Source organism: Larimichthys crocea, chromosome XV, assembly GCF_000972845.2.
Source record: "Larimichthys crocea isolate SSNF chromosome XV, L_crocea_2.0, whole genome shotgun sequence".
NCBI lineage: Eukaryota > Metazoa > Chordata > Actinopteri > Sciaenidae > Larimichthys > Larimichthys crocea.
The window spans coordinates 1,544,706-1,616,794 of record NC_040025.1 but is presented as its reverse complement, the minus strand read 5'-3'; the positions used below and the strand labels follow the sequence as shown (position 1 = coordinate 1,616,794).

Sequence of the window (72,089 nt, the reverse complement as noted above, 5' to 3'; positions counted from 1 at the left end):
GCGCCTCCTTCCTCTTCTCCTTCCATATCGAGTGACTGCCAGCCTAAAGGCCATTGTGGACGTTTATGGAAGCGCAGAGGAAAGAGCAAAAGGAGACAGAGCTTAGAATAAAGTCGAGATGGATTCCTGGAGGGGCTGTGGAGAAGGGACGTCCTCCAGGGCTCTGACTAGGGGCCTCTATGCTGCTGAGAGCCTCCATTGAAAGCCACCTGTTGATTCAGTTCCAGATGACCCTACTGGGCTCACTGATATAGGGATGGAGAAGAAACAGAGAGTTGCATTTGGATGAGGAGTGTGTGAAAATGAGCCATAACATTCAGACATTCATCTGTGTCTTCATGTTTTTGGGTCATGTTTTCTATTCATTTCAAAATTTAGATTAGGCCAAAATTACAATAAGATTGAACAACAGGATGATTTAAACATAGTTTTAAACAGCACAACTAAACAAAACGACAACAAGTGTACAGTCATGCAGCAGAACAACAGTGCTTTGAGTGAAATGTTCACTTCAGCATGATTGCCAACCATAATAATTACCACAAAAGAAAGGCAGCAGGAGATACAATGAGAAAATGAAAAACGTGAATTATAAAAGGAAAATACGGTCTCTACAGTTTAAAAATAAATGCATATTATCTAAGAATTATGATACTAATTAATATACTGATATACTATTAGCTTTGTGTTAATTTCTAGCCTGGTGAAAGACAGCTATCTGTAACTTACAAAAGCCCAGAAGTTTTAATGGTCTCCTACAAAATTTCATTTCATACTTCCTCTTTTGTGCGATTCACGACAGCTCATATATGCTGTTCCTTGACCACCCACCCATCCATCCATCCATCCATCCATCCATCCATCCATCTATCCATCCAGATATCCAGATATTCTTCTTTACAGCCATGCCTTCCAGCTCCCATAAGGGATTCCAAGATGCAGATGGGTCTCCTCCCAGTTTGATGTGTTGATCAGATGTCTCCAACCTTTTCACAGGGTTTCTATTATTCTATTATTATAAGCTCCCTCATCCGATCTTTCTCCACTTCAACCAGACACCCTGCAAAGGAAACTAATTTTGGCCACTGGAACCAAAATATTATCAATTTACCCAAAGCTTGTGACCATAGGTGAGTGTTGTAAATCAGCTGGTAATCTGAGAACTTCATGTCACCTACAAAATAACACATTTCCATAGTTGTTAGTTAGTAGCTAACATGTGGATCTCCAATGAAAGCCCAGCAAACCCCCATGAGTTGACAGTCTGTGTGAGCATACACTCAGCTGAAAAAAGACATTCCAACAGCTCAATGATTATATTTGAAATTACTGCTCTCGGTCCAGCTGACTAACTATAATCAGCAGTCGACTTAAAGAACTTGCCTAAAATCTTGCCTCTATGTTCAACGCTGCGGTCGGTAAGTTTAAAGATCAGCAGTAAGATAAAGACTTGTAGTTCTCTTTCCTTCCTCCACCCACCCTGTCAGTGTCAATTAACAGTATCTGACTGACAACACAGAACACATCTTTCATGCTTCACAGTTCATACTTGGTCAGGTGCCCAATCTACATAACTTACCTTGAAATCAAACAGAGAGCCAGCAACTCTGCCAAGATTATGACTTATAAAGCTACTTATTTATGTTCCCGCAACATGGGAATTACTTTTGGTGAGCTCACACAAATGATCAACTTGTGAAACCTGCCTTCAAGAACTCTTAAGCTAAACATCTTGATTTATTTAAATCGTTTTATTTAAATGGGCAGCCATCCATTTAAAAAGGACACAAATGCAGTCTTAATTTGAAGTGTTGAGGTTGATTCATGCATCATTTCCTTTCTTTGTAATTCCATGAAGTCATGCGTGGCTCATAAATCTCTGTCATGGCTTCAGTTTATCTCTATTTAGCTTTATGTCTGTGTGCGTGTGTGTGTGTGTGTGTGTGTTTTAAGGCTAAAGAGACTATAGCAGTGCTAGGGCTTATACTGTAGGTCACACTCTTTATTGTTATATCCCCATTATCTCACAGTTGTAGCTGTCATCACTGCTGGGTCCTGGATATGTGAGAACTATCTGAGCAGCACCCACCCATAATATACAGTGATGTCATATGAGCAGCACCTGTCCTGGTGGTTGAAGCCCACCTCCCCACAGTGGTTTGTGGTTTGCTGAGGTAGGCACGTCAGGCATGTCTAACTCTGACTCCAAGTAACGAAGGGCTGTTATGCCAGTGAAAGTGTTGGGACAGCTGCATGTGTTTGTGTGTCCTAGCATGCTGATCTTGAAGTCGGCTGGATTTGTATTTGAAGCTTAATGTCCTAAGAGATTATTGTAAGGTCTAGAAATTATTAATAAAAGTGAAGATTGCAACACTCAGCTCTGTGTTGTTGATATAAAAAGACAAAGGATCAGCCAGCCATCATTGTCCTATTATAAGTTTTGCAGTATTAGCATTAACAGCAGACTGTAAACATCTGCTCCACTACACTCCATGAACCTTATAAAATCTATTCTAAAAACTCACCTATCAATGTCTTATTTTAACGAGCAATCACACTATGTGTACTATGTGTAATGTGAAAGGGGTCATCGTGAAACACCCACAAAGAATAATAAGTCTTTAGCTTTATGGAGCATGTTTCATCTCATTATTTAGATTTTCAGGCCCACAACTTTACTGTTTGGGTTCACCGCACTAACCAACAATGCTGCTGAAAACAACTGCCTGGTTGAATTCAGGGATAAATTAATTTAATTTAATGGGATGGGATTTTCTTGATAAAACTATTTATGCATGGAATGCATTTGTTGAGCCAATGAAACCACAGCACACGACACACACAGCTGCATTTTTATGCAAGATTTTCATAATGTCCATGACGGTATTAAAAAAGACCACTGATGACCACATCGTTAACCACCAAATGCTGTTGGTCAAACTTTGTTTTGTCTGATTTCTGTCCTAGCAATCAATCCAGACGATTTCTATAGGACAAACTATACAAGATATTACAGAAAACCATCCAACTAAAACAAAAGTTAGAGCATGTGTCAGGGACATGAAGAGATGGTGTGTAATGTGATGGAAGGAAAAGAAGCTGCAGTACCCTCTGCACCTTTACTTACTTTGGGAAGGTCTCTAGTATGGTGGCATGTGCCATGGGTGGGCATTTTTACACCAGTACTCTACTTTAGCAAATGATGTTGCTGTGTCTTCTGGGTGTGTAATGTATCAGTGTTGTGTTGACATCTTGTTCCAGTGGCCCAAAGGCTCCAAGTAAACACTTCAAAACACTTTAAAAACATATTCATACATACATTTACCACATTAAATAATTAATGGGGAAGTTCTACAGTGTTTGTCTTTGTGAAGCCCCTGTAAATTCACATAGTTTTCATACTAGTAGCAGTTCTTGCAGTGGTTGTATGGAGTATGCGCTGTTCCAGTAAAAAGTTCCTTTGTCCTATTGTGCAAGTGCTGTTTCATTTTCTACTTTGCAAGCACAGAATTCCTGTGGTAAACTTGACATACTTGTGATGTTTTTCAGTTTTATATCCATCATAAAAAAACTTTCGAACATGAAATATGTGAAAGTAATTTGCATCCTGTGAATCCTCACAAGCTGCGCCACTTGGGTGTGTCAATAGGAATGGAAAAATGGTCTAAAAAAAAATAGCAATAAAAAAACTCACAGCAGGTGATATGATGATGATAATATGCAAGGTGGGGCGTGTATGTGTGCGGGCAGATCAAAAAATGCCAGCATAAGAGATGTTATCTCTTTACTTCCTTGTTTACAGGGGAACTCTGGTGGTGCCACGCAAACAAGAGGTATAAAACCTCCAGACTTTTAACCTTTCGCCATCATAAACACACCTAAAATGACCTTCCAGATGGCAAATTACTAACACACACATTCTCTTTCACTTGCAGCGCTGTCAGAAGAGGTTGTCGCTTTGCAGTGTTGAAACAGCCCGCCTGCAGCTGTTACATCCATTGAGTCAAGTGTGGGAATGCAGGGTGTGTGCATCCAGCCGGGTGCATTCATGTACCTGCTTGCTTCTCCACCATATTAGAGTTACTGGACATGAGCACTGGGGGAGCTGCTGGTGCTGACGACTGTGGTGAAGGTGGTTCAGTATATCTTCATTCAGTATAGCATCACAGCTGTTTGTGGAATGGAAGCTCATTTCAATGCCTATCTGTCAAGACTGCTTCAGCGAGAGCCTGTTCTTGCTTGTTGATCTCTTTCAACAAACACCAAATACCAAAGCAAGTCTTTCTCTGCACCTGTGGGGCTGATGAGGTCTGCCTGCTAGCACGTGGGCGTGAGACAAGAATAAAATAGAAAATACGCTTTGTAATGACTGTGAATTTTTTGCTCTTTTTAACTGTAGCCCACACATGTACCTGAGGGGATTTATCCAGGCTCATCCACTGATACCAGTCCAGATCACAAAGTGGGCCTGTAACAGAGTTTAGAGGCATTTTCCATTACTTGCGTAACCTGATTTCTCAACCTAGATTCCTTACTGCATGTAAACAAGCATGTGTAGTCTGTATAGTCTCCATATTTGCCTTTAGACTATGGAACAAGAATTTGTGATGCTGTAGTTATGTGCTTTAACAAAATAGCTAATGAATACAAACAATATTGACGTACTAATGTGTAATGTTTACCACATTCATCATCTTAGTTTAACATGTTGACATACCAACACTAGAACTACATACAAAGTGTACTGTAAGACAGAAGAAAAGATAGACAATCACCTATGTTATTGAAATGAATCCATGAGTAAAACAGAAAAAGGAATGTCTGCAACAAATCTCACAGCAGTCCATTCAATAGTTGTTGAGGTGTTCCACCTTGAACTTAAAATGTCAACATGCTGGTGGCAACAGACGAATTGGCGCATCATCAAATATCAAAAGATTGTTGGATTCATCCTCTAGTGATCATGAATGTCTGCAAAAGCATGATATCAGGTACTATCAGATACTACATTACTGTAGGATCACTGATGATTTTTCAGGAAGTTTTAAAGGTTGAGTTCAAAACATATTTGATAACACACCCTCAGTGCATGTAGCCATGCAGATAGCTTTGGTTTTACCTACTAAAGTTTTGAAATATCTGCCAACAACAAAACAATTCGCAGTGATTAAAACACTAAAGAATGAGATATCGTAAAATCTGCAGCAACATGTAGTATTTCTCAAGACTGGGTTCTTGCTGTCAAAGTTTTCTTTGGAACTACATTGTGCTGAACAAATGATTACAGTCTTTAAACTTATGTGAAAACGAATTATTTGCATTGTATTACTAGAAGGATTTTGGGAATTTAAAGTCAGAGATGTGGTTTCAGATCCACATTAGGCATTGCCAAATGTTCTCGGGGATTCAGAAGGCCTTCTATGTAAGAAAATGTGTTATTACTAACTAAATGAAATTGTTATTTTTAAAGTTTGGATTGTCATTTAAGACACAAAGTTCAATCTTACAGGATGAGAGCACAAGTCCTGAACACAAGCTACATTCACAAAGTCTTCATTCTCTACTTAACAGCTGCAGCTGTTACAGCAACCAAAGAGTTATTAGAGCAATGAGAAGAAATCACTGAATTTGTCAAAAGAAGCCTATAAAGTATGTATGATTATTAGAAATAGAAATAATACATAATATAGAAGGAAAACTGTAAAAAGTGTAAAAATATCAGGAAAACTCATCTATGATGCAACATTCACATGAAATAATCTGCTCAATATGTATCCAAATCGCTTGTTTGACACAAACTTCCTGCAGTTATGTTCACTGTATGGGTTAATTGTGTAGTTGTTCATTTATTCTGTATAGTTATTGTTATGCATTGAATATAACATGAAATATCCATAAAACATGTCACTCAGTCAGTGGTCGTCAGTTTACTCCTTGATAGAAAAAGGGGTCCCTTAAAGAAAGATGTTGGGATCCATTGTTCTCCAGCCAACATCTGCTAACCATTAGCTGTACTGCACCTTAAGGCAACTCTACACTGACAGCAGCTTTTGGCCACTGCTTGATTGGCCCAGATGTAATTCTGGTGTCAGGTACGATCAGCTCTCTGCTGTCCAGAAAGGGCTTTTGCTCAACTTTAGAAATTACATCTTTAACCCCTCATGTCCCTTTGTTTTGTTTTGCTATGACACATCCGAGAGTGGGTTGGTATTGACATTATAACTTTTCAAACAAGTTACCTCCCAGAGACAGTTTTTCTGTCCACAAAGAACAACTGATAGCTGATAACTTTTTTAAATAATGCACACTTTAATATTTGTTTCAATGGCTAGTCCGACCTTACATGGCTCTTTTCTACATGGTTACATCAAGGGCACAAAAAGAGTGCCTATTAAATGTGGACTGAAGTGAGATGTGCCCAGAAATATATACTATTAAGGTACAAATTTAAAGACATAAGGGAGGAAATAAATTGCATCTGGGAAAAGAGGAACCAACCTCCTCCAAGAATGCAAAATGACCAAATAGTACTATTGTCAAAGACACAGTCTTCCAGTTTGCACAACTTTAAAGACTCCAGAGTCTCTCACCAAGACATAAATCTACGTAAAACTACACTTTGGTTATAGCCCAAATCTCTGGTAAGACCACAGCTTTCCATAAATCATAACATGGTTGAGGTTTGAGGGCAGCAGTGATATTCTTGTAAACAGCTTATAGCTTATTTGTGCCCTGGATGCTTAGCAGAGGAAATTTAAAAAAAAAACAGCAGTGCAGAGAGTGAACAATTAGCTTTAGGCCAACAAACACAAACAGACACACGATGGAAAAGAATACTGCTGAGAAATCCCGCCTGTCCCCGTTAAATGCCTTCCTTTGTGTTTTTATCTCTTCCTTAATTCTACTTTCTCATTTTCCAGTCTTAAAAAGTTCCAACCCCATCATTTTCCCTGCGAGTGTGCTCAAGCGCTGTACGGGCAGAGCACACTGAACAATCAACACATCCTGACTGGCATAATAGCTCTTTGTACTCCACCCGTTCAACCACTGGAAACCTATTTCAGAATGAGTCAGGCACACACACGCTGTTTTCAGGCCAACACCCACCTCAAGTGACCTGGGTCCAGTTTTGCCACCCGAGCACCCGAGACACAATTTCTCTCACACTTATTCACACTGGCTGACAGTTTGGGTTCTGGAGGCGAAGAGTGGTTAAAATCCAGAATAGATGGAGGGTAAAAAAAAATTAAATATAAGACAACAGCACACAAGCCTGGCTTTTATTTTCGCTGAAAAGTGAAAGAACCACAAATCATCTTCACATCTCCCTGGAGCCAGATCACGACCCAAACCCCACCACTCTGGGGAAGAAGGAATGGAACAAGACATGCATACTGTCCCACCAGCCACTATATTTAACTACTCATTTAAATGCAACAGTAAAAAAATGTTGACTTAACATGTTTAATGCCTACACGTTTAGGCCTACGTGAAAAAAAGAAGAGTGTACACTGATGCATTTGGGTAACTGTTTAAAATCAATCCACTTTATTTCAATTTAGGCCTTTTTTTTGCCATCATTCCTGTTGAGAAAACATCTTATACACCAAAATAAAGTGACCTATTTTGTGACTAGGAGACCACGCACAGGATAATGCATATTTTCAATGTTCGATGAAAACCATGTGTCCATGTCCAAAAATAATTTTTTTGAGGAGGATGAAAAAACTAGCTCACAAAATGAACCTAAAACACAATTCCATGTTTACACAGTCATTAGTGAACCATTTAATATTTTTAATGGATTTATGTGGATTGTGAGTGAAAGATCTATCTAAAGCTACCCTCCTCCAATCTATCCTACTTACGTGATGTAACAAAACATCTTTTCATTGGTCCATAAGAGAATATGCACAGTCTATATAGAGAAAAAAGTCAAAATCATCAAAAGTAGAGATATGTAGTTTTCACTGGACAGCAATAATATGAATGTGGGCAATGCAGTGCAGTCAGAATGTTTTATCATAGCACTCAGTAGTCCTGATCACAGCTATTAGCATATTAGTGCACTTGACTCTTCTGCAGATAGTCACGGCCTGTCTTATCTGTGACCGCCAATGTTTTTTGCCCTGCTGGACTTTGATTAAGCAATGTCGCTGTCCAAGAGCATAAAATTGGTAGCCTCAACTTTCATAACCAATAAAAACAAATCTAAATTGTGCCATCACATTTACATTTTACCTAAATGCTGTCTGACAGCAATACAGAGGTTTTCTACAACCAAATGAAGCAAATACGAAATAGAATATGAAAGCTTACGCATTACATCGTAGATATCAGATTGCATCTGACACTGAGCCATGATGTCACAGGAAGGTGTTATGTTTATGAGGCTTGAGTCACCCGGGTGAGGCCATATAGCTGTAGCATTGCCTGTCCACACCTAATGTGTACTGTGACCCCATCAGTCACTTGATCTATTTCTAACTGTTGGCCATTGTAAAGTGGAGCGATCACATCATTACATTTCATTCAGTGCTGTTTGCCTGCACTGACCTTTCGTACACAGCCTGGAGAAGCGTTCTCACTTTACGTGGACAGGTATTATAAGTCAGCAATGTATCATATCGTTTACTTGACAACTTATTTACAGAGTTACATGACTGATTGAAAGATAAAGTGCATAAAGGAAACTTTAAAAAATCATAAATCAATTTGACTTGGAGTGCCTTGTAAGCATTTTCTAAATGACTTAATAGAGCCTGTGTGCATTCATATACCTGACCTTTGCTTCTTTTGCTTCCGGGTTGTAATAATGTGACAGGCCTACTAAAATAATAAAACAGCATCGTATCTAACTCATTCCCCGGTTTGTCTAAAGTTTATATTCACATAGTCTTTAATCTCTCAGATTAAAGTATTTACACCCAGGCTCCAGGCAATGTTTATCTCCCAAACATACTCTGATAATTTCCTTTGTCATTCTCAAACAGTAAAGTTAGTGCAATAAACAAACGCCATATTCTGTATCTCAGTAATTTGTTGCCCAAACATGGAAATCAGTCATAAGTGAGTGTTTCATTAGAAAATGCTACAGTATGTTTCCTGTGCCCATATTAGCGCCTACCCTGTCTTCAGTGTTTTGTCATGGACTAGTCAACCATTAAAAACTTTAGCCTACAGCAAGTAAGAGAGAGCTGTAAGGAAACCCAGATGTCTGGATACTGATCCAAAACATTCAAAACATGTTTAGCATTTGTAATAATGCAATGTACAACAGAAAACCCTCCTCACCCCTAACATAACTTTGCTTAAGAGTCACATGTCACATGCTTTCATTCCATTTATCTCAACATAGATAGTAAAGTGAACTATGAACCACGATGGTTGCTGTTTAAATGCCACCAGACTGAGACTAGTCCAATCTATAGAAGGCCAAGCTGTAAAAACATTTATAGAAAGTATAGATAGCTGAAAAGTTGTAAAGACAATAATTTAGTACAATATAATTGATATCACAGAAGCAGTCATTGTAAAGTATAGTATAATCCTGTATATTGTAGCGATTTAAAGTTTTAATGGGAGCTGTAGTATTTTTTTTATTCTAATGCTAAATTAATTGTTGAATTTTTACTGTTTACTGAATTTTAAAATGTTTATCTTTATTTTTAAGAACTGCATTATGAATTTGCAGCACAATAACTTAAACTAGCTGGCTAATTTCTGAAACAAAAACCTTGTACAGTTTAAAGATCCTTTTTGTTGAATGTTGATTTGTTGAACTCCCTTAACAAGTCCAGCAGGTTTAGAAGCGTCTATTGAGTATAGTAACCATCCTACATGTTGACCTTTTAGGATAATGTAAGGGAACCAACAATTAGTGCACACAAACGTATACTAACCTGTCGGACAGCAGAGGACGCAAAGGGAAAGTTTGGACATTGTGGGTTTAAGTAGCACAGTCAGTACATTGGGAAGCTAAAACAGTTTAAACTTAAGAGCACCAATATCCTTCAGTCTAACAATGCACTTATTTCTATATTCAATTCATGAATTTTATTTGTATAGCACCAATCTTAGGACACTTTCCATATGCAGCAGGTCTACTCTTTATAATACTATTTACAGAGACCAAACAATTCTTAATATAAGATGAACATATCAGAATCAAAATGAGCAAAGAACAGAACAGAACAGAACAAACATAAGTCTTTCTTCACAGTCAGATCAAAGAAATTTAGGATGTCATTGCTCAACATACCAAAAAAAGCTTTATACCAAAAGTCTAAAGTTTTGGTCCCAGATTTGTTTAACGTATACAGTTCACTTATTTAGTATGCAATATGCTTTATACAATATAATAAAACATACTGCATTAGTTGTAAGTAAATAAAATTTGTGGATTTTAAATTTGAAAAAATGTAAATGAAATGTAATTACACATTATTGTAAGGGATGACCTGACAAAGAAGTCTCCGCTCTAAGATTAAAAGTGAAAAAGATGGAGCACATATTTTGAATTATTATTTTTGTATTATCTGAGAGAGAAATTCAACAAAAACACAATTTATAAAATCTACCAACTATGCAGAAAGCCTGATTTATTTTCTCAACAGCTAACAACTGCAATTAACAGCCCAAATCAAATCATTAACATGAGTCATTGTCCTCAAAAGGAATGACACAAATACAAATATCTATGACCTGGAACAAATCACAGCACTACTGTATCTGTGTTCCCACGGGGCTATAACGTCAAATTAACCATAAGTCAGGCTTCAGGCTCACACCTCAACGGAAAAAAAGACTGGTGAAACACCTCAGGACTTTTCAAAAGGTGATATTACTGCTGCCTATTGTTATGAATAAAAAAGCTTTTATATGTTCCTGGCAAGAAAAGTAGCCTGGCAACCATGTGCTGAGCTTTACTTTAAAGCCATTTAAGCTTCCATTGTATTACAATGAACACCTCTTTCTGTAAGTATTTTGACTGACAATTTATATATATATATATATATATATATATATATATATCTCAAAGGAAGTGTTTTGTTGTTGTTTTTTTTAATTCAAGTATTCCTTTTACTTGCTATATTTTGCGCTCTCATGTAAGAACAAATTGTCCAAACACCAGTATGGAATGTTGGGAGCACAATGCCAAAAGGACACAAACAAGAAAACAAGCACTTATCAGTGTCTGAAAAACCAACCTCTGAATTTTCAACATTCTTTTCATTTTATAGCTTAAATTGGTCTTTCAAAATGTCATCTTGTGGCAAAGAATTCAAGAGCAGAACAGCTCAAACATATGAATAGTCTTATTTAAGGACGTTCACATGGTTCCTCCTCGACTTCACCACCTCATCGCCCAAAGGCAGAGCCTGTAATCTTAGAAGAACTGCAAATCTAGAGTGGGAGGTGGAACAACGTGTAGGGAAGTATCTTGAATTTCTCCTGAAGTCTTCCTTGTATTGCCCTTTCACTGCTGTGACCCAGTCTGATCTGGTTCTTCTCACGCTGCAAACAGGGCGTCAATTATCATTCCAAGTCTTGGCCTGTCAGGATGCTATAAATCATTTATGCCTCACCTCTTTGCGTGGTCACACTCCTTTCTTTCTACTGTAGAAATAAATGTCATGAGAAAATGGGTAAAATACGGGTATGGTCCTCTTTATCCTCCTTTGGGTGCTCAATCACCAGCTTATGCTGCTGCAGCTGGTGTTCCTCAGTGTCATCTTTTTTTTATGAGAAGGCCTTGACCTACTGCATCAGCCTTGTGGGATGAGGATGAAAAGTAACAGTCCATAATACATTACAGACAGTTGTTTTGTTACATAAATATCTTTTTATAACAAAGATTCAGAAGTTCACTGTAAACAAAAAGTCATACTGTAAGTTTGTTTCTCTTCACAGGCTGTCTGCTTTTAATTGTAATCAATTGCACTCTAAGGAGTACTACCAAGAATAATGAAAGATCCTGCAGTCCTGACCACCAAATGTTCCTAAATAGAATTCCAATCACCACTAAATCCCCATAGGCCTCCCTCTGGGGAATCTGCTGGGTAATGTACTCTTGAGTTTGACGGGTGTAGAGGGAAACCCTAATGCTACGGTCCTAAACTTCCTGAAATCATGGAGCTGTTTTCCTTAGGGATGACTCTATAACTGTAGCTTTGACGGCCATAATGTTTCATAGCCTTTCAAAACCGCTCTAAAAACACAGCCGCAAACTTAGATTGTGTCATTTCATAACTATTTCACACAGTGCTAGTGTGCAGCTTCATAGTCCTGAACTTTGTCTATTTCAACACAATTTAAGATAGAAAGGATAACTTGATTCTGCATTGTCAATATGCATTACAGCGCCAGTACAGTGATGCAATCTTTTCTGACCAAGACAAGCATGTTTAGGCATACAAGATCCCCCACAATACCCTCTCTGGCAGATCAGAATTAAGTCCAGGTTTTGGTGGCTGCAAACAAAAGCAATACAAGTCCAAGACAAACTTCTTACTTGCTTGGAGATATTTTTAAGCTCTAAGATTCTCTGCTTCCAAAAGTGCTTGTTTTCCTCTGTCAGATTCAAACTCAAAAGGGGAAAATACTATGGTGTTGGGTATACTCAATCATACTGAGTAGCAAATTTCAAACAAATCATTTTATGGTCAAGTGAAATGTAAATTGACTTCTGTGGTAGCCTGATTCGCCTCAGAGTTTCGTCATGGTTTGAACTTCAGCGAAGTAGTTTAGGCAGATACTGACATCTTCTGACTGCTGAATGGACTGCAGCACTGAATCTGATGAGTGATCAGGTTTAGTGTTGTTAACAAGTTGCAGATGCAACTTGAATTTTCCTGATAGTGACAAGATTAGGTACTGTATGTTGTAGACTTTACATTACAGCAAGGTAAGTCTTCATTCTTAACCCAAAGTCACGATTCTGAATACATATTTCACCAGTCAATGCAACAAAATAACATCTTACTTAAAATAACTTTTCTCCTCACTCTTAAGGCAAGTTTCAAGTCAAGTTAGAAAAACACAAACCAAGAGTGACGGACCATTTAATGATCTTCAGAAGTAAGTTAAACAACCATTTATTTTACAGTTTAAAATGTCCTCATGGAGGAACAGCAAAATACACTCAAAATGAAGATTGATCAAAAGACAGTTTCATATTAATCACCGTTTTAAGTTTGTTTTTTGTATTTTCTTCTTGTTTGTTTATCAAAAATTATAAGTGCCTTCAACATAACCATGAGAGTATTCAGCTTGCAGTCAGAAATATTTACACCACAAAACTGACAAGCATGGTTTTACTTTCAGCATCGGTTTCACACACCTCATCTCCTGTCTCTTCAGACTGCTTTGTTTTGTTGCACAAAACAAAAATAAGGACCCTGAAGAAAGACAATTATAAAGGGGAAAAATACACAAGAGCACAGATTAAGGACATTAGTATTTACAGCTTGGCTCAAGAAAACATTTAAGGGGAGAGATGGAGACAGATGATCAACACATCCATTAGCGGCATGATGTCAAGTTCAAGTCACATTCTTTGCCTCTATGATTTTACTTTACCCTTTAAGATTTGAAAATAAAGCATGCTATAGCACATCTGTCATGAAGTCACAGCTTAAGTGACCTCAGGATGCAGTCCTTAATGTGTGAGAGAATGGTTTTCAGACAGCAGGGGGCAGTAGAGGACCACTTCAGGGAGAAAGAAAACAGGAATACAAACAGAAACACAACCCCTTCAGTACAATGGTTCCTTCAAAATGAGGATTCAATTTCATAATGTAAAAGCACTACAGTAACAGAGCTGGGTTGATGAACAATACCAAAACAAAAAAAAGGAATCAAGTCTGCCCTCTGAGTGGCAAAATACAAAGTCACATATGAAAATAGGTTCTGATCAATTTCTGTTTAAGATACATTGCGTGTAGAGCGTTTGCAAAAGACATTTTGGCACAGAATCAATTTAAAAAATATTTTTTTTCATGAATTTAACTACTGGATCCTGTACAGATCCTTCCCACCATCCCACCTCTTATCCCTGCCCAAAGAAAAAAAGAAAGAAAGAAAACATTGAGATTTGATGATCTTGTAAAATAATTCACTTGGTCTCTCCACATTGCTTCAGTCTTTAAATATTTATAATATTTACAGTTTCACAATTGTCCACAATACCCTTAGGCTTAAACAAGATGCAAACAAAAATAAACAAATTAAATATTCTTTATATAGTCCCCTGTTGAGGCATTGAGTGTAAACTGTACAACTCTAAACGTCCCCTCACGAGTTCCTGGGGCAGGGAACACTTCGGGATGGAGAGTTGAGTCCGGAAATGACGTAGAAGTTGGCTGATGTTGAAGGAGCAGAAGCAGTATGATTGATCAGACTGAAATGATTCTTGATCATTTTCCAGGCAATGATTTTCTTTTATATCTTGCACAAGCATGGCTGATCACGATAGTAATTCCATAACATGTATCATTTTATACTCAAATCTGTACAGAGTTCACAATTTTTTCTTAATATAGTGCAATGACTTCTCACATTGTTTGTCTTTAAAAAAAAAAAAATCACAATCACTTTCATGAAGGTAAAAAATATCCCATAGGAAGGTCTCAATCCATAGCATTATGGATGCTATGAATTAGAAAAGGCTATGCACAACACCTCCAAAAATGGCAAAAATGAAATGAGAAACCAGAAATGATCATCAAAAATCCCAGTTAGACCCTTCAGATCTTCTCTTTAAAAAGGTATAGTTTTTGGAATTGAATGTCATATAGTGACTTAAGGACTTGGTGAAGTGAAGGAGAAAAAGGTGAGTGCATGCTAAATTAGATTTTTTAAAAAATCAAACTCATAAAAATATGAGGCAATTCCAGTTTACAAAACTGGATGAGTCCAAAAGGGCTGGTGTTGGCTTTGTTCAGAAAAAAAATGGAGGTAATTAAACGGAGGCAATGACAATCATGAGGTGAGGGGAAATGCTGGAGATGCTGTTGAGAAGGTCCGGGGCCAGGCGCGAAAGGTGGCTCTCCGAGAATTCACACGGTGGGAAAATCTGCACCACGTAAGCTGGCTGTGGATCCAAAGAACATAACATGATAAGTGAGGGAACTAAATCTTCATCATAATTATTTCTGAAACAACACAGGTGAAATTGAAAAAGAAAAGTTACAACCGGAAAGATTTTAATGACCACAGACCTGATTAGAGCCAGGGTTGGGCACATTGATGATGCCAGCTGCCTGTTTGGCTTGCAGGTAGGTGATGAAGCCACTTTTCAAGGCTTGGGTTTGACCAAGGACGTCTTCTTGGTCTCGACCACAGGGTAGAGCCAGTAGCAAACAGTAGTCATTCTCCATCTGCCATGAATAAATCTTTATCAAAAATCTAAAATATAACGTATCCCTAGACCTAAGATAAATGCATTATTTTTATAAACAGGGTGTTAAGTCTTTTGATTGGTCTTGTTAAATATGGTCATCCAAATTTTAGAACCTGCTTTTTAGAGGTAGTCAAATCCAAAATACTCACAGTCATCCTGCGCGCCACACTGTCCAACTGGGAAGCCTCAAGCCTCATCCTCTGCACAATACGGAGAAGAGGACCTCCCTCTGGGGGTGGCAGGGAGCGCTGGGCCAGTATGGTGTTGCCAGAAACAAAGTGCAACTGAACTGCAGCCTGGTCGTTCTTTAGTGCCAGCAGGCCTTGCCATACAATAGGGTATTTCTGTACAGAAAAAAGTAAATACATTTTTTTAAATCATATTTTCATCTGTGGTATTGACTTGAAAATGTATTCTGTGCATAATCCAATCCTGGTCAATTGGTTTTCCTACCGTCAGAAGCTGCACCATGTCAATGGAACGATGTCCTGTATGTTCAAGCTTAGCATCAGCCCGTGGCTGCAGTGAACTTGATGGAGGTACTGTTGGCGGAGGTGTTGACAGGAAGGCTGGAGGGCCTTTCTGTAGAGATAAATCTGGTTTGTGAGTAAGAGCCATAGGCGACGTCATGGGAGATTGGTATGAGGGTGAGACTGTATCCCCTTGTATTCGAGAAATGTGTGAGAGGTCTGTGGAGGTAGCATGGCGAAGATGGGAACTCTCAGGCTTGGAATCGCTTCCTCCCCCATGTGACTGAGACATTTTACTCCTGTGACCCAGCTCAGGTTCCTGGGGGACCTGATGAAGAAAATACATACTAAATGAATAATGTGAAAATGTGATTTTATGGACTACATAAAAACATGCTGAAATATTTGCAAAAAAAAATAAAAACATTTTATAAAAACATATAAAGAGACCTGGGACGATGTAATGCCTTGGTTTGCCAGATTGTGTCCCGATGAAGGATGTCCAGGAAACTGGGATGGGAAGCCCCTCATGTCCCGGTATACTGGAAAGGAGCCTGCACTTCCTGGATGCATCAGCTGAACCCCATGAGGGTGAGGAGACACCATAACAGGACTAGATGCATGGACTCCCCTGATTCTACTCTCGTTGGAGGGTGGATGTATCAGCTTTCCTTCTAGTGGTTTGAGAGATTCTTTTGTGGAAAGTTCGAGGCTCTTCCCCACTATAGCACTCTTTGAAGGTCCAGAGATGTTGATCGAAGATGTTGTTCCAGTCTCCGAGTTGCGTGACTGTCTTGCTTCTACAGCAGCTTGCTCTCCCAGTTGCTGGTGCATAAGGATGCGCTGGTGCATGTCTCTGTACTGGTCCATGCTGCGTATGCTTGGGTGGAGCCCCCTGTGATCACTGTGAATCATCATTACATCTGATTGGAGCTGGGGCACTGAGGGTCTGCTAAGGGCTTGGTTAAAGTGTCTGGGGTCTTCTTCACTTACACTGCTGCCACTACCACCTGATACTGACCCCTGGGGACTTGAATGAGACTGCAGTACCATATCTCGGATGACATTAGGCTGCGGTGTGTTTGAGCGCTGTGGAGGACCTGGGTGGGGAGAAGACATGGAGTCACCTCGCCTACCATAGTTTATGCCAGACACTGGTGGGGTGTTCATCCTGGCTTCGTGCGCCATTGACTGAGTGACACTGTGAGGTTGAATTATGACAGAAGACTGTTCGGAGTGTGGGTGATGCATACTAGAATGATATGTAGACATTGGTGGCATGCCATGACTTAGAACGACAGAAGTTCCTCTCGGAGAACTGCTTGGGGGACAGGCTTTGACAAAAGGCGAAGGAGAGTGAACACTTGTTCGTGGAGACTGGGGTTCTTGCTTTAGATGTAGAGCTGACCGATCAGTTGTGATGCCAGGACTGGGGCTCATACGGCTTCCAGATAGTGATGGGTGGTGTGGACTCATGACAGGGCTGAGGTTAGACTGCTGAACCGCTTTGCCAATGTCCATCTTTTTTGGTAAAGGCTCTGTCCCCAGTCCTCTCTTGCCATGTTGCTGTTGTATGACAGCTTGGTTGTACATCAAGACTTGAGGAGAACTAACCGGTTGTTGGAACATCTTTACCACACCACCCTGGGATGCTGTGTGATATGGAGCGTCAGATTTGTCACACCCAAGATTCTCCTGCTTAGTACTGGAAATGACAGGTTGAGAGTTATAAGACTGGCCTGTCAAGAGAACCCCTGTGTGCCCATAAGCTGTAGAAGTTGGGACTACTTTTGGAGTAGGTGACTGGGATGATGTGATGAGTGGGTCTTGCTTTATTGAAGATTTAGACACAGATTGCTGAAACTCTATATCACCAGCACTGGCTTGAGGAATTTGACTAATTTTGGCTCTCATCCTGTGAGGTCCTTCAGTTTTCTGACCCGAATAACTCAGAACAACAACACCCTCTGATGTATTGACCCTTAGGCCAGGACTGGCACCTGTACTGTAGGGAGTAGTCTCAACAACAGAGCGCCCTCTAGTCCCATCTTCTACTATATCCATACCATGGTAGCGATTATTCTCATTGGAGTTGGATCTAAATTTTTGCTTGGGAATAGATAGTCCAATGCTTCGGTTGCTTAGTGAAATTCGTGGAGTTTCCTCTGTATCATAAGGCATTGGTATTCGACTTATTACTGAGGTAGTAGGAGAAATAACTGTATGCTGGGTCTTCTCTCCACAATTTTGTTGGGACTCTGTCAGCGGAAAGGGTTTGTGGTGCATGGGCTGGGGGGGTAAAGGTGGTCTCTCTTCAGGATGTAACGGTCTTGAACCCAATGTATCAGATGGATTTTCATTCTCTGACATCCGTGAAGGTGATGACAGTACAGATGTCACCATAGTAGTAGGTATAGAATTGCTGTTTGATGCAGACACATATTTAGGTTCCATTAGGATTTTTCTTAAGGTACTGGAACTCGGGTCAATATCCGAGGCCTTGGTATCAGGAGGCATTGGGGGATTTGTTGAAGGGGTTCCAAGTGTAGTTGATGCTGGTGCAGAGGGAGTAACCATTGTGACATGACACGAAGGAGCAACATAGATTCTACTTTCTTCAGTTCTAGGGGGCCATTCTGGTGAAAGTGGCATTTTGGCCGGCCGCAATAGGGGTACACTGAACTGGGATACAGGTTGTGGGCGGGAAGGAGCCGGGGCAAGTGTAGGATGAGATGGCTCTGCTGCTTGGGGATGCTTTTTACAACTGGAGTTGCTTGTGCCTGAATGAAAGGCAGATTCTTTGGGCACAGGCTGTTCAACTTCAGGCTGTTCTGCTTCTTTGGGCGTGTCTACAGTTATAGCACTTGTAACATCACGCCTACAAGTTGCAACAGCAGTGACCACAGAGGTTGCTGCAGTTACCCCAGCTGTAACAGTAACAGCTTTTAAATTGATGGTTTCTGGGTCTTCTGGGATTGATTCTGGTAACTTCACTGGGGAGGGCTCTGGCTGTGAAACCTCTTCAGCAGTATCCCCTTTCTTGGCAGCGGCACCTTTACGACTTCTTGACTTTTTGGGGGTTTTGGCTCTAACTTTGCCTGTTTTCTTGGGTGTTTCAATGATAGGGATATCCTCAGGTGCCTTAGACTCTGCCATTACTCCCTTTGGGCTGGGTGTCAGTGGACCATCATCTGAGTCTGCTGCAAGAATATTGTTGATAACCATGTGTGTTTCAGGTTCCATAATCTCATTGGAAGAAGGTGATACCACAGAATCAGGGGTAGGAATAAGAGCTGTGTAAGTAGGAGCAGCTGTGAAACCATCTCCATCTGCACACATTTCTTCAGCTGTAATGGAATCAATAGCAGCTGCAAGCTCAGTTTCACTTGCAGGATTAGCCCGCTTCTCCTCCTCAACCTCACTTTCAGGCTCTACTATGACAGGAGGCAATATTGTAGGTTGCTCTGCAGGTGGTTCCTTATATGGTCGAGGAGGTTGCTCAACTGTAAGTTTAGCAATATTTTCAACTGCCTGCTCTAGTTCCATCTGCCGTGCTAAGAGAGCAGCTGGATCAGAGGGCAGTTCAGGTTCTGATGACACATCTTCTTTTTCCTGTGTACCCGATTCTTTTGATTCTTTTGAAAAGCCTACAATCTTTGCTTCATCATTCTCTTGTACTACTGTCTTGGTTTTTGTAATAGTTGGAGCTTCAAATGACTCAGGCTCATCATCCTCTGAACGAAGTAAACATTTCACGTCATCAACGCTTACACGGATCTCAAGATTTTTTAAGCTATGTGATTTATCTTCAGTGGCCTGTTTGGTATTTCTTTTCAGCCTTGGCGATTTCACTTTAACACTCTTTTCAGGCTGCTGTCTCCTTTCAGAGCAGCTGGTGTCTACCTTTTCAATATCCCCATCAGTGGATTTCTTCCCACCAGAATCTTTCAAGTCTCTTTCCTTTCTGTGCAGTGGTGAGCTTGTGTTTTCTGCCGTTTCTGGTATCTTCCCAAAAAGTTCAGAATCAGATTTAGGCTTAAGCTCTGACTCATCATGACTTGACAGATCAGCTTGTTCAGATAGCACTGAAGTGCTCCCAGGCGGTTTGTCTATTCTACTTCCTTTCTTGTTAACTGGAGCAGATAAAGTCAGTTGTGTTTGTTGGACTTTCTGGGTGCGGGGTGAACGCCATCCTTCAGAGGCTTTCACAACCTCTACACTAGTGGAGGTCTCTTTGACCTCAGTGTCTTCTTCCACTATTTTCTGCTGATCCCCCTTAACTGGTGATATATCTTCACCTCGTTTAACTCCTCTTTTAGGTGGCCGTCCTCTCCTTGCATTCGTAGATGGAATTTGAACATCTTGCTGTATTTGTTCTTTATCAGCACCACGTTTGCGCATAGAACGTGATGACTCAACCACCTCTTTTCCAGCTTGGTCATCTTCATGTAGTTTGGCGTAGACTGACCTCACATTCCTGCGACGCGTTCTCCCATGGATTAAACTTGATTCAAGGTTTTGCTCAGAATCCGATGCATGAATTGGTGACTTAGATGTGGTTTTAGACTCAAATGATGCTTTTGGTACTTCTGCTCGAGGAGATGAGGCCCTTTTGAGTTTCTCTCTGTCAATCCGCTCACTCTTTCGTGTTGCAGGTTTCTCAGTGGCAACAATTTGGGAAGGTTGGGAAGTGCGTAATACTGAAAGAGGTTTTGCCCTTTTACTCTTGGGCTGTCTGCGGTTTGGTAATGCTTTTATTTCGGCCTCTAGCTCTGGCATACACACCTCAGAATCTGTCTCAGTTTTCTGAGATTCCTCAGATTGTTTAGTTTCTTGATTTTCGACTTTAGATTCTATCATCATAATTTCTGATTTTCTTTCTTCGATCTTTGGATAGTCAGAGTAAGTAAATTCTGCAGTTTCTCTCTCAAAGCCACACAGGGAACCACCAGGAGTGGGAGGCTTATCTTCCACAAGAGGATTATGCTCCACTACCAAACTATCTCCAATTTTCACTTTGGGTTCAATTAACTCTACTTTTGTTTCCATTTCATTTTCTGGCTCTGGAAGAACGACTGGAGGGGTTATCATTAGTTTTGGAGCAATTGGTTTGATGTCTTCCATAGGAAAAGAATGAGATGGGGACACCTCAGGAACTGGCTCTACTTTTTCTTCTTTAACAAATGACACAGGTTGATCTGAGGATGGAGTTAAAAGTTCTTTCTTTTCTGGTGAAAACATTTCTTTAGGGGAAGGAACAAATTGTGACCATGTTAATGGTGGGCTGACTGATTTGTCATCAATCTTCAGCACTGGCTCAGATACCTTATCTGACAGTACATTATCACAGTTCTGCACTTCATCTCTTTTAATCTCCACCCCTATCGAATCATTGTCAGTATCAGGTGGGGCATGATCCTTATCCTTTTGTTGTTGGAGCTCCAAAAAGCGACTATGAAATAGCACAATAGGCTCTTGTGGGATATCACCTATTCCAGATTCAGGTTGTGCCTCAGTAGCTCCTGGCTTAGCAAAAGGCCTACTGACTCCAGTTTCTAAGTCTTGGTCTTTACGTTCAAGATGCTGTAAACGCCGGGAATCTTGTTCAAAGATTGAGCTGTGCAGGAAGCGAGAGGCAAACAGGTCTTGGCGTTCTTGGTCCTGTGGCTTAAGTTCCTCCTTTTTATCATGTAGCTTTTCATCAGAGTCAGTACGAATCTTTTTCTTTTTCATATACCAAGAAGGGATAGGTCGAGGTGCTAGCTCTACCTTGTCCTTATCGGAACAACTGTGCGAGGTTGGAAAGCGTGAGGGAAGAAAGGACCAATTATCTTCCCTGGAGGAATACAGTGTCTTAGCTCTTTCAAGGAGTGCTTTTGTGTCAGGAGTTATAGTTTTGTCTAGTGCAAAAGAATAAAACTTATTCTTTTCCAAGGAGCCTGAAAGCTTCAGGTCTGTCATCCTCTCATCACGTTCCCTGAGAATATAAGACAAGGAACTATTGGACTTGGGAGAGATGTGTTTGTTTTCTCCATCATCATCTGAATCAGACTGCACTTCTCCAGGTTCCAAATCCTGGCCAAGGCGTTTGTGGATACTTTCACGTTTTGCAATATCACTTGGGAAAGTCATTTCCATTCTAAGTGAATCAGACTTCATTCGTCTTTCCCAACGTTGCATTAACTCTTCGTCACACCCAAGCAAGTTTGTCTTAAGCTTTGAGAGCTCAGTGTCAGAAGACTGAAAATGTGTGGTTGTCATGCCTAAACTGTTTTTCAATGTTTCTGTGTGTGAAAATTTATCATCTGTTGTTGGTGAAGATTTTCTTTCTTTGTTTATAACAGACACCGAAATCTGTGCCGTTTCATCTTCCTCATTTGCAGAAAAGTGACCATGTCCTATTGAGGATGTTAAACTCTGATAAATGTCATCATTCAACTTCTGGGATCCTGCGAAGTTGTGCTCTCTTTCAAAGTCAAAATTCTCCAATTTCTTTCGTTTACAGGAAGAGAAGTCCTCATTGGGCATATCCTGTATTGATTTTCCAACATCATGCATGATATAATCCTTTCCAAAGTCACGAGTCTCATTACTTGGTGGGTTTTCAAACTTGATTAACTTATCAGGATCACCAAGCTTTGGTCGGAGCCATCGACTGTGTTCAGTTTGTTTTGATACATTGTTCTCGTCAATGTGGAAAAAGTGTTCATCTCCATCATCTAAATCTCTGCATTTCCCTCTGCCTTGTTCACTTTCAGAAAAAATCTGTTTCTGCGGTTCTTTAAATTCATCCAAATCAAGGCTTCCATCATCTGACATCTTTGTGAAGCTGGAAATTGTTTCACTTTTTGAGCTGTCCAAATCCATTTTATGGTAGGGAGAGTCTAATTGATTTGTGGAATCTTCAGGCATCTCCCCTATCCGTGACTGCCGCTCCAGAGAAAGGCCTATGGAGTTGCTTTCGCAGTCACGTCCATCTTTAGGACTGTTAACTGAAACCATCCTGACACATTTATCCTTGTGGTGTTCCTTTTTATGCATCCCTTTTATCAAAAGATTCTTATCCAAATCTGTCTCCTTGGCATTGTTCCATAGTTTATGAAGTCCAGGTCTAACAAGATCCTCCTCACTAGTTCTCTTCTGTCGATCAGTTTTCCCAGAGTCTTCAAAGCGCCTTTTCCTTGCAGCTAAACGGTCAATATCCACAGAAATACCACTGTCAAAACCCATTTCTGATTTTCCATGTTTTTTGGATTTGATTTTAGCGTCCTTGTCAATAACCTCAACTAAACTATGCATATTTTTGTCTCTGGGCACCTTTCCATGCTTAGAGATCTCACTTTTTGATGATTCTGAGCGGAAAGGGGGACTCCTCTGGTCAGATGAAGGTGATGCAAGTCTAGGACTGTCATTACCACCCCTTGGTATTTGTTTTTCTTGGACAGAATGGCCAGTGATCAGTTTTCCTTCCTTTTCTTTAACACGTGTCAGCTGCACAACACATGGCAGAAGGTCTAACCGCCCTTTGCTCGAGCCTTCCTTGGAAATTTTACTGTTTTTACTTCTAAGGACAGATTCTGGGCTAAGATCTCTTTCAAGTTCAGGTTCTGTCTCACATGGTTGGATAATAGGTGATGCGACTTTGAGCTTTTTAAGCCTCTGTTTCTCACTTTTGTCCTTGTCCCCTCGATCTTTACGTCCAGCTCTCTTCTCCTTTTCAACCAGATTCCCTCTTTCAACTTCAAAGACTCGATCCTTCTCAAGTTTGTCAGTTTTATTATACCTTTCAGTGCGTGTCTTTTCAAGTTTTTCAAATCTGGGTGGGGAGATTGAACTGCAGCTTCCACTTCTTTCAGAAGATCGGCAACAAATACGGCGGTCTGAATCACTTGGTATCCTCTCAGAGAGTGAAGGTGATGCAGTAGGGCTAGCAGGACGACGAGAGGCAATGTGTGATGGGCTCTGGCTGCGCTCAATGGTCCTCCTCCCATGATCACGTCCACGATCTGTTTCAAAGCGTTCCCTCTCTCTTTCACGTTCCCGTTGCAAATAGCTATATTTGCGAATGTCCTGCTCATAAGGGTCAGCTCTGTATTCTCGATATTCCCGGGGGTCTTCAAAGTATTGTGGATCATAGTAATCTCCCTGATACGGGTCCCATTCAGTGTAGAACTCTCGACTTCTGGCAGGGTATTTACGACGAGGATCTTCAGTATATGTTCCTGGTGTCCGTACATTTTCGTAATATTGTCTTTCTGCTTGAAACTCATATTGAGTTCGTCGATCATCCCTGCCAAGAAATAAAACAAAAAAAGCAAGCTATAATTTCATCACATTTTGGCATCAATGTTGTTAAGTTTAACATCAGACAGCATTGAGGGGAAATTATTATTTCTTAAGCAAACTACACAAACCTTCTTTCAGAGAGAATGTCATAAAAGTCCCGAATATCCTGGCCAGATGCCTGCATTGAACGATAGAAAGCCATCTGACTTTCCTGATTGGCAAAGTCAACCTGAAGAAAAAAATGGAAAGTTAAGTTGCAATTTTTACAGCCTGACAGACATTGAAAACACACAAGATTACAGAGTAAAATTTTGGACCAAAGCTTTGTTCCACTTGCCTTGATTTTACTGCCCCCTATCTTCCACCCCTTTGTGTCTTTGACAGCAGCTTGTGCATATTCAATGTTGTTATACAGGATAAGGGCCATTCCTTTCATTCTGTCGAATACAACCTGCGGAAGAGAGGAAAATAGAGTCCCAAGGTGCCAGAAAGTAAACAATGGGCAACTAGGAGAGGGAAAATAAACAGACTTACCTTGACAACATGTCCATAGCGGCAGAAATGACGGGTAAGAAACTGCTCAGTTGTGTTTGAAGCTAATCCATCCAACCAAACACATGTTGTAGGCATACTCTTTCCAAAACCCAGCTGAAAAAGTAAGGGTAAAATGACTGCAATTATTTTACCCAACATCACACAAATTGTGCTCATTAATAATACTCAGTATGGCTGTGAAAGACAAGAATGTGATAGTGGTGTAAAGGCAAATTTTAAAATTTAATTAACACTATAATTCTCACCTTTAATCTATTGTTACCAAGGTACTCGCCATCCATCTTCTTTATGGCCTTACAGACACTGGCAATGTCACAGTATTGTAGAAAGGCATACTGTGGAGCTCCATTCACCTTCTTAATGTCGATATCCTTTGTGAAGAAAGATACTGTAAGTAAACATGGTCATAATGTGTAGCAGGGTAACCATTGCATACAAGACATTAACCTACCACTATTTCGCCAAAGCGTTGAAAGATGTTAAGCAGGTCATGGTATGTGGTGGTCTTCTCCAAGTTTCCAATGAATAATGTCCGCGTGGCTTTTGGATGAAACTCGTCTATCCTCTCATCCAAGGGCCGAAACTCGTTCTCACTTTCTGTCTCTGAAAAATAAGTAGTAATTAGGACCTTGTGCGTTTTGACAATAATTATGTTTTGCTGCAGTACAGCTAAAAGATCAAAACTTACCGGGGCCATTCCAGGCCGTGACATCAATTTGCATGCCAAAAAAAAGCTTCCCCTTTGATGCTCCAAGTGCCTTTTCTTGGTCCTCTTGCTGGCGGAAAAACACAAGCCCATAGCGCTCCTCTGAAGCTCCGTGGATTTGTACAGATGTGACCTTTCCATGTTTTTTAAATTCATGGAACAAACCATCCTTTAGGCTTGTATCTGTGGTAAACAGATCAAATCTTTTATTAAGTATTAATACTGAAAAAAAATATATTAAAAAAAAAATATTATTGTTATTAAATGATGAACTATTAGTAGTCATTTTTTAAGGAAATTTATCAATATTTGAAGGACACACAGAAACACAAAAACTCGCATTGTGCTTACACCAGAGAGGTGCCTCATAACTAACCTGTAGAGCGCACAGGAAGATTTTGGACCTTGATGCCAAAGCTTTTACGTGGCTCATCCTTGTCAAGGGAGGATAAAGGAAGTGCTGAGGGTGCAGGAACAGCAGCAGACTGCACTGAACGTGCTGGGGAGTCATCACTGGAACTACTGCTAGAATCGCTGTAGCAAAAGACGATTATAGACTTAGATGCAAATATGACAGTTTTATCTCTAACCACTATTACAGATGTACGATAAACCTTACCTTGCAATATGTAAGTGGGTTTTATAATTTTGATTGGATAATATATATATATGTGTGTGTGTGTTTTCCTGTTCAAAAGCTGCAATGTCTCGCAGCTAAAGAGGAGAAAAACGCCGCCTTTCTCTCAACCTCGTATTTATATGGTGCATCTGGTTATCAGTATCAAAAGACGGATTTGCATATCAGTCCCAAATTCATGCACCTTTTTTCTCAAACCATTCATTCCCATGCCTTTCTCAGCTTTCTAGGCCCTCTGCTGTTTGTTTCCTTCTCACTTTCTCCTCCTGCGCTCAGACACTCCCGGAAGTGCTGCTGACGGAGCCTGGCCTGTGGGAGTGGGCAGGCAGCCAGCACTGGCCAGAAATTTCCAGTTCCAACTGGATCTCACGGAGGGGGGGGAGCCATTACCCATACACAGAAGTAGGCAGTGAGAAAAATACACCAGCCGTCTCCTGAAATTCCCCCCATAGCACTACCTTGTCAAACCACATGTGTCGCTACAATGACATTCAAAGCTGTGGACTCTGCTGTGTCTAAAGGTGGTGCAGTTAACCAAAAAATAAACTGAGAGGGCTGAAGTGAATTTATGCAGTGCAAGTATATCCAATAAACAGGTTTTTAAAACTGCAGATCTTACTTGCATTCGATTCTCCTAACCTTTTGTTATTTATGCATTCTGCCTTTAATTAATACCCCAAAACAAATGAGCTGATAAGAAGCAATACATTTACCATTTAACATGGATGCAAACATCATTACGACACAAAGCAGTGCACAAAAACAGCTAAATCATGATGTCAAATTCAAAACAGAGCTGACCAGATTCACAGACTGACATCTGGTTGTAACACCATAATTTAAAAACACACTCACAGCGTGTCACGAAAATATCTTAATTACATACATCCAATGCAATTACGGGATTAGCAGTGGCTTTTGTTAGGATTAGAGTATGTGTGACTTCACTAGCTACCACCTATAACTGTGTGTTACATTTGTTCACGTAATCCCTTTACGTATTTCTAAAATTAAGAAAATACTACTTGAGAAACTACATTACTGAAAAAGAAAAGGTACACGTAAGAAAACCAGAAACAACCACAAAAGCCACCCTGATGAATTTTTAAACTGGAGAAGAGTTTTAATTTGGCAAGAGGCAAAGTGGACCTTGACCTTAATCAAAGTATGAACACTGGTAATATATCAATTCAGATCAAATCTTAATAGCACCAAAACTGTGTCATTACAACATGTCATGTAACAAAAGGTCATTTTCTCAGCTTCAACGACTACCCAGCAAACAACAACTCAGTCAACAACATTGTAAAAACAGATTCACCAATAGCAATACAGCAATACAAAAGTCAGTAGTAGTAGAAGTAGAAATTTGCACACTTAACACTGCTAACTTGGAATATGCTACTGAAAACCTATATAATGGACCATGTAAGTGTCATCTTTCAGGGTGCACCCTAGCCCATATATGGATCCCTTTAAATCTTTAAGATTTATAGAGGGAGAAAATCAGAGATAGGGTGCACATACAGTAATCCTCCCTGTCAATTTCTTTCTAACATGCAGATACTTCCATACAATGTGTTTCACCTGCTGGGTGGAGGCACATTCAAATGTTGAAAACGGTTGAATCCGCTACAATGAATGTGAAGTTTGTTGTTGAGTATATTAGCCTAGTTATTTTCCAACATGATTTGGGCTACCATCACAAACGAAAGGGTGTCCTAGTCAACCCTCTGCATTTCTGTCAGTCTGAACGTCCTTACAAAGTATTAAGAGTTTTTTCCATGAAAAGTTTTGATCATCCTTGAATAGAAAATGATACAGCATCTGCTGAAGAAAGCAGACATAATGACATATGACATATTAGGAGACACGATATCTTGAAATGCTTAATGTTATAAACCACAGCTCCTGCATTGAGGGATGTTGTGCAACAAGATGTTCTCGATACGAGTCTCCACTAACCAAAACTGGTGTTTGACTTTTACAGAATTCAATACAGCCAGTACAACTGATTTAAATATATGTATGAGAAATTGTGTATGCGTTTAAAAGGACAAAGAACCCACATAAATTTAATTTCCCTGTACAGAAATTGTTTTGGTCCAACATGGTTATTCAGCAGATGGCCTATGATTTCTTTTATTATGGGATTTGCGGAGTGGTACAAAATTTATACCAGTGACATCGTTGACGTGGTTTCCTTGCTTTGCAAAATCTTGAGTGGCCCGCAGGAACATAAATCAATCAATCTGAAGCCAAATTAAAATCAGCTCAGAAATGTTATTATTATTATTATCATTTACTATGAGATAACTGTAAATACTGAATTTATAAAGCTTAAGAGTTCTGTAAAACAGTATGTATGTATATTCTTATGTACATGTATGTATCAGAGCAAACACAATGGAATATAATACCACTTTGACCTGCTGAGCTGATCCAATCAACTTAAACATGTACCATTTAATTTTGTGAAATAAATTTTACAATAGAATCATTTGAAGCAGCATTCAGTGTGCAGATTTCTTTCTTAAACCACTCTGCTCTCTGTCTAGAAGACTGGGAAGCACAAAGGTAAACAAAAGCTACACACAAGGGTAGAAATCTTGACAGCCAGATCAGCTTTACTCACCTGCCACTCGTGCTGCTGCTGGTACTGCTGACCGAGTCGGAACTGGAGGAGCGACTGCGGGAGCCTGACCCACTGTGGGAACGTGGAGGACGGGTAGCCTGACTCGCCAGTCTCTGAGGAGAGGGATTTCGCGAATGTGATGAATGTGGAGACCGGCTACGACTGTGGCGGTATGAGCGCTCCCCGCGCCGACCCCTGTCCTCCCTGTAAAGGTCCCTGTGAACAACACTGGCCAAAGTAAAGGGTTCCCTGGCACGAGACTCATAGCGAGGTTCTGGCGTCTCAAAGCGACAAGGGCTCCGACTATGGGAGCGGTAGAAGCCAACCCCACTGGATGTAGATCCTCCACTTCCTCCCGTGGTGGCTCCTGCTGATCCACCTGTTCCTGTGTTGCCAGCAACTGCACTCACGATAGTTCCAACAACTCCTGACGACACTGTTGTACCACTTCCACTCGAGGTACCAGACCCGCTCCCAGCTGTGCTTAGAGTCCTCTCTCTTGCATCACGATAATAGTCTGTTTCATAGTGCCGCTGGCGTTCGAAACTGCTACCGGGACGCTCATGATGTCCATAGGCACTGTGATCGTACGCCCGATCTCGACTTTCAGTCGTCCTAAAAAACAGGAAGAGAGAACAACATGACATTACAGTTACATTTAGAGGGCTGTAAGCATCAGACAGTGGACAAACAGAATTATCAGTTGTCTCAGATGGGTTTTTCTTAATTAGACACATGGGAAGACAGGGCAATAAAGTGTTTTGAGAAAGGTAGATTTCAAACATCTAAAAAGAGAATTATTTTCCAGCCTACAGACTGAACTACAGGGGATTAAAATCATGAACAGGTTGCGATAACTGAGCATCTTGTCTTACATGTTTTCTCAACTATTATTTCTAAAACAAAAATGCTGCTAGGTAACTGTCATTCGCATGCAAGCTTTAAGCCCACTGCTTTTCTTTGAATGCAGATATGTTTTCATTTATTAGGTTCCCAGTTCAAGCATCAAAGAAATACATAACTAGTGTACCCTACTGTAAAATGCAACACACTAAATAGATGACACAATCAATATAGGACACTGAGAAGAGAGTTTTAGAGCAGGGCATGCATTCAGTGTTCATAAGAACAGAAATCTTTAGCTTGTTTCAAAGTTTGCACAATATAACACATTTGCACAAGAATTTAACATGAGACATTCACGCCTTTATTGATTGTTAAGTCATACTCGTCTTGTAACTTCTAACAGCGGTAACAAAGGCCACTTTTTTTTAGGAATTTTATCATTTATCTGGGAAGCTTTGTTGAAGGTTTGTGGAGGTGACTTTTGACAAGCCTTTTGTTTATAGTGTTGCAAAATCTGACACCACTTGTTCTCCTGAAAGCTCTTCAAGGCATCTTTTATAAAAGATACACATTAGAAACGGTACTAATAAGGACATTCTGTTCAGACGTGAACATCCTCTCTTACTGAATAAAGCAATCAGAACTTAATTTGGTAATACGACTGCTGTGTCATTACAGCAGTCATATTACCCAACTCCCTGTAATGAGCGGGACAGGACAGCAATTACCACTGTTTGAATTCACATCAAATTATAATCAGCAAATTAGCCATAATGTTCCAACACAGAGTGGAATATGGTTTAATATAACTACAGTTAAGAACCCTCATTAAAGAACTATGACTATCTTTTGTTATTTGTTGAGTTCAAACGTGGAGATTAAATTATTAAGATGGGCCGAAAACGGATTTTATTTGTCAATAACCTCAACTGTAAAAATTGTACAAACTTTTGAAGTACTAATGTGAAATTAATATGTTTGTAATTCACTGCAAAAACATCTTTATAGTTGTGGGACACTGCAAAACATTAGTATTATATATATATAGAATTTATATATATATAGAAAAAGCCTCTCACAAAACTCCTACCAAAATACAAATTCCAGACATCATGTTGTTGCTTTGTGACTTGTATCTAAGACTAAAAAGAATAAATTACTAATATAAATATGCCAATATAATGATAGAAATCAGGAAGCTTTCTAGGTGGAGACCCTAAAGGTAAGGTAGCGTTCAAAACAAAAATTAATATGGCTAAGAAAATCAACCAATGTGCACGCCATCTTGTACTCCAATGCCTAACTGCAACATCCTTTAGGTTTGACAGTCCCTGACTTTTTTTTTTTTTTTTTTTTTTTTTTTAAGACCCTTACTATCTCATTCTCCCATCCCTTGTGTCCACTTTCAACTATCCAATAAAGGCAAGGATAGCTGAAGAAATAAACTGTCATATCACTGGAAGTTTCAATAAAACAATAATTAATGATCCTCAATGTCCTTTCAGGGCGAAATCAATCTTGTAATATTAAATGTGAGATAAGAGGTCATAAATTCAAACAAAAAATAATAGTAATCAAATAAAAAACTGTCCAACCAATTCCCTCAATATGATTTACAATGTTCCCTTGGTGATAATTAAAAAAGGCATCCAAATCTTTTGGCTCTTTGACTGATCTGGAACCGTCAGAGATGTTTGATTACATCTGTTGTTTCAAGACGTGTCAGTCCAAATTGTTTGCTTGCTGGCTTACATGCTGCTAAACTGTCTACGCCAATGAAGAACTGTAAGTACAAATCAAAGACATTTGCAACATGGAGAAACTTCTGAAACTGTTTATCTCATTAAAGAGGCGTTTGCAGCAGCCTTTGGTTAATGTTTTCTTAATGACAGTGAAAATGAGGTCACAGTGCTTTCTGTTTTGAATCTCAAACAAATGTTTGTAATTAGTTTCTTCATCGACACATTGCACATTTTATTAGCTTCCTATTGGGATGGGATGATTTAGTTGTGCAATTTTCCAACTTTCAAGATGATGTGAGAAATGTGTATCACTAAATAGCTAAACACAATCTACATGTGTTTTTAGTGGATTTCCAAAATTGGGGAGATTCAAAAGTAAACATCAAATACTGTATGTAAATTTCCATAGCCAACAACGGTTACAGAATGAGCTCCCTGCCTCTCTGTCTAGGCATTAGAAACCAAGTAACGTGGGTTACATGGAGGTGCTAACAGAATGGCTGCTGCCATTTCTCTGAAAACATATGACACAAGGGTCTTCCTCTGTATCACGGACACCCTGTGATGTCCTTTAAAGGCATTTTGGTAAATGATCCATAAGATGAGTTCCTTAAAATGCCCAACCTGACCTTTACACCTGACCAGAAATGTGTTACGTACATATTCACACTCGCATCTTACTGCCAAACCCGAGAGGACTTTGACAGACGGTATTCATCTCCTAAGCCTAACCCTCTGTAGCAAATGATAAACCCTTTAACCCTTTCCTCAACCAAGTGATTTTATCCTTTGGAAAGTTATGATATATTCTGTTTAACCGAGCAAAAATTGAAGCCTACGCTATGACAATTACATACTGGATTTGGTTTGCAGGGTGAGTCACTGTGCAATTATCTGGTACTATGTTATGTTGATACTGTGATGTGGTCAATCTGGAAATATTCATCAGTGTAAGACATCTGACATAAATGTAATCTATAGCCACCGATATCATTTTCAGCCATAAATGAGCTTTCCACTAAACGCTTTTACCCTTAAGAACAAGAACAAAAGGCTGCATGGGATGGACATAGTGCTCGTGTCTTAAACTAATTTATGCTCAACATCCAGGAGAGTCCGTCTGTATTTCACTGCACTTTACATAAAGTACAACGGGTCAGGGGCAAATTTTGTTTCAGCTTATTTGATTTAATCATCTGTGTTCTGGATTCATGAATAACATCTATGGCACAACGATGTCTGCTGTGAAAGTGATGGATTACCTTGACCCCCAGATGCTCTCGAAAATGCTAATTTGGTGGCGCAGGCTCACTGCTCAATAGATAGCCTTCAATTTCACTTCAATTTCACTTTACACAAAACAGGTTCTACATTATTCATGGAGCTTAAAAATAATTCAGTTAGACTTTTTTTTGGCTGAATTTCCATCAGTGTTTGATTATTAGACTGCTCTGCTGAATGCTAAGCACATCAACTGTTTTGGGATTACGTGAACAGCATAATTATGAGGATGCATTCCAGCAGCATGCTAAAAAGGCGTCTTATGTGGTGGCTCAGTCGTGTGAGAGCAATACATGCATATCAATGTAATTCTAAATTTCCAAAACTATTACAAGTAGTTTATTGTTAAGTATCACTCAACCATGCACACTAGCAGTTAACTGTGCAGCTGTGGAGCATCCGGTTGTCCTCGCAGGCTAAAGCCAAACCATGGAGGCTAAATCTATCACCTTGCATCACGATATTGATATATATTGTGATATATTTTGCTCTGCCTTTCTGGAAACCCAATTTAAAAAACGTTTATGAATAAAATAACCTGACAGGAATGTCTGTTTTTGGTTAATGCAGTGAAATACCTGACAAATCAAGGTAATCCATCAAACTGAAGCAACAATCCTGGAAAACCAGTCCTGCCATGAATCAGTCTTGCTCATTGATTTGCAACACTGCCTGCAACACTGCCTGCAACAGTCTAATACAAACAGATATTAGAGAGGCACAGATACCAGGAAGTATAAATAGTGGAGAAAATTCGTCTAACTATTGCTCGCTCAAAAATGCTACAGAGAGGTTTAAAATCCACTTTGGATAGATGTAATGTCTCTACCTGCATATTTCCTGCCCATGACTATGGTCTACTCTCTAATAAAAGTGACATGCTATAAAAAAAAAAAAAAAAAAAAAACTTTTTTTTCCAGGAGTTTAATCTAATTTTGAGTCTGCATCCTGTGACAAGTTAGTAGCAGTATTCATATTCTACTCCTGTCCCATAAATGGAAGAAGAAGAGGACATTTTTTCAAATTATTGTTATTTTCATTATTGATGACTGTGCAGCATTTTTTTTTATTAATTAATTAATCATTTAGTCTATTAAATCTCACGTTTTTTATACAGAGCCTAAGGTGACATTTTAAATGTTATTTTGTCAAACCAGTCATTTCAAAATATACAACCGAGAGAAAAGTAGACAATCCAGCAAATGTTGGGGTATGTCTGTTAAATCACTAATTGTTCTTTTTTTCTTATTAAATTTATGCTAAAGATTAATCAACTAATTGTTTTAAAAACAACAACAAAAAAGACGGTAACATTTAAAAATCTTAAACTGTGACTTTGACCAGGCTTGAATTAGAAGCCACCAAAAATTGTATTTAATTATTTCATTATGTCTCACCGACATTAGATTACATACAGACACTGAATTATTATATTCATAATTGCTTTATCTTAGACAGTTTTTTCTTATCTTAATGTTTTACTCACATTCTAGTTATTATTATTGCTTTTAACTGCACATATTGAAAATAATGAATATCTTATATCTTTGAATCTCAATAAAATTCCACAGCCTAATCCTTAAGGACAGCGTTGTACTTTTTAAAAAAAAAAGGAGGGTTTTTTTCCCACCACTCATCATGAATAACAGCTGTAAAAAATAAATTAATAATATTTTATTATAAGATAGGAGGGGGGACAGGAGCTGAAGGTGGGGTCAGGTGAGGGGACGAGAAAGGAAAACAATACAAGGTAAAGTATAGGTTTCTGCATATAGACACACAGGCAGTAATAACAGTCTATGTACCAGCTACTTCGGTTAGTGGGGAAAATGGAGAGAGACAGGGGTTCAAACTAGGGGGTTAAAGAGGACAGCTAAAATACACAGGGCAGGACATACCAACCTTTTGAGAGAGTGGTAACTTGACCTATAATTCCAAATACAATCTAGGGAGACAGAACTTTGTGAGCAGAAAAAAATGGGCAAAAATGTTGAGTGGAGAGGGGAAAAAAATTGAAGCACAATTGTTCACATTTGTAAACGTAATCCTCATCTTCAGGGTACGGGACCTCATGTGCTTTGATCAGCTGGAATGTCCATTTTTATTAAAATTACGAAAACAAACTTGACGAGGTACGGATCCACACTGGGATGTTTTATATGCTGGAAAATGTCAGTGAGTCCATATATCCATCCACAACACACGGGAGGGGGAAAAAAAACAAGAGTTGCACTTGAGTCCAGTAAAATAAATACATGACATCCAGGAGTCTGTCTTCAAGTACTGCACCACTGATTCCCCAACAGCAATGATGAAAAACTTTTATCTTGCATCTTCACTGTGAAGTCCTGCACATTCCACTTTGGTTACACTTTGCAGTTAAGTAGTCAAATTCCTTCGGCTGAAAACGGGCCATGGCAGATTAAGAATAACAAAAAACATGTCTCTTAATGGTAATCCAGACTCTTGCTCATAGTAGCACTGTATTCATTCCCAGGGTGGAGACCAGTTTTGAAGTCATGGATGTTCATGTCTGTTGTCTACCTCCTTTACAAGCAGAAGAGCCTGAATGCAGTCCAAACCGGAGCTGAGTCAATGACAAAAGCAGTTCATGGGTGCAACATAGTTCTCTGATTCAGTGTGTGATTGTATCCAAGATGTAGTTATAGTTCCACATTCAGGAAAGGAGCAGGTAATCCACAGACATGAGGTAAATTATCTCCAACAGCAACTCTCCAGTCTTCGTTTCCAGCATTCTTCTTTGAATTGTACAATCCAAACATAGTCCATGTTGGTCCTCATTAAATCTGCGAGTCTCAGACGTTGAAAAGTAAAAAATAATCTCCACAAAAATAAGGCAGGAAAAAAAAAGGTCATTTGCTCACTTGTTTTTGTTGTCTCTACTGAATTGGATCACCAGTAGATGTCTCCCAGCACTCAAATTGTAATGCCCTGATTTTAGATATAATCCCAAATAAAACAACAAAAAACAAAAGAACCAAGAAAGCAACCCATACCTTTAGCATGATAGCATATCCTTAAGGTGTCTGGCCAGTGTTAATCCAACAGAGGGGAATAAATATCCTGTGCAGGTTATCCACATGACTCCAGCCCGCGAGAGAAGTGAACACCTCCGTGAGGTGTGCACCATAATTGAAAACTGAATTAGACTAATCCAAACAATGGTGTCTTATACATATAATGTGTGCTCTTGGTTGTTTTGTTACATGAGGAAAAAGGGTGACATTAATCCACCGAGCAGGGCACGTAACTCCAGATTAGGGAAATCCCAGGGATGGCCGCGGGACCACTCTCTCTTTTGCTCTCTCCCTCTCCCTCTCTCTGTCTCTCTCTCTCTAGCAATCTCCAATAATCCTGGGAAATTTTACGATATCCAATCTTTGCCCCGCATTTTCTGCAAATGATATATCCACCTCACAGAGATGTTTAAGCTCACAAAAGATAATCCCCAAACAGCCATGTAAACTATTGACTATTTATTTAAGAGAACAGATACACTTATATCTCAGTGTCTACCTGCAAGTATGAATCCAGGAGCGCTTGGCCACACTCTGAGGACTTTAGAGGGGGATCCCTATATATTCTTGAGTATGAACTCTCCCCCCTGCCCACCCCCCAACCAAGTAAATGAATAGATGGTGGGAAGATGTTTGGAGATAGGGTGTTTACCAGAAACCACGGTTCCCCCTGCCTTCAGAGAAACTTTGTCCACTTACCCGTCTAGTCTGCGTTCATAGCGTCCATCTCTGCTGTGGAGCGACGTGGGGGGCCCATACACGGCCCCCCCTGCCGCCCTTGTGAACCCTGATACATCCCGGCCACGAGAGCCTAAGGACAGACTATCGTCCAGCCCCCTCGCGGCACTAGGAATTGTGCCTGGTTCATTGTAATCAGTGCGCAGGTCTCTGTCCCCCATCTTGTTGATAGCATTATGAGCCTTCTGAGCACTTTTAATGTCCACAAAATCCACAAAGGCTGCGACTCCACCTTCTGAACCCCGCTTGGGCAGGACCTTGACACTCTCCACACGTCCATATCTAAAGAAAAAACATGAGAAAAACAGGGTGATCACTAACTGCATTCATGTTCCTTCAATGTTTATGAATTTTTAAACAAGGTGTTCAGTTTAAATACTTATTTAATGCCATTTCACAAATACTTTTTTTTTCAAACTGCATAGTGCTGAATCCAATTATGTCAGTGAGAGAGAGAGAGAGAGAGAGAGAGAGAGAGAGAGAGAGGAGGGTTGGTAGATAAGGTGGCTTTATTTTCTGCTCCGTTGTACTTTTCTTACAAGGCAACAGTAACCCAGCAACTGGACTTGAAACCTTGGCACATTGCATGTTAATAAATGCATAGATATTATAACATTTGCATGTTTTCTGGGGGGTGCTATATGCGCTTATAGCTACTGGAAAGCATACAGATGAGGTTTGGGCAGCATATAAAGAGACGTGACATTTCCTGATTCAATGTGTGTGGGTTTAAAAAAAAAAAAATCAATAATGTCTACATGGCTCCTTCTGTTTCACTATAAGCAAAACAGCTCTGGTGCAAGTTTACATGCATTACATCATTCCCCCTTTTTCTCCACTAAGTCAGGTTATAATGGAGGCTTTTAACAGATGTACAGGAGGGTGAGCAACCCATTGTTTCCTTAATAAGCCTGCAAATACCTCGTTAAGTGATGGCTGAATTGACTGATGGGAAGTCTATTACACGAAATTTACAAGCCCAGTCTGGGATTACAAAACCTGTTATCATCTCAATGTGTCCACTCTCCCCCACTAAGAATCCTTCGGGTGTGTATTTTCACTGTCCGACACAGACAGTAGGGTGCCCATAAATTTATTGGCATGCCAGTTCCCAACATTGAACAGCCCTCCGACGCCATTTTAGAAAAGCTGTTCACACTGCTTACTCATTCTGCCGTCCCCCATCTTCAATGACTTCTATCACACGTCGGGCTGTCATGCACCTGCATACCCTGACTACCTCTGGGTTAACGCTGGAGCTGAGGCAGCATGCTAAAGAAGGAGACTCGTTTCCCCTCCGATGTTGCAAGAACATGCAGCCAGATCACCATCCCCCCTAATCTCTCTCTCACACACACACATGCATGCATACACACCCCCAAACATAACGTTACGCACATCATAGCAGGGGCTCATGTAAATAAAACAGCATATAGGTAGCCTGTTGTTGTGCGCTCTGCAGCACGGATTCATGAATCAAACGCGATCCATGTTTGTAGTTCACTCCCTGCATCCGTATAAATAATAATAACGCAAAACAGACCATTAATATCAGTTTATTTATTTATTTATTTTTTTGGGGGGGGGCATGCTGTGAGATAAACGTGCCTCTCGGTTACAATTTCGTTCATCAGACATGATTTATGATTTATGATGGCAATTTAGCAGCTTTCGTCCGATATGGCGACGCCTACACAGTGAAGCAAGCAACGTTGCTCATATAGGTAGACTGATGTTTTTTTTTTTTTTTTTTTTTTTTCCTCCAGCAGGCTGGTCTCCAGCACATATGGACGGAGAGGCGGGCTGCTATTTCCTTGACAGCCGAGAAGAGAGAGGCGAGAGCGCGCAGACAACCGTGAGAGCCACACACAGACACACACAGAAATCTTTTTTTTTTTTCTCGGCATAAGAAAGACAACAAAGGGGGAAAAAAATAAAAAATCCAGAGAACGGTGCATTGGTTCATTTTGCTCCGACAGCACAAACACACACACACACAAAAAAAAACTGGAGCTGAATTTGAATATTAAAATATCGATATGTTGTCTGATTTTCTCCCCCCTTCAATCGGATCACGCTGCAGGCAGACCGTGCAGGTCAGCAGCTGGGAGGAGGAGGAGGAGGAGGAGGGAGAGAGGAGGGGGGGAGCAACGCGGTAACAATGTAGCAAAGATGATCGTTTCTGTGTTTCATGCGAGCACAAAGTAAACACAAGCACAACGCCACGGTGTTGCACACGGCGGCACACGGCGCTCAATCACAGCCGCTTTTGCAGCGCGATGTCGCGTCACCTCTTTCTGTTTGTGTTGCGGTCCTTGCTCCCCCCCCCCCTTGATGGATAACTACATGGTTATGCTAATTAAGCACACTTTGTGTGCACAGGTCTTGGTTGGGAAGGCGGTGTGACTTGACTAACTCACACACACACACAGACAGATAGATAGATAGATAGGGAGGCAGAGAGTCAAGTGAAACACCGGGTCCCTCATTTGCTCAGCACGGCAGCAGACTTCACACTGTCTGCCAAAGATGCAGACTGTGAAATGCATCGCTTGTACAATGCTAGCAGCTCGCCAGGTAAGCTGAAGTTTGTTTACACTCGCAGTATGGGAGAAAATGTTTGGCCAGGTGGATGAAACGAATGCACCTCAAGAGTCAAATGGTTACCTGGTGGGTATGTACCAACCACACAGCATGAAAGTTATCACCTAGAGCCCTTCAAGTTAGTAACCGTGTCAAAATGGCAAAACCATATGTCCGCTAGCGGAGTGGGTGAAAGCGTGCTAGTCGTTTTTCTTTCTTATCTCAGCTGAAATGCAGCGCGGTGTTATGGAGAGAGCTGACAGCAAATGGGACTTTGCTACGGGGGGGAACCTCCTGCTTCATCCCGACTTCACTAAAATGTGACACAACAGAGAGAGAGAGAGAGAGAGATGCTGGCCGTGCACTCGTCGTTACACCACAAAACACACACACATACATACACACCGCTCGTGTGTCTCTACTCACCGCTTGAAGTGCTCAATGATTTTCTCTTCTCGTACATTTTCGGGTAAATTTCCCACCCATAAATGTCTGGTTTCCCGGACCATACTGTGTGCTCCTGCTCCCCTATCATACAGATGAGTTTGCTATGTCAGTTTCCTCCCGTGCAAAATAGAAAAGGTTTGCAAAATAAACGCCGGGACGAGAGAAAAATAAAAAAAAATAAAAAATAAAATAAAAAAAATCCTCGGCGCAAATCATTGACTGGTCGTTGTGACCCAATGTAAACCATTGAGGTTGGATCCCCGCACGCTGTTTGATACTCTTCACTGTTAAAGCGCGATCTTGCACCTCATGAACGCGCTCCGGACTGTTCCCGTGACTAGGCGCGTCCCTGACACCATGCGACCTTTGGGTGTCGAAAGAAAGCATGTAGCTTCCTAAAAAGATGCAGCAACTTCGCTTGTAATGAGAGGCACACCGCGCAGGCGTGGCTTTGTGTGTGAACTTCTTTTTTTCTCCCCGATGAGATAGTCTCCCTCACCTGCGCATGCGCGAGAAAACCCCTGGTTGAATGAAGGTGCTTTGACATCTGAGAGGCTTTGACTCAGAGGAGGATCCCATCACTGCCGGTTTGGCAAGGTGAGGCACTTTGCATACAGTAAAATTAGATGAGTTGGATATCTTTAAAATGTTTCTTCATTAATGCATAGAATAAAAAACGTTTTTCATATACCCACATTTGAAAAAAAATAAAAAGTAGTAAAGGGTGCATTCAGGGTCGCCTCTGGGCTGATAGTGTGTTGAGGAACGTCAATCATTTATCACTCTGACTAAATACAGGGTGTGATTGGGGCTGGGTACAGTGTGTGCTCAGCTCCAGTCTCCTGTGAACCTGGACAGAATATCCACTTTGAAAAATGGATGCAGGGACTGACTGCTGATTCCTTTTTATTCACTGCTAATTGTTTTTTTTGTTTGTTTTTTGAATCTCTAGAATTTAGATTGACATTTTATATCAGTAAAAGAACATTACATGCAAATATCGAGTCATAGCCTAGAAAAATAAATAAATTGGTCAAAGATTTTTACACATAAAGCGGAAAACTTAAGCTTGCAGGAAACAGGAAGGCCCTCTGTAGACAACTCTGAGTGTTGGTGATTAAAATATTTTAGTCTGTGATGAGCTCAAGTAGAACAATAAGCCACAACAAAGGTTCAAATGTATATAGACCCCATTAAAGTTTAGATATTACCCTGAAGAGAGCAGCTTTATGATCTTAATAACAAAATAGATTAGAGTGTAGGACCTCTTCTTAGTTTAAGAGAGGTTTTTTTGTAATTAACTGTACTCTGTCCACTGAATTAACTGGAAGTTTTGTATAAATCTGAAACAAAATAAAGTGTTCAGAGACTTGGAGAACACCAAAGTGTTACTAAAACAATTCTTTTCCTTTAGTTTGACAGTTACAGTAGTCTGTAACCTGAAAAAAACTCAGCTCACAAGCCAATATTAACAATATTCATACTAGTTTGGGGGAATAAAAAAGTTTATCCATTAAGTACAGGAGTGCTGCTCCAAACAGATTAGTGTCTGAGAAAAAGTATTACATCCAAATTAAATACTTTAGCTAAGATTTTAGCTGATTGACAGAATGAGACTCAAAACAACATATAGTATAAACTATAACCGGATTAGCACAGGATTGAGCAGTGGAGCAATGCCACAGACACAAGAGGACAAAGGTTATTCATAAAACATGTCATCAAAATGAAGTTTATTGTTTGTCTGATTCTGCTTTACACTTTATTGACGCGGTGTCTGCCCTTTTTGCTTGTAATACCTCCTGCTAGTGGGACACAAAATGGCGTAGAGACTATAAAGTCAAAAACTTTGACCTGGTCTGAGCTCGGTTTTTTAAGCTAATAAGTAACACGGGCGATTGGGCCCATGTCCAAAGGTTCAAGAGAACAGTGGTGATAAGCACTGATGAGGGGCAAATAAAAGCTGCACTGTTTTTTATGAGTTTTTCCCAGCAGACTATCCCTGTTTGTAATATTTTTATGATGTATCCTCATTGTGTGCATTTCTTTTTTTTTAAAAATGTCAGCTTAATCAGGGGGCCAACATCTGTAGATAAAATGGCTCCGGCTGATTTAGTCCTCAGTACATTTTGTCCATACTGGCGCTGAATGTATACGTTTAGCCAATAGAAAACGATCATTTCATTAAAGCTTGGCATGGAAAGGCTCTGTTACTACACTACAGCATTATTCTGCTTTTGTTACTATTTTAAGCACGCACATTCAAAGGCGGGCAGTGCGCCTGCGTTAAAATGCGGTAACAGGGGACTCGCAGGACGGCTTTTGCGCATGCGTGCAGCGTGCCTATCAGATGAGAACAGAAAAGTCTGGAAGTCTCCAGAGGAGGTGTCAACAAGCGCTCAGTCATTTCAATGGGCATTTTCACCATATTCGGGTGCGCATGGAGAACGTCCTCCCTGTGTCTACTGAATCCGTCCTGATGTGGAGCTCTATTCAGTTAAAAATCTAATAAACCTATGGGAGTACAATTTCCTATTTTGGTGGATCGACTAGACACCAAAAACTAAATTTCCTCGTCAGTGATTCTCAGACCTGGATTATCTTGGGGAACTGGACCGCCAGGCTAATGTGCCCACTGTAATTTCACACGCCTTTTTTTTTTTTTTTGTTTTGACACGGAATGACGGGAATGATTATAACAAAAAAAACCTTCTCATGGAATATGTTTCTGTCAGCCCACAGCTCTCAATAAAGACACATCTTATGGGCATAATGTCGGCGTCAAAATGTGGATTTAATTTGATGTGTGTGTGTGTTTCAGAGAAATTGTCACATGAAGTCAGGCTTTAGCGTTACGAGAAAATGCAGCAAAGGCGGTAACTTATGAAAGCCTCTCGGGTGTTATAAAGCATATTTGGTGTTAGTACGCAAACAATGTCCATTAGAGTTTGTTTTGTTTTGTTTATACCCCTCTATGATAATTCAGATGCAGCCAGAGTCAGAGTAAAAACCAAGTAACACAGCCTTTCCTTTGTCTAACGCCATTTTGTGTGACTTTACAAGCACTAACGTTGTCGTCAGCCATTTTGCCTTTTCTTTTCAACCAGACAATCTCTGGAGAGACACGACAAAAGCGGGGACGATGTTTATGTACATGATGAAAAATTAAACTTACCAAACTGCTGTCCTAAGCTGTTTGGGGTTTGTTATTAACGTTTGCAGACGTCAGTAACTGCGTAGCAGCTGAAAATAAATAGCGACCTGTGTCAGTTTTAATGAACGTGTTTTGTTTTCTGCATTCAGTCCATTTACGTGCAGTCATTTGTTTAATGCTATAAACCCTCCATGTGAGCCGTCAGGGATAGTCTCGTGTGTAAATGTAAACCCCTCTGAAATTCATAACATGCACTATGTAAAAGATGTCATATCTTTGAGTGTTAAAAAAAAAGGTAAAAAGAAAATGGTTCTATTGTTGCAAAAATACAATAGAGTTTTTGCTCTAAATCACACCAGTTAGTGGGATAATTAAAACCAGATGATTTCTGGCAGCTAGACTTAATTATAGCAACATAACATACACATTATACTTTACTCTCATCCATCAGTAGGCCGTGGAAAGGGTTACACAGCCTTCAGGCTCTGGGGCCCCACAAAGAAAAACTTGGAACAATGACTCTCTCCAGGAGAGAGAGCTGACATGTCCTAAATCTCCCCAAGATTACAGTGGTTATTCACCCTAGAGGTCGCAAAGACTCCGAGAATAACATCCAGACCTGCAAGTTGATTACCTGAATTGTAGTATTAAAAACTGACAACCAAAAAGAAATGATTAGAGAGTAATAATAAATAGCAGATATATTATTATCCACACCAAAGCAATGGTTGTTGAATTTGCTTTTTCTGTAAGATTAAAACGAGATTAAATTTCCAAAACATTAGTCACAATATACACTTGGAGTTTTTAATGAAAAAATAATACATTCTACATACAGAAGCATTCATTGTTCATGAACTAGTGCTTTTAAAATCAGAGTGTTTATCTCTGATGCTCCTTCTCTCGTGTCTGTGGTCTTCGTCTGTGCTCTCTTTGGACGTAATCCGTATAATCCTCTTCTTCCTACACGCACACAACAGATATGACAAATAAAATGCATAACATAAGATGAATAACCGAGCTTCTGCACTGGAGTTACAAACAGATTATCTACTCTGCTTCTGCATGTTGTTATCAACGTTATTCACAAATATTGTGACTATATCACATATATTGTTTTAATAGCAACAATATATTAAACTGAGATTTCAGTGTATTATTGAATAAATATCTTTCAGGTCAATCTCATTTAATGAATGTTATCAATATTTTATTTGCAGATTAGTTTCAACCCTCTGGTTTTAAAGCCAATTAACATAAATGCAAAGAATGCAACTTTTTATAGAAGCACTTTATCAACAATATGTGCTCATATTTGAAACTTTGAGCTCTTTAATCAGGCAAGCTCAGTGAAATGAAAAAGTAGGCTCTGTATTCTGAATCAGAGAATACTTTGACCTGAATCTGTCGTGGGGATCTTAAACCTTCTCCACCTGGGATATAAGTTTGAGAAGTTCAGCTTCATCTTGGGACCCAGTCTAATGAACACATTGATATTCTGCCCCAGTTTTGGGGTCCCAATGGACAGAAAGTGCTTTCAGCCCTGAGTGCTGCTTCCAGGGAGACTCGCTGACCTGTGAGGATGCCGCATCCAGCAGATCCATAGTGGGGATTAGACAGCTGGCCTCACCCAGGAAACACATTAGGATGTGGAGCACGTCGGCCCAGCGTCCAACAGTCAGCATCAGGACCATCAAACCACCGAGACGTACCACCACTGCGTTCAGAACAGCCTGGCTGCCGCGCAGACGATGCTGCTCCTCTGCAGAACCAAAATGTAGCATTAGAGGGAAATGATTCGTAAAAATGTACACAATTAAGGACAGATTAATAATGGATGCATTAATGGTCAGACAAGACCAGAGAGTGGCACCAAACTAATGAATAAATAATTGAATTCTCCAGTCCTGAGAGTGGTTCATACTACCACACCATCAGACTGTAGTGTTATTAAAGGTCCTGCAGATTAATCAGTGTCTAATGAGCATTGCACTCTGATCTCTGATCTGATCTGAGTGTTTCTCACCCTGCATGTACACAACCAACAGTGTGTAACAGATAGTCAGCGGCGTCCAGAACCTAAGGGCCTCTGTTGCAGAGAGGAAGTGTTTATTGATGATTGAGATGGAAGCCACCACAGCCACAAAGAAAGTAATGATCATAGTCCTGCACAGCATGGGCAGCAGGCAGCGGCCTGATGTGAGAAGGGTGATGCAAATGCCGCAGTAGCGCTGTGAGCTGTGGAGTTTATACAGAGCCATGACATGGTGCAGCAGGCGTGTGGCCTGCCGAGCCAGGAACCAGCTGAGTGCTGCTGCCAGAAGTAGGCATAGCCAGCACTGTGACGCCCCCTCGTGGAGAAAACTCAAACTGGCGCTCAGAGCACAGCCCAGAGAGAACTGGCTTTGAACTAACAGCTGCTGCAGAAATTTTCTGGACTCCTGGGGAGCAAAAGAGCATATGAACAGAACTGATGGATGAATCAAAACAGATGATGGGCTGTTTGTTATGATAGATACCACGAGCCATCACAGCATGATAAATCTGAGAAATCAACTCAGCAAAATTGAGCAATAAAGCAACAAGCAAATCAGAAAATACAGTTGAGTGTCAGGCATATTTTTGTTACATAAGTGGTTTCTTACTGGTCCAGCTGTTACCCATCCAGAAATTGCTCGCAGACAAAACTCCAGTACAACCAGGGAGGCAACACGGGTGCCCACAACAGCCAGCAACCCAGTCACAACGAAAAACTGGAGCATCTCAGGAAATCCAGCTTTAGTTTTCCTTTGATGACTGGATGTCTGCTGATGTGACGTCTCGTTATCATTTTTATCACTCCAGCTGTGCATTACAGTGGGAAAAATAAATCAGAAATTACACTAATAAACTATAAAGAATCTGAAATAGGTATATCTAGATTTTGTTGCTCTAGATCTATTAAAGGCCAAATTTCTTATCCCGCATCGGACGGCTAATTTACTGCGTGTCACTCCCCCTCCCTCTGCCCCCCGCTTCCTGTCTATCTTCAGCTGTCCTATCAATAAAGGCCAAAAAAATAATCTTTAAAAAGAAAAAAGGTCAAATTTCTCACCTCTCTTCTAGAAATAAGTGCAAAAAGGTCAAATTTCTCACCTCTCTTCTAGAAATAAGTGCACCCTCATCAGGGAGCATAGCACAGAGATCCCACATGCACCCACCAGTCCTGCAGGTCACATAACACTGAATTTGCAACCAATAACACATTTCAGCCACCCACTGTAAACAGTTAAGAATAGCCTGTAGCAATGTGGACGTCAGAGACAATGAATAGATGAGGAGCTTACCTTGAAGTAAACAATCCAATGGATTTGTGTCTAAAGTCAACCACTCTGGTAGGAAGTAGGAAGTCGGGAGAAACGATGTAATAAAGGATAACATCGTACTGCCTTTGACTTAGAAGAAGTAAGGTAATTTAAATGTCACTACTTTTATTTTAAGTAATTTCACATATTTTGTGGTTATTCCTGATCGTGTTACAATAAATCCGCTCAGCTCTTCTGTTTGTCTTTATTGCCTCAAAACTGAACCAGAAGCCTGCTCTGTGTCCTGTACCAAAGGTCATCTGAGTGTCGGTGCAGCAGAGGCCCTCGGCAGTCTGAGTCATAACAAGATAATGGAGGTTGTTGCACTATGGGAAATACTTTACACTCTGAAATGACAGCAGGCGTTAGCTCTCAAGTTATCCGCAAGCTACAATATAAATGTTGCTTTTGCTCTTCATCTCATAGTTTTTTTCTGAAAAATCACATTTTGTCCAGACCAATATTTCAAGGAGAGAAAAGGGGTAAACCTAGAAATCCTAGAAAGAGCTACACATGAGGTCTTGTGGACATAATTTCAAGCAAATTGTTTATGATAATAAATGATTGATAAGGGCAATAGATTTGAGACATTAGTACATTTACAGTAATAAAAAAAGTGAGGAGCTGAGGTTGCGCAATTGTTTTACATCTAAAACACAAGAGGGCGCTGTTATTCCTTCAGAAACAAGGTGCAACATGTTTATCTGTTTCAGTACGCAGCGTTTCAGCCACAGAGACCAAACCAAATCTAGTATTTTACTTTTCAGCCCACTATCTGCACAAGGTGTGATGAAACTGGAGACTAACAAACCACACAGAGCTTAAGTTGCCCTTTATCACTAAGAAAGGGTTGCATATGGAGGTGAAAGACAAAAGATGGAGTCCAACTAATGGTTTTATGACAGGATGATTGCAGTAAACACTTGTACTATGACCAAGGTCTCATGCCAAGCAAGAGGCATGACTCTCTCAGTCTCAGTCGTGTTTTTTAAATAGCTGGAAAGTAGAACTTTCAGTGCAGGTTGTTGACTATTTGAGACTCATACAGGTGAGCACAGCTTGAGTTTATCTGAATTGAATGCTTTAGGTGACAGTCATCAATGAAATAAAATGATTATTTATTATATTTGATATGTCATGTGGTCTGATTAAGGTCCTGGGCCGAAAAACACTTTGAATACTTGATTGATGTGATTTATCTGCACAAAAACTGAAAATTTTAAATATTATGTAAGACACATTTAGTAACACTTTAAGTGCATTATGATATATTACAAGTACAAAGTAATGAAACAGCGTGTAGTTACTTTTAAATTCCTACACATAATGAGATCATATTCAACTCTGTGTTTTCTTATTTTTACTGCTGTCAAGATATTTTATAATGATTCATGGACATTTGTGTTGGAGATATTTTGTTTTATGCAGATAACTCTTCACCCTCAGTGTGTCTGAGCACAGATTCCATGTGTCCAAAGAGCGGAAGGACTGCCCATATGCGCTCCAACAGTGCTGGCAACGTGCAATATGATCGCTGGAATGAGGGCAACATCGACATGAATGTAGAGGCATCACAGTCTACTATGATGAGGTGAGACATAATGACAAAAAGTTTATTTTTTGCTACTGAGGGGAACATGTACAGAGTTATAAGAAGGTACTGTTGAGGCAAAACCATAAGCTGATTTACCTGACTCAGCCTCCCTTTGTGTTACATTCACAGGCTCTGCAACAAAGCGTGTATTGGCAGCACTGGGGTAGGAGTGAAGACAGCAGGAGCTCTGGCTGCACTGGTGTCCATTTACATCTTAGGATATGTGACAGGATACTACATTCATAGGTGCTGATGGTGGAGGACAGACATGTTTGATACATTTAGATTTAATTTAAACGTAAAAGCTTTTTAGAAAAACACAATGGAAACACAGTGTGCTCACATCGAAGCCTTTTTTATGTGCAAGAAAAATCAAATCAAATGTTTGTTTGTTTTTATTTCGGATGGAATTTTGTTTCTTTCATTAACCTTTTGTCATAATTTCTTATATAGCTGAAACTGAAAGTTACATAAGAGCTTCAAAAATACTTGTTATTTATTTAATTTATTGTAATATGTGTTGTCTTAATAAAACATCCAACCATGCATCAACAAGAGTCAACTGAATATTGAGAAAACATTGTGTCAAGTCCTATTATGTCTTGCAAGTTCACAAGTTATATCTAAGTGCATGCAAACACACACTATAATGTTCAAACTGATAAACTTGGAAATATATGTTCATTATGAATTTCATGCCTGCAATACAACGCAAGTTTGGAGAGGGGCACACTGACCACTGTGTTACATCAACAACACTCTGTAATTTGGCATTTGGAAACTGAGGAGTTTCTCTCCCATACTTGGTTGATACATATTCAATTGCTCGACAGTATACCAAGAATACAAAGAATAGCTTAATTTGTTATTCATATGTGAGTACAATGAGACTGAAGGGTTTCTCTCTTCCCTCGAGGTACAGCATCTCTTTAGTTGCTCTCTGTAATTATTCAAATGATTGAAGGAGAGTTCATTTCCCACAGAGGAGCAAGGCAGATTTACCCCTGAGATATAAAGAGAAATTGCAACTTCATAGATGACTGCACTTCAGTGACAAAAGGGTTGATGAATGATCTCATTATCTCATTAAGAAAACAGCCTTTTGTTTTCTCAAGATATCACAAGAAAACAAGCTTTGTGATCTCAAGAAAACATATAGCAGAAATAATAGCAGAAATACCCTGAAATATCATGATATTATATTAGGCCACTACTGACACCTTACAAATGTGGCATGCAAAATAGGTCAAGGGAGCTTTTGTTCTCATTTTTCTTCATAGACACTTAAGGCACTTGGGGCCTCCACCCATTATCTAAACAACCACACCTTTTTAAAGAAAATCATGCAACAGACTTCCAGTACAAACCACTCCCACTCCTAGTATAGTCCAGATATATTTTTGACATAAATGTAATACAGATAGGAGCTAGTACAAAAATATAATGAGACAGAGCTGATTAACTTGATTGATTTATTTGATTATTAATCAATGTTTTGAGTCAATCATCAAGAAAGAATGGCGAATACTAATGCGCTGCTTCTTAGCTGTGAGGATTTGCTGCTTGTCACTGTACAATGAATGCATTTGGATTTTGGGAGTGTTGCAGCTGCTGCTTTATTGTTACATAATCTTTCTCTCAGGAGTAGTTTAAGAACACAGAGGCACTCACCTTTCACTCTTTCGTGGGCCCTGTTTAAATGATCTACAGCTCATGGTCTAAAGTGCAAGACACAAGAGCATTTAAGACGTGTCCAACGCCACTTTTACAAGTTAAACAGTGCATAATGATAACAAAATAAGGTGCAACGGGGTTGTATTGAGTCTCTTAATAAATCTCTTTTATTCCCTTTAAATATTATTACAACATATTTTTACAACATACCGTGCCTTGTAATTGGTACCTATGTCTTGCTAAGTGAATTTCTTTTTTAGTATTTACATTTAAATATTATTGTAAACTCCTTCTGGAACTGTCTGGCTCCATGAGCATGATCCTTGCAGGAGCAGTGTGGAGGAAACGGTGGGCAGCTCACTGACAGCTCTCACATCCTTTTCTAAGTAACCTTATAAACTCTAATCTCACTCAGTAATGAGATGGGTTGAATGACAGAATATTTGCTTATGGCACAGAAAGAAGACGTTCTGCCCCATGTGTCTCTTCACATTGATTATGTCTGCACAGCAGGTAATACAGCAGTACAACCACTACAGCAATTTCATAACTAAAGGGAAGGAGAAAATGTGTTATTTTCAAATGACTGAGTGCTCTATGAATTATTATTAGTCATTTTAGTCTGTCATGCTGTACAAAGAGCATAATAAGAAGATAACCACTAGATGGGGCAAATCCCTTTTTTGTGTGTTGTGCTTTTTGCAGCTAAATTAAACTAAACTAAACTGTCATCACAAACAAATCAATATTTATTTATATTCATTGATCAGAGCATTCACTATAATCACTCAAAATCAACAGGGGGAGGTGTGCAGAAACAGCTGCTTAGAAGGCTTTATTGATACATACAAAAAGAAATAAGAAATAAGCCCTACCTTTGCCAGCTGCAATTTTAAAGCGATGTACACATAAATGAAACACTGTTAACTTTACTTTAAGCCTTAATTTAAACGGAATGGTTGAGTTACGTAGAAATTCACACTCAATACAGTTGTAATGAATGAGGAAATTCTAATAATAACTTGATTTATATAGTACCTTTAAAAAACAGAAGATTATAAAATGTAACATTTCTGCATTATGTAACTTTTTACAGAATGCTTTACAGTACTAAGTCACACACCACCAACTATTTCACTTATTTTGGTAAAACTGGATCATATTTTATGGAGAAAATGTCTTCTGATATTTCCTCTGATGTCCTCCAGCTGCTCTGCCTCAGCTCTTTGTGATTTGCAGTGTTATTCTGATTGACAGTTAAATAATCTACTGCAAACTATAGGTGCTGTTAGCTAATCTTAGCTCAGATTATTAGCCGGGTGGCTCCAACTGTCAGCTCAGCGCACCGGGGGAGTGTTTGTGAAGTGTTTGTTTCACCAGGAACAGTTTTTTTTTTCAGGCCCATGGTGCAGGTAAATGCTGACATTGAGTGGAGCCAGCGTCGTGCCAGAACTGGAGTTGAGCGAAAAGACAATGTAACTGGGCTCAGCAGCTTCAACGGACACAATGGCGGAGGCAAAAAGACTCAGGTGAGCATTGGTAGAGGAAGAGTGATGGAGTGATGGAGCAAGAAGTTGCCAAACAATACAAACTGTAATGTTGCAAGTGTAGCAGCTGTAGATCGGTTGCTTGTGTGGTATGGTAGAATCATTCAGGTGACCAGAATTGAATGAATCCACACCTATGGAGCAGGGACACACACACATGCAGGTACACAGCTCTCCCTCAGATGCCAGCACACACGCTTCCCAGGTTTTTTAAAGACATATATACTATTATGAATAAAATGTACACACCAAAATATGTTAGTTATTATATCTGCATTTTAAAATTAAATTAAGAATTAAACATAAATAATGAACAACAAAGAAAACAAAATATAACATATTCAAAGTGGCTTAAATTCCTGTTCAAATAAAAAATTTAAAATTCTTCATATATCACCCTATATGCACCTTTAATATGTGTAACACACTTTCATGCCGTGTGCCCTTCTAATACAGATCATATAAAAGTAAATTTTAAAAAATGAACAATTTCAACAATTTTTACAGACTGAAACACATTAAAACATCAATAACAACCTGACGCTTGACAGAATTAACAACTCTGAAACATGCTAGCTTAGTTAACAGACGAAGGCATCCCTCCACATCTTACCAGCACACACACTCCCAAGTTTTAACCATGAAGGTGCGGCTACGTTGCATGTCTGTCCCTGTCTATTACAAATTAAGGCCGCTAATTATGCATTGCTCTAAGCCTCTTATTATGATTTGATCAGGTGAGTTAAATAGAAATTAAGACTCAGTGCAGTTGTCATTTAGTGGGAAATTATCTAAAGACAGTTTATTTTGTACAAGTATACATGTATATTTTTGCTGTGAAGTTAACATGGGGGCTTATGGAGACTAGGAGTTCCAGGCGGGGAAGAACACGCTTCTCCAAGAGGAACTGGAACGACTCCGTATTTCATACCAAGTGCTCAGTGCAAGGTATGAACATGATGTTCCCAAAATCAGAAAACAGGCTGAAGTCCTTCAGCATGATCTCGATATTTAGATCTTGCAGAAGAATCGCCTGCAATCTGATTTTGATGAAGCGGCCGCTGCACTCCAGGAGAAGAGAGAGTGACACACGGAGTTCTTCAAGTCTCTCCAAGACCAACTGGACAAGATGAGTGTGTCTCTCCGTTGTCAAGCTGATGTAATTGATGTCAGACAGCAGGCTGACACTCTTAGGTCTGACCTCAAGCAGAAGAAACTCCTGCAAACAACTTATGAGGAGCTGCAACAGGCACACAAACTGAACCAGGAGAAGTTCTCTGCAAAGCTGGATGCAAAGAACAAGATTCTCCAGCAAGAAATGGACAAGATCCACATTTCACATATGTGTTTATGGAAATAATTAACACTTAGCTCAATGCTAACACATAACTGGAGTAACATAACAAAAAAAATTGCATTGCGATCATAATGACATTTTTTTTGTCATTACAATGTTCATATTTGAAAGTGTATATTTCTGAAATAAGAAAGGACACCACCATGAGTTTAAGAACTGAAAGCTTAGTCTTCATCTTATTTTAACATTATGACTATGGATTGATATTTTTCATGTGAAGACTAAATAATCTGATGTCATGAATGGCAGAGAAACATGCTGTCTGTATATGATAAAAGAAAAAATGCTGCCCTTTGGCTGTTCGGGTTACATTTCTAAACATTAGAAGGAGTCAGCTGTCTAAGAGTGAGTAAATACCTCGCTGTTAGGAGTGATGAAGACTCTCAGCCATCAGCATTGTTATTTTATATAGAAAAATGGATTTGACTTATTACCAAGGGTCATGCTAAAAAGGTCTTGGATTAATAGATATTAAGACAAATAGTTATTGTGTGTTAAAAAATGTTTTATTCCAATTCAATAAATTTTCACAAATCAAATCATGTTGTTATCAGCAATAAAAATGAAAGTGTTCCTCTCACAACATCAACATTTTGAACTTCATCATTACCACTGGTTGCAAATGAGAAAACATATTAAGATCCCCTTTATTCCAGAAGAACCTGCCCAAAACAGCATGCAAAGACCTGCCATGACTCAGGGGGACATCACAGTGTGTGAAAAACTGTCTTTAAAACAGAAGATGATGATCTCACCTCTGGTCTCTCTGTGAAAGTGTAAAGACAACCTCCAGGGAGCATTAGCAAAACAATTCCCTTACACAGAGAAACAGAGTGAAGACACAACACAGCTAAGGGTTAACCTGATACCATTGGTTTGTACTGGTGTGGCTGCAGGTGGTAGATATTTGAGTAGATATTTTATTGTCATTGTCCAACGACTACATTATGATCAGCATGTCACACTGCAGATCTGAAAGTAATTAAACACAACACACGACAATAGAATAACATTTGGCAGACAGTAAACAGTCTGGGCCAGATTTGATTTTGAATAAAATGTTAGCTCAGTGTTATCAGTCCAACCTTTCACACCAACTTCAGCATAAATACACATCTCTCTCTCCTCAATGGTTAAACAAAAACTCATGTTCCTCGCTGGCTGTCTCAGCTCCCATAGGCTGTTATACGCTTTGCTAATGACTCATCGGAGTCACAGATTGGCTCCTGGTGCAGTAATGCTCATTTCTTTCTGCAGAGAGAGAGGACCTACGTTTTGTGGGCTCTCTCTTCCACGTAGAGCTGCATCTGTTAAAGACAAAGAACAACCAGATATCAGTTAAAAGAAAATGGAGTACGGACATGACAATACAATGAAACATAATTACAAAATCAGTCAATATAATGTGTGTCACTGTGTTGATATAAACAGAGTTAAACCAGGGATGGTGTCTATATTTTAAACTGAGGGGGATCTTTCCTCTCACTTTTACTATGTCAGACGTCATGGTCTTCAATGGGATAAGTCTGGGTTCCTGCATGTGGACCTCCTGCTCATCAGCTACTATCCACGGAAAATCCTGAAGAGGGAGATGTGCAAATGTGACACAAAACATGCATTATAATTATTCAGCGTTTACATATTATTATATTTTATTACAATACCAGGAAATAAAGCTTTGCAGTGTTTTAAAAACCTCACCTTGATGACCTGAACCTTCTCCATGTTTCGTGTAGCAGCATCTCTGGTATGTACTAAGACTGTAAATGAACACCCTGTGACAAATACAAACAGTTCACAAATAAGTCTCTGATTTGTACCTATGCACAACTGATTATCATTTATGTGTCATATCATCTCCTTAACAAAGCCAAAACCATTACAAGCTTGATTCTCTTCTAATTCTCTAGATCATCTCTCTAAATGTTTATTGAGTGTGCCTGAAAGCGCACACTATATGTTATCCACCGCGCTTCTTACGCTTATTATTCTTAGGCCGTTTTTTTGGCTCCCTTCTCCTCCCAGAGTTTGTGTCGCACACACAAAACAGGTATCAAAACGTGCGGATCGGCTTGGATCGGTGTGCTATGACTTTTCTAAGAGTTTCTGCAAAAAGAGTTTTGCCAAAAATCGGCAAAAACCATGCCAAAAAAATGAATGGGTGTGTATTGCGAGAATTTTCGAGACCTAGAGTGAGTGATGTCATCGCTAGAGTGGAGAGGGAGAGAAATATTTGTCTAAAAATAAATTTGTAAACTGCGACTGTGGCCGCAAATGTCAAGCTACAGAAATCATTTATAGCTAGAAACGTAGGAAAATTTGTCATCTCACTCATTTCAACAGACACTTTAACAGACTTTGGTTCTTCAGCTTGTCAGGTATTTGTGGATCAATGAGACTTAAATAAATGCCTGCTTTGACCAAAATGAAAGGTGACTGATGCTTACATCCTTTTTTTGTCATTTTATTGAAATGCCTTATTGAACTGAATGTAAAGATAATGACAGTGTGGAGGGGGGGCGTGGTGCATCAGCTGCAGGAGAGAGGTGTGGGGAGGGCTCAGGAGAGCAGCACCAGGGGAGAGTGATTAGCACACCTGTACTCAACTGCCTAATCACTCTCGCCCTCCTTTCCACGACAGTAGCGTGCTGGGCCGGAAGAGGAAGGACGACAAAAAGAAGACACACGGCAGACGACAGCGAGACGCCTGTGATCGGCTGTAGTGTGGAACTGACTTGTTGCTTGAATAAAAATACCTTACAAACGGGTTTGGTCTCCGTCTGGTTCGTGCTAAGAACCCACGGTGGCAGCAAGACTGTCACAGACAGTAATGATGCTGTTACCTTCTTTATTTATTTAAAAATTAGGGAAGAAAGAAAGGAAGGAAAAAAAACAATGAAGGAAGGAAGGAAGGAGGGAAGGAAGGAAGGAAAGAATGAAGTAAAGGAAGGAAGGCAAAAAAACGACGAAAGGAAGGTGGAAAGGAAGTAGGGAAGGAAAGAAAAAACGACAAAAGGAAGGAGGGAAAAAAACGACAAAAGGAAGGAAGGAAGGAAGGAAAAAAACGACAAAAGGAAGGAAGGAAGGAAAGAAAAAAACGACGAAAGGAAGGAAGGAAAAAAATGACAAAAGGAAGGAAGGAAGGAAGGAAGGAAGGAAGGAAGGAAGGCAAAAACGACGAAAGGAAGGAAGGGAAAAAAAACGACAATAGGAAGGAAGGTAGGAAAAAACGACGGAAGGAAGGAAGGAAAGAAGGAAGGAAAACAACGACGAAAGGAAGGAAGGAAGGAAGGAAGAAAAACAACGACGAAAGGAAGGAAGAAAAAAACGACGACAGGAAGGAAGGAAGGAAGGAAGGAAAAAAACGACGCTTGTTGTATTAATACTGAATTTACTGAGCGGTCTCAGTAATAATGTATGGGGGCGACGGGGCCAGAGTCAGAGACTTGCATAGAGGCTGTGATGTGATGTCACAGTCTTATAGTTCTTCTCAGGTAACACCCAAATGTGCCTCCTTTGCAGAGATTGACAGGTATAAATTCAAACCACTGCCTTAACCCTGACAATAACAATCTAAAACCCTGGAAGTGTGTGATTAATATTGCTTGTTTAGGGCACTACACAGCCTGCTAGGCTTACTAACTTGATCAATTCTGTTAACGCAGCAGTGGTGTTCTGCCTAATGAAGCTGGAGGAGCACTTGCAACACTTTTCAGAGGCTGTATGCAGATTTATCAACATATCAGTCCTGCTGCTGTCAGACGCTGCCAGGTTTCATGAAGTGAAGAAGAAGCTTTTCAAAGTATGAAGCAGCTGTAGACAGCAGATGGTTTAAGAACCACCCAAATTGTGGCTTTATTGTCTATGTTCTCTGCATTGTGGATGTTGGCTTTTTAGGTGAATTTATGCCTCTTAAATGTTTGGGTGAAGCAAACAAGATTGAACTCTTTTTCATGAAAAGAGTTCATGTAGAATGTAAATTTGTGTCATTTTCAATAATCATAACAATAATTATAACAACAAATAATTGACAAGAAAGTCTCAGAATAAATAAACAAACCCGTATTTACCCTATCATAGGGTTAGGGGTAGTGGAGCTACAAAAACTGATTAAATGAAGTTTTGACCTGTATATTCAAAGTCTTGGTGTGTATAATGTATAGTTAATATTTAATGTTGGCTGGTGAATCAAGTCAAGTGAAATAAGAGTGCAGTGATGACAACTCAATGATAACAATGACAAACAATTATATTTTTATCTTACAAACAGGGGCATGACTAATACTTGATGCTGGCCAAATTGAATCAGGAATCAGAGAAAATCATAATTACAGATATTCACATGAAAGTTTTTAGAATATGAAAGTGAAAGTCAGAGGTTAGTGCGTCTTTGTCATCGGTGACGTTACCTGGTGGGTTATTATTTAAAACAGCATCGCACACACTGATCTTCAGGATGAACGCCCTCAACAGCTGCTCCACATGTGACAATAACGTGTCCGAGCTGTAACGACAAAACCATGGGCAGTTAGTGCGCGATCACCATGACAACGTGTATCACAAAGTCAGCAGAGGGAGAAGACAAAGAAGGGCGGTGACCTGATGGACAGCAGTGTGGGTTGGGAAATCTCAAACACAAATCTCTCTACCGGATGATGCTCTTTGTCCATGATGACCACTACCACCTTCTCTGCATCATTCTGGGAGGAAATGGGAGATTTCAGCAGTTTACATGAGCAGATGAGAGATATGTCCTAATTTAACCTCGACATCAGGTCATGTCTTACCTTCTCAATGAGCGGCTTTACACAGTGAAGAGTGTCTTGGATATACTGATTCAACTCTGGGTGACATGACATCTGGAAATAAAAAGAACACCAGTATTAGTTAGAAATAGTCTTCCTAAAGATTGTGAGTAAAACAGTAAACACTTCATAAATCAATGCGTACCTGCACGGGTACACTGTATTTCTTTCTCTTCTGAAATATTCCAGAGGGATAAACTTCCCGGACATACAGGATGAGATGAATAGCAACTTCCAGGAACTCACACAAGATGTCGGCGACCACTTGAAAAAGAGGAATCAGGAGGACAGCACATGTTGTGAATCTGTTCTTGCATCACAATAAATCATCACCAAACTGCATGCAGACTGCACACAATTTAGTGCTGCCATGCAATGACGGGCTTATAGTCAGCGTACAGTTTACTACTTTTGTTTGATTAATCGGTGGCTATACACCACAGCTACAAGCTACACGCTCTGTCTGTCGGCTCAGTCGTCTTACCTTGTCCAAAATTGAGGTCTTGCCTCGTCAGGGTTGTCATGTTGTCTTTCCACACAAACTCAAATGAAACAAAGACAGTTTTCTAGCTGCAAGCGGCGGCGTGCATCATCCAGCCGAGGCTGTCTCCTTCTTTCTTCTGTTACTCGACACGTCACGATGTCAGTCAACCGGGGGTAACCGACAGCTTTAAACTGAACCGAAGAAATTAATAAAAAAAATAAATCCACGACCCGAAAACCAGAAACCGAAACCTCTGCTACCGAGGCTACGTGGCGCGTTGTTTTCGACGTCACCTGTTTGTTTACAAGCGTCCATCGTCCACTAGTGATGACGTTGAAGGCACTAATGTTTCTGTTAGTGTGACTTTGTATATTATTATATCGAGATATATGATATATATAGTATATATATATATAAGATATATATATCTATAATATATCTAATATATATAAACTATAATAATAATATATATATATTATATATATATATATCTGCCTTGTATTACACGACCATCACAGACGACATACTCCATACTCTTATCTTTATTTTATGTAAACGACTATTTAGCCTGATGACTATACTAGCTCTGAAAGGCTAGTGTGGCGCCAGGAATGACGCGCAGGACTTTCCAGTCCAGTGTTTTGAACAGAAAACACTGTACTACGAAAAAGATAACCTTTTTAATTCTAGAGGACCGCATACTAACAATTCTATAATGTAAGGGGGTCCAAACAGGATCTGAAGAGGCTTGCGGTTGATGAGACGAGGAGGAGGGAGGCCACAACGGGGGAGGGGGTGGGAGCAGGGTCGGCAGGGGAGCCAGTGGAGAAGGGTGGGGATGTTGGCATAGTGCACAACAGGGGACTGGGGGGGGAATAGAGTAGGGGGGGATGGGTGAAGAAACAAGGACGGGCGGGGGCAGGGACGCAGGGATAACAGAGGAAATCCAGAGGACGAACTACGCGCTTAGAAGAGAGAAGAGAGATGAGAGGAGAGAGAGAGGATAGAGCTAGAGAGCTAGAGATAGAGAGGAGAGTCTATAGAGAGAGAGAGGTAGATCAGAGAGAGCTAGTAGGGCGTGATAGAGTAGAAGAAGCGAGAGAGAATATTATAGATGAGTAAGCTAGATATAATAGGATGAGACAGATATATATCAGATATATAGTAAAGATAGTAGATTAGATATAGATGATATATATATAGATATATATATATATATATATATATATATATATATATATATATATATATATATAGTTGTTGTTACTACGAGTTGAGCAAGAAGACGGATTTTTTTTCTTTTTTTACCCATAGTAGGATATGTGTAGGCAGATCTCAGTGGTTTCCAAATGAGCGGATTATTTGATTTAATTTGACTTTAGAGCGGTTGATTAGCGTGCTCGCTGATGACGTCACGGGTGTGAACCCCAACTCTCTATGAATGAACAGGTTTTCGCCGGGTGCAGTGGCGCGCGCCTGTACTCCACGTTACCGGGAGGCTGAGGCTGGAGGATCGTTTGAGCTCAGGAGCTCTGAGCTGCAGCGGACTATGTCGATCGGGTGTCCGCACTAAGTTCGGTATCGATATGTGGGCTGCCTGGGGGAGCCCGGGCCACCAGGTCGTAAGGAGGGGTGCACCGGCCCAGGTCGGACACGGAGCAGGTCAAAGCCCCGTGCCGCTCCAGTAGTGGGATCGCGCCTGTAAAGACGTCTGTGTGCAGCCTGAGTAACCGCGGGACCCGTCTTTTTACACTCTTTTACTGTTCAACAAACAGCTGGGACAGCACACACGGTCAACACACAAGCTCCTTCTATGTTCGACACTTCTCTCACTGCTTTGGATTTTCTTGTTGCCATGAAAAACTCCAGAAACCACTTGTGTTGTTTGTCCCTACAGCGCCTCCACCTGGGAGGAGAGCAGCAATGAGCAGCAGTCCACGACAAGTCAATGAAACAGCCACACATTCAGTAACTACAGGTTTTTCTGTCACTGATTCAAGAACTTCATCCAGAGGAGAAAACTTGAAAACATGGACGTGTAAAATGAATGAGGTCACACACTGTCTCACAGCTATGTTCACGGTTCTCAGTAACACCTGAGCTTTCCTTGACAAGTGAAAATGTGAAAAAAAAAAAAAGGTCACTAAAAGATTCGAGTCTTCATTTTCAAGAAGCTATCGGTCTGCACAAAGAAATAGAAATAAAGTATGAGTCATTATAGGGTTCTTCTACTAAAATAATTAATCTGGATCGCTCTCTAAATATTGTTTTCCTCTATTTCGCATGACTGCTATGATTATGAAGGAGTACCGCTTCTCCAGATGGGGACCATACTTCTCAAAGGCGAGATAAATACATTGATTTCTATTGATTTTTATATTGCTAAACACATACAGTCAAGGTCAGATTAACTTGTTCGGAGTCAAAGAACAAAAGTTTACTGCTTGTCTCAATTGTCCACCCCACCTCGTTCATGCTTACCTGCTGCCTCCCATGTTATATTAACACAGCAGACCTTACATAGTAGCTTCATTGTTTCTCCCCTCACATCAAGAAACCCACAAGGACTCCTGGATGAAACCATTGGCTCCAGGTTTTCAGCCTGTTAGTTTGATGTGGTCATTTCATTAAATGCTGGACCTGCAGACAACCCACCTGCAGACTCTCCACCTCACACCCACGAGCCTCTTCTACAACCTGGAGCCGCCTCCACCTCAGACCACTGGCAAACAGCAGTACCACCAGTGTCAGCAACAAACCTGCAGATAACCCACACCTACCAGCTCTGTCACAGGAACCTACAAGCCACTGACCACTGGACAATTGTCAGAAGGTTGTAGTCTAAAACTCCATCCTCCAATTAATTAAATAAATTAAATAAATTCAAGTATGAATGGTTAGCCCTCAAACTGATGAGCAGTTGTGGCACTTTGCATGGCAGCCAAGCCATCTGTCTATGATGTGTGTGAATGGGTGAATTGATATATGGTAAAAAGCAGTTTCGTGCATGGTCAGATGACTAGAAAGGTGCAATACGTACAGTCCATTTACTCTTTATCATTTTAGTATATTAATTTAAGCAAAGCAAAGTAGAAATTAGCTGCTGGGGCCCCTTCCTCGTCCTCTCTTGCAGCACTGCAGTCTTCCTGTGCTCGAACATGCCTCAGATTTTCTGGTGATAATGTGATTAAACACAAAATAATTATTTAACTATCATCCTGAGAACCTGTTTATCAGTATAAACTCAGACTTTTCACATAATTTACACACTGTTGCTGTTTGTTATGTTATTGTATCTGAGAGCGAGGTTTCACCTGGAATAAATAGTATCTCATACTCTAAACTAAAGTTCTGCTTACTGTGACACCTGTATTGTTACTTTTCAGTAAATTACTGACTTATACCTGCAGCAAATTCACAAAGTAAAACATAAATTGTTTACACATTATTAAGATAACACAATAAAATAACAACAACACGAAGATATATTATTATTACATATTTTTTAATTTTCATGATCATTCAGATACACGTTTTAAAATAAAGTAATTATTACGACATTCAAGACAGACACATTGTAGAACAAAATAGACATATATTATTTTCAAACATTCTATGGTTGCTATGTTTTGTCTCCAGGTGGCATCATTTTAATAGATCATAGACGGGAAAGATCAAACCTTGAACAAAACAATGCCGAACGGTCACGAAAAAGTTTGTCCTCTGTTTTTTCACCGACTATTAACGGAAAATTAACCCTTCAACTGCGGATTGTTTACATCCATCGACGATAAAAGAACACAGAGAGTGAGGACGCGACCAAAACGTCCAATAATGGAAAATGTAGATTGATTACTTTTTTTAAAATGTTTTTCCATCGATTTTACCGATGTTACCGGATCAATCGATCTATTTCGTTTGAAAACAGGCCAAACATGCTGAATAATGACTTATGACAAATCTTAGATTTTAATGTGCACACGAAGTATTTCGATTGAGAAATGCGTTATTTCATACATGTCCAGACTATCATGTGAACGCTGGATAAAAATCATATTGACATATCATATACCAGTCAAAGGTTTTCTGAGTGAACTTGTTATCTCTTTTATCTCTGAATAACCGGTAAATAAAAAAAATAGGAATTAATATGAACAAACCCCTCGTGTAAAATCACTCTATACAATCTTTAAGACAATAATTATTTTTGGTATCTTCCTGACATTTTATGTTAAATTATGTAATGAAGCTTTTGGTAATTCGGGCAGAATCTACAGACACAAATAAACAAAATTTTAATACAATTTTATTTTCTCTGTCTGAAAAAAGACCATTTTATTGGAGGCAAACATAGTCCAAAATATAAAATTGACCGTTTGTATATGCATCCTCAGCTGAAACTCAATACTATCTAATAAATAATTTAATGTCACACATCAAACATTAACGAGAAACGGTTGGGACGTTGTCTAGGGAGGGACCAACGTCTTGACTTTTGGAAAGCCTGCACTTAGAAGGTAGATGGGCACAGCCCCTGTCACTTTTCCCCTAGTAGATAATGTGTCTGTGTTTTAACCGGAAAGAACAGAAACTCTATGGGTTGAAAGGGCTCAGACTTTGAGTGTCAAAATGTCATTATCTAAGAGAAGTGCATTTTTGCAGAGGAAATGTGAAATTGAATTATTGCTGTGCTGTTGTTTGCAAGGCATGATACTTGTAAAACCTCATTCTAATGTGGTGGTATCCTTTTCAGTTGTAATGTGGTTAAACCACCCAATACTACGCAGGAAAAGACAAATTGCCTGTAACGCGGTCCAGAGGAGAACAAAGAATCCCGCAGGCTCACCAGGCAAGTGTCGCTGCTAGGGAACGACAGGTTCGAAAACTGGTGTTTTCTATTTTTAATATATTTTTTTCGAAGCGTTTATGTCCCAAATTGTAACAATTGTCATTCTACCAGACCTGCTTAGAAAAGGTAGAAAATCATGACAGGAATATTGTTCAAGCACGGAGTGTTTGTTAGACATCGTACAGCCGATTGCACTGTTAAGATCAGTTATCATTTACAGTTTTCACAAATGAGTGTAATAAGCAGTAGCAGTTCCATGCTAATCTCGACAAATTTAAAACTTGGCTTTGTGAGAATTTCCACTTTCAATTTCAACTGTTTAGTAGTCAGGTTACAGAAGCTGACATCCCTTTCTTACTTCTCCCAAGCCCAGCAACGTCTACCGATTACACCTACTAAGCCTCCCCAGAAAGGGGAAGCGGACCTCTGTAGCCCGTCCTCCAAGCCTTCTCCTGGTCAGTTTCCACTGGCTCAACCAGCTTCGTGGACTTGGTCCCAAAGTTGCCCACATGATTGTGTTGAAGGGGTTATATTTAAAAACTTGTTTCAAACGCAACACGTGACATTTTTCCATGAATAGATCATAATTGTTTTCATTCGTTTCTCGCTCCTCACAGGTACAGAAGGAGAACCCGCGCCACACCTTTAGAGGCTTGGGCGCGGAATTCAAACCAGGACTGTGGAGCGGCTGTGGGTCGCCTAAGCTGCACAGATAACAGTAGTAATATGGGCCTGGACTGATCGACCAGCTTTTGGGGTCGAGTCCATACTCCTCATTATGATGTGGACATTTCCTGGTGAACCAAAGCCTGGCAAGCCACAACAGAGAGAAAGAGCAGGAAGTAGGAATGCATGCTCCATTCCATACTCCACCTAACAACCCTACCATCAATCAACAACAACTATCATACCACCCTTAAGTACCCAAAATCAGAACAAAACAACAAAGCAAATCCCATCTCAGGGGACAACAGCATTCCACCTGAAGCTCCTTTAAACTTTACCTGCAGCCTCCCTCCACCGCAGACTCTGACCACCACTGTTACACAAGCCTCTGACACCAACCCTCAACCCAACGCGCTTATAGCGCTTCTTCTCCACCGCAGGACTCGGAAACAGGTGACTCCGGTGCCCTCACCAACCAGATTCAACCTAACTGTAAAGCTTTCCGCCACTTCAAATCTGAACACGCACCCCTGTCTGTCCTGCCAACGACCTGCCGCCCACCTCCACTTCCACCCACCAGCAACACCATGCGGTCTCCTCCTCCACGCGACATCCTTTGACACCAGCCTGCGCTGCCACCACCTGCGACGTTGACAACAGCGTACTTAACTCCCCCCCCCTTGGCCACCTGCCGCATACTCCCACAGCCTGCAGCACCACCCACCGTGCGATGGCTAGAAGCCTTAAATAACCCTCCACTACCAGCCTCTGAAATTCCAGCTCAGCGCCCTATTTCCTAAGGACGTGGGGACAGGTCAGCTGTCGTGACCCTCCACCTAACACGCCCGCATCCACCAGCCTGCAGCCACCTCCAACATGCTGCCTGTGCATAAGTATCTGTAGCGCTGACCCTCCACCTTGCCCAGACTATTCCACCAGCCTGCATGCCCACCTCCCCTGGCAACTGTGAAAAGCAGTCTTTAGATAACCATACAACCTACCAGCCTGCCGCAGTCTTCACCGCCCTCGCCTGCAGAGACTCGGCGTAAGCACGACCGCCTACAGGGCTGCGCCATCACCTGGGTGACACCACTCCACCTTGCCAGCCTTTTCCACCAGCCTTTTTGCATCCACCCTCAACTGCCGGACATGGGCAAACAGCTGTACCCCAGCCCTCCACCAGCCACTTCTACCACCCAGCCTGCACGCAGCCTGTCTCCACATGCAGACGCTGCAACATTTGACTAACACTCCACCCTGGCCATCCCTCTGCCAACAGCTGCAGGGCTGCCTGCCACCATGCAACATGTGCAAGCCAGCCTGATACACCATCCACTACCAGCCTCTCTACCCTCAGTGCCTCCCTACTAGCAAGCCATGCCCCCATCGAAACCCAAAAGCCCAGCTCGTCTAAGGCCGATCAACGCCCCAAGTGCGTGTATACCCCTGACACTCCCCCATGCCCTCGCCACTAGTACCTAGCAGGTGGAGGCAACCCTGAAGGGCTGGGGTCGTCTAAAGCTACTTGCCAGAGTCGAGGTGGAGGCGGCTAAGCTCTTCTGCACAGCCTTCTGGCCACCCTCCACCTGCAGACGTGCAGAGCTGTTACCCATCCTCTACCTGCCTGGCTCTGCCTCCAGGCACCTTCTTTCGCAGATCTCTGAAGCACTCAAGCCCCCTGATCCCTCCCTACTTGCTCTGCCATCCACGCTGCAGTCCACACTCCAACAAGCAGAGTGGCACAAAGCTGGCAGCCTGATCCTCACCTCTGCTTCTGCCACAAACGCGCATCTGCCCCACTTGCAGACTGTGGCAAGCAGCTTGTCCCTGACCTTCAGCCTACCTGCTCTGCCACCAGCTTTTCAGCGCCTCACCTGCAGATCCCACAAGCAGCTGTACCCATTACCCTCCCCTGCCAGCCTTTCCACCGAGCATCGCAGCCGCCTCCACTCGACGGTGGGAAAGGGCAACAAAACAAAGGCTTTAGACTGATCCTCCCACCGAGAGCCTCGCGCCTCCAGCCCTGCACCCACCCCTTGTCAGATGTGGCAAGCACTTTGACTGACCCTCCATCCTATGGCCGCTGCCACAGCCTGCAGGCCACCTCCCACTGCAGACCTGTGGCAAGCCAACTGCTACCGTGTACCCCTCCGCTTGCCAGCCTTACCACCAGCCAGCAGGAACCCCTCACTGCAGACTCTGGCAAGAATCTGAGCCGCTCCTTCACCTAGCATCTGCCTCCCGCTTTTCGGCTGCCTCCACCTGCAGGACTCTGGCAAACAGCTAGCATGACCCTCCACTATCTTTTCCTTTGCCAACAGCCTGCAGTCCCTCCTCCAGCTGCTGACCCAGGCAAGAAGCTTTGACTGACCATCCACATTCCAGCTTTTTCCACCACCTCAGTGCCGCCTCCACCTGCAGACTGTGAAAGCAGCTGTTACCCTGACTCCACCTGCAGCCACTTCCCAGCTCTGGCGACTCCACCTGAGACCTTGGAAAGGAGGTTAGACCTGCCATCCACCTACAAACTTTGCAACAGCCTGCAGGCCCGCCTCCCGCTGCATACTGGGCACGAAGCTTTGTCTGACCCTCTATCTGCCGCCTCTGCCCCAGCTGCAGGCCACCTTCCACTTCAGACTGCTGGCAAGCAACTTTTCTAGCTCCACCTACCAGCCTCTGCCTCCAGCCTTCAGGCCGCCTCCACCTGCAGACTCTGGCACGCAGCTGTCCCTGACCCTCCATCTGCCAGCCTCGTCACCAGCCTGAACCCACCTCCTCCAGTAGACGGTAGTAAGCAGCTTTGACTACCCTCCACCTACCTGCTCTGCACCAGGCCTTGCAGGCCACCTCCCCTCCCGACTGTGGTAAGCAACTTTTTTGCGGCTCCCACCTACTGCTCTCGCTCCAAACCTGCAGGCTGCCACACCTGCGACTGTGGCAAAGCAGCTGTAACCTGGGCCCTCCCCTTCAAGGCCACTTCCACCAGATTTGGCAACTCCACTGCAGACTGTGGAAGCATTCTTTAGACTGACCACTACCCACACTTTGCCGAACAACCTTTACCCCCCTTCGCTGTCAGTACCCCGGCCCAAGCAGCACTGCAGCTACACATCCACCTAACATTGCCTTCTGCCACAGCCCTGCCAGGCCGCCTCACCTCCAGACTCGTGGCCAAGGGGGGAGCCCCACTTTGTCTGACCCCTCACCTACCACCTCTGCCTTCCAGCCTTTTCAGGCCGCCCTCCACTGCAGACTGTGGCAACAGCTGCATACCACGCACCATCCTAGCCTGCAGCGCCTCCAACCTGACCGACGACTCTGGCAGGCCCACCCTTTGACTGACCTCCATGACCCTGCCTCTGCCACCAGCCTGCAGGTCGCACCACCTGACAGACGGTGGCAAGCAGCTTTACCCTGACCTTCACTACTCTGCCATCTGCACCAGCTTTCAAAAGGCCGCCTCCAGGCTGCATGCATTCCGGAAAGCAGCTGTACCTTTACCCTCGCCTGCAGCCTTTTTCCACCCGATCTCGCAGGGCGCCCCTATTACTTCTACCACTTTGCCACAGACGGCTGGAGTTCAGCTTTAGATGGATTCCTCCACCCGAGCCAGCCTCTGCTCAGCCTGCCAGCCACTCTATGTAGCCTTTGCGCAGCAGCTGACTGACCCCTTCATCTCCTCTATCGTGCCTCTGCACCAGCCTGCTAGGCGACCTCACTTGCGCACCCACAAATCATCCTGGCAAGTCAACCGTACCCTGCCTCGCCTGCGCTCTACACCAGCCTGCGCTGTCCACTGAACAACCTCCTGGCAGAGCTTTACAGGCTACACTGCAGTGGAGAGACTGTAGGTTGTAGCCTGTAGTGGTATGTAGTTAGTTTTGCTTTTACTTAGTTTCTAAATGTAAGTTACCAAACTCCACCTTCTGTCTGTAATGACATTTGTTCTCTCTGTTTGTCTGTAGTGCAGCGTGTGACCCTCAGTCTCCCTCTCACCCTGACTGTCAGCCTCACCACTGACTCCCTCATCATCCAGTACATCTATAGAGACGTGATCTTATTCGAACCTTCAGACTCTCCACTATGCTGTTCCGGGTGTCCTTGGATGCCGTATATATACCACAATGTGGCCACAAGCACTTCGGCAAGCAGTGACCTGACTCCTTCAGCGTCACGGCATCCTCATGCGACTCTGGAACGCCAGTGTATGCTTTACTGCACTTCCTTCGAACGGCCAAGCTCTTACCAGCCTTCTGACACCTCACCGAGACTATGGCAAGCTCTGTACCCTGATCTCACCTATCTTCTTGCCAACATCCTGAGTCCCTCAGTGACAGACCCGGCAAAGAAGCTTGACTGACCCTACACATACCAGCCTTTTTCACCAGCCTGCAGGCCGCCCTCCGCCTCCGACTGTTGCAAAGAGCTTACCCTGAACTTCCACCTGCCAGCACTCCACCAGCCTTCTGGCACTCCACTGCAGACCTGTGGAAAGGAGGGTTTAGACTGCCATCCAACCTACCAAAACTTTGTGCCCAAACAAGCTGCAGCCCGCCTCCGCTGCAAGCAGCTTCGGCAGAGAAACTTTGTCTAGCCCCGCCCCCCCCCCACTCACTACTGCAGCTCTGCACAGCCTGCATGCCACTCTTCCCACGTCCACGGACTGATGCCAAAGCAAAACTTTTTGACCGCGCCCCTTATCGATCAGGTCCTCACAGCCTTGCTCCTTTCACCTTCATGCCGCTCCCTTGCCTCAGATCTCTGAGCAGGCTTGTATCTGAGTCCCTCCAGTTCTGCCAGCCTATGTCCACCACCTGCACCCACCATCCCCCATCCAGTAGACTGTTCATGCAGCTTTGCTGCCCATCACTATCTGAACCAGCCCTATCTTGATGCCACCAGGCCTTAAGCATGGCCTCACTCACCCAGGGACTGTCGGTAGCATCTTTTCTCGCTCCACTACTGCCTCTGCCCTCACTGCGGCTGCCACAACCTCGCTGAGTACTGTGGAAAGCAGCTGCTACCCTGTGGCCTCCACCTTCCGCACTTTCCATCAGACTTCTGGCAACCTCCACCTGCAGACTGTGCGCCCGAAATAGCATCTGTTAGACTGACCACCTACCAAAACTTTGCCAAATTTTGCAGCCACCTTCATGATGCAGAGTCCCCGGCCCAAGAAGCTGCAGCCTGACCCTCCTCCTACTCTGCCTCTCGCCACCTCATGCAGGCCGCCTCACCTCAGCACTCGTCGCAAGCAACTTTGTTGACCCTCACCTACGCTCTTGCTTAAGACCTCTCAGGCGCACATACACCTGAACAGAATGTGGCAGCAGCTGTACCAGACCATCCAGCTGCAGGCGCCTCCACCTGCAGAATCTGGCATGCACACTTATGACGTGCAACATCTCCACTATCTCTGCCTATTGCCAGCCAGCCTGCGACTGCCACATCCTGCCGACTTCGTCTGGTCAGCAGCTTTTCCCACCTGAACCGTCAAATACTGCCTCTGCCACCAGTCTTTACAGGCCTTCACTTGACATGATTCGGAAGCAGCTGTCCCCTTACCCTCCGCTGCCAGCCCTTCTCCACCGGCTCGCAGACTATCCCTACCACCTGCTTACAACCGGGGCAGTCGAAGCAGCTTAGACTGATCCTCCCACCCGAGAGCCCCTCGCTTCCAGCTGAACGCCACTCGTTGTAGACTTGTGCAAGCAGAGCTTTGACCTGACTACCCTCCTCCCTATCTGCCTCTGCCACACTGCAGCCCTCCACTGCAGAACTGTAGCAAGCACCTGACCCTGATCCTCCACCTTGGCCTGCCTTTGCACAAGCTGCAGGCCGTTATCATCTGCAAGACCTGCAACAACGCCTGACAGGCTACACACTGCCATGGTTGTCGGCGCTCCTGCAGGTTTTTGTATTATGCCTGTATGTAGTAGTATGTAGTAGAGTTCTATGTCTTGTCTAATGTCTGGACTTACGCATAGCTTCTAAATGTAATTGCCACAACTCCACTTCTAATTGTTTTGTCTTCCGACTATGTCTGTCTCCTCCTGCTATTAGTACCTGTGTTGCCTGGGTGACCTCAGGCTGCACTGTCGCACCGGCCATGCCACTTATTGACTCGATCAGCAGTCATCCGCTATATCAGATGGACTGATTCAACATTGTCACACTGACTCTTGCACATTGCTCTCACGTTATCTCTTTTCCTTTAAGTTCGCAGTTTGATGCTGGTAGATTACACAACGCCGAGGACTCTGCAAGCAGCTGTACCTGACCACCTCCAAGGCTGTCAGGCACCGCTCCACCTGACAGCACTTGCGCAACAGCTGATAAAGCTCGAGCCCCTCACTATCTTCCTTGCCTAAACCCGCCTGCAGGTCCGCCTCCAGTTTGCTAGATCCAGGCCAGAAGCTTGACTGACCCTCCAAGCGTACCAGACCTCTTTCACCCGACTGCTAGCCGCTCTAACATGAGAACCCGTCGAACAGCACGATTTCATGACATGCACACCCCTCCATGCTATCTGGTCACCGCTCTACTGGACGACCTGCCCATGCAGAGACCGCATGAAAGAACGAGTTAGGATCTGAGCAGTCCACTCCTAAACTTTTGCAACCGTCCTGAATCGTCCGCTCAAGGCCTGCTTCCGCCCCTTTTTCTGGGCATGAATGCTTGTCTGACCCCTACTCTTGTCTGCCCCACCTTGCTCTTGCACAGCCGCAGGCCAACCTCCACTTCCTAGATGTGGCAAAGTCAAACTTTTCTGCATTTCATCCACCCTACAGCTCTGCCTCAGCCTTTCAGGCCGCCTTCTCTCCCACCTGGCAGACGCTGCAGCGGCTTGCCGTATCCGGGTCGACCCCTCATCTTCCAGCCTATTAGTCCTACAGCCTGCCCACCACCCTCAGTATGTACTGTAGTGAGCAGCTTTACTGCACACATCCCACTCCTACATCGAACTCTCCTCACCCCCCTAGCCTGCCAGCCGCCCATGCCACTCATTAAACCCCCCCCCATGATGATAGAAAGCAGCTTATAGACGTCTACACCTACACAAACTTGCCAACACAACTTCCTTCAGCACAACCTCAGCCCTGCAGACGTGCCAAGCCCCCAGCTGCAGCCCTCCCATCCGTGAACTATTTCTAAACCCTACCCCTTTGCTCTACTACCCTAAGCCTGCCCCCAGGCACCGACCTCACCTTCCCCGCTTGTGGCAAGCAAACTTTGTCTGACCCTCCACCTACCAGCGCCCATCCTGCCACCATACGAGGCTAGTCGCTCTAACCGCAGACTTCAGTGGCAAGGCTCCTGGTGTACACGACCATACCGAGCCCTGCAATTGCCGCTCTAACCCTGCATTTTCTGACTTCTGGCATACCCGCATTTTCATTTGCCTGAACCCTCCACCCTCGACCGCTTTGCCAAGCAGCGTCTACCGGGCCCCTCGCACACACACCTGCACAGATCTGTGGGCAACGCCCAGACTTACTGTCTCTTCACCTAAATGCCCTCTCACAGCTTTCAGCCGCCCAACCTGCAGATCTTTTCCCCAGCAAGCAGCTGTTACCCTTACCTCTCTGCCTGCAAGCCTTATTCCACGGCCTGCAGCCCGCCCTCTTCACCCTGCAACAGGTGTGGGTGAATTGGATGAAAAGCACTTTAGATGATCCTACACCCGTCGCCTTCTCCAGCCTGCAGGCACCAACCTCTTGTTAGGGACTGTGGCAGCCAGCTTGACTGACCCTTCCATCTTGCCTTCTGCCCCTGCCTGGGCCCCTTCACCTCAGACTGTGGCAAGCAACTGTACCCTGACCCTCCGCCCCCACTGCCTAGCTATTTTTCTGCCCACCAGACAGTCAGGCGCTCACCTGCGATGTGGCTAGCAACCTAAAGTACCTGACCCTCAGACCCTCTTCCTGCCCCTCCTAGCTCTCTGCCTTCAGGCCACAATCACTGCGCTTTTGGCATATATAGCTTTGACAGGCCAACCTGCAGGTTGGACGGCAGCCTGCCAGGTTGAGCCATGATAGTGTATGTAGTTAGTCTACTTGTACTAGTTCTAAATGGACTAATCCTGTTACCAAACTCTACTTAGTTTGTCTTACATCTGTCATTCTCCTGTTTTGTGTGTTGCTATGTGTGTACCTCCAGCCTCCCTCTCCTACTTAGCATCTCTTTTCATTCATCCGGGAGTCTCTCCCCTATATAGAGGACAGGCATCAACTTTCAGCCTTAAGACAATTTGCTTTTAGAATCTGTTTAACCACTTGCTTCCTGTTGCCCTTAAGAAACCTTCATGTCCGTTTCATCCATCCCCGCTCTAGTCTTATCCTAAACACTGCCACCTGCCCTCGCACTAGTTGCCGATGCTCACACAGCCTCTTGCCCCACTGTTTATGCTTTCTCGATACATTTAAGATTCTCATCCAGTTACCTGCTCCTGAGTTAGCACTATTAATATTGCTTGCAATATCTACTGTATAATAATTTATTCTCTTTTTGGTTCGGTGTTGCAGTTTGGGTCCTCTACTGTCATTATAATTAATCCTGTGTATCTAGCATCGTACTTTAATCACAGCAAGTGCAAAATATTAGCTGCTGAGCCTCCTTCAGGGCTTGTTCCTCTTCTCTTTTGCAGCCGTGTGCAATATTCTGTGCTCGACTACATCGTCAGGGTTTGTGTGTGATCATTGTGATCAAACGCAAAAAATAATTCTTAACATACAATCATTGAGCACCACGTCAATGTCAGAATTAAAACTGGATTTTTAAGATAAGAAACATGATAGGGGACCGCCCCCTTAGGTCTAGTGTCCCCCGCATTGCCTGGTCCAAAACCGGAACTTCCAGTTTGTGACTCCCCCTTCTATCATGTTTGTTCCTGTGGGCTAGAGCCCCCTACAAATCCCCGCCCACTGTCTTAGCTTAACGTATATCTTAACGCGTTGAGTTTGAACCCGCTGGCGGTGTGTACAGCACTGCTTGGTCCCATACTGTATTCTCACCATGTTAAACCCCCCTCAAGGATAGATAGAATAATACCCTGACTGTAAATCGGCTCCAAACACTCACACTCTACGCCTATATATGAATTTAGTATGAGGTCTAGATTAAAATGTCATGATATCTATATCTATCTATCTATCTATCTATCTATCTATCTATCTATCTATCTATCTATATATATACACACCATGGATCACTATGCTCCACCTAAAAATTAATGATTTGTAATCTGT

The 72,089-nt window shown here is 41.8% G+C and overlaps 3 protein-coding genes across 3 annotated transcripts; all 3 read right to left on the bottom strand.

Moving 5' to 3' along the window:
* Window positions 1–13,048: 13,048 nt before the first annotated feature.
* Window positions 13,049–39,830, bottom strand: spen (spen family transcriptional repressor). The gene is made up of 15 exons (XM_027288342.1): window positions 39,347–39,830; window positions 36,299–36,619; window positions 28,693–29,307; window positions 25,797–25,954; window positions 25,403–25,603; window positions 25,166–25,317; window positions 24,960–25,085; window positions 24,694–24,807; window positions 24,497–24,610; window positions 24,288–24,388; window positions 16,324–24,163; window positions 15,857–16,201; window positions 15,553–15,747; window positions 15,222–15,380; window positions 13,049–15,094 (listed from the first exon to the last, which is right to left on the bottom strand). The coding sequence occupies exons 1-15, from the start codon at window positions 39,427–39,429 to the stop codon at window positions 14,963–14,965; spliced, it is 10,656 nt and encodes a 3,551-aa protein (XP_027144143.1). The 5' UTR covers window positions 39,430–39,830; the 3' UTR covers window positions 13,049–14,962.
* Window positions 39,831–42,019: 2,189 nt separating this feature from the next.
* tmem82 (transmembrane protein 82) lies at window positions 42,020–46,894 on the bottom strand. Its single transcript, XM_010733966.3, has 6 exons — window positions 45,848–46,894; window positions 45,657–45,726; window positions 45,167–45,365; window positions 44,548–44,962; window positions 44,096–44,283; window positions 42,020–43,484 (listed from the first exon to the last, which is right to left on the bottom strand). The coding sequence occupies exons 1-6, from the start codon at window positions 45,939–45,941 to the stop codon at window positions 43,404–43,406; spliced, it is 1,047 nt and encodes a 348-aa protein (XP_010732268.1). The 5' UTR covers window positions 45,942–46,894; the 3' UTR covers window positions 42,020–43,403.
* A 5,630-nt stretch (window positions 46,895–52,524) lies between these two features.
* mad2l2 (mitotic arrest deficient 2 like 2) lies at window positions 52,525–57,658 on the bottom strand. The gene is made up of 8 exons (XM_010733968.3): window positions 57,327–57,658; window positions 56,988–57,106; window positions 56,825–56,896; window positions 56,637–56,737; window positions 56,447–56,541; window positions 53,739–53,812; window positions 53,524–53,616; window positions 52,525–53,344 (listed from the first exon to the last, which is right to left on the bottom strand). The coding sequence occupies exons 1-8, from the start codon at window positions 57,364–57,366 to the stop codon at window positions 53,306–53,308; spliced, it is 633 nt and encodes a 210-aa protein (XP_010732270.1). The 5' UTR covers window positions 57,367–57,658; the 3' UTR covers window positions 52,525–53,305.
* Window positions 57,659–72,089: the final 14,431 nt, after the last annotated feature.

Excerpts from the sequence above, each read along its gene's own strand:
- mad2l2 (XM_010733968.3), bottom strand. The coding sequence starts at position 57,366 with ATGACAACCCTGACGAGGCAAGACCTCAATTTTGGACAAG. Across the intron at positions 57,107-57,326 it reads AGACCTCAATTTTGGACAAG|TGGTCGCCGACATCTTGTGT; the intron begins GTAAGACGACTG and ends CTCTTTTTCAAG. Across the intron at positions 53,345-53,523 it reads TGACGTCTGACATAGTAAAA|ATGCAGCTCTACGTGGAAGA; the intron begins GTGAGAGGAAAG and ends TGTCTTTAACAG.
- tmem82 (XM_010733966.3), bottom strand. The coding sequence starts at position 45,941 with ATGTTATCCTTTATTACATCGTTTCTCCCGACTTCCTACTTCCTACCA. Across the intron at positions 45,727-45,847 it reads ATTGGATTGTTTACTTCAAG|GACTGGTGGGTGCATGTGGG; the intron begins GTAAGCTCCTCA and ends TGTGACCTGCAG. Across the intron at positions 44,284-44,547 it reads GTTGGTTGTGTACATGCAGG|AGGAGCAGCATCGTCTGCGC; the intron begins GTGAGAAACACT and ends TTGGTTCTGCAG.
- spen (XM_027288342.1), bottom strand. The coding sequence starts at position 39,429 with ATGGTCCGGGAAACCAGACATTTATGGGTGGGAAATTTACCCGAAAAT. Across the intron at positions 25,604-25,796 it reads TCTTCCTGTGCGCTCTACAG|ATACAAGCCTAAAGGATGGT; the intron begins GTTAGTTATGAG and ends TGTTTACCACAG. Across the intron at positions 16,202-16,323 it reads AAGGCATTACATCGTCCCAG|GTCCCCCAGGAACCTGAGCT; the intron begins GTCTCTTTATAT and ends TTTCTTCATCAG.